The sequence below is a fragment of the Zea mays genome, chromosome 5 (genome assembly GCF_902167145.1).
Source record: "Zea mays cultivar B73 chromosome 5, Zm-B73-REFERENCE-NAM-5.0, whole genome shotgun sequence".
NCBI lineage: Eukaryota > Viridiplantae > Streptophyta > Magnoliopsida > Poales > Poaceae > Zea > Zea mays.
In genome coordinates, this window is record NC_050100.1 from 174526004 (window position 1) to 174598092 (window position 72089).

Here is a 72089-nt window from a genome sequence, read left to right on the forward strand (position 1 = left end):
ATTGTTATGGCATTTTGCAAATAAGACCCTAGTGTAGGGTACTTAACCCTAAATGGGGATTTGAAGGGTAAAACCAGACCCAAATAAAGAAAACCCTAAAGCTTAGGTAAAATAGTCATAAAATGTTCCTAAGAATGGACCTACATTACATCTACACCCCTGAGATACCAAAAACCCTAATTGGAACCCTGGAAAACCCTAAACCTAAACCCTAGGGGGTTAAGTGCAAAATCAGTGCACCTTTGGATTAAAGTGCAAAAACCATGGTAATAAGGTATCTTGAGTCATATGGTTCACATTTATGAAGATTTGCAAGTTAAACCTTGAGTTTTGGACTAATTTGCAAAAACACCACTTGTGTGACCATATGGTTAAGTCTGAAAACAGTGTTGAAGGGCTGACTTTAGGGCTCTGTAGATCCAAAACTATTGTTAATTTGCCTAGGGTCACCACATCAAATCTATAGAGCTATATTTAGAGAACAACTTTGTTTAAGGGATGCAACATTGTTGTCATGAAAAATATAAAGAAAAATACACCCAAAGTCGGGCTGTCAGGCAACCCTATGACTGAACTTACAGTTGCAGTAAAATTAGGGTAAACTTTGAGCCCGATTTTAAGTTAGATCATGTGACTATTTTATGGTGAGCATTGTGACAAGTTTATAGCTGCTTGGTTAGACTATAACTTTGATGTGGGGATGTGATCGAGTTACTGCATAAAATTTGGAGTAATTCTCCCTGCCATCCGCTCGGTCAGACCAACTGAAGCAACTTTGTGATGGTACAGTATCCAGATGAGGTTGCCAGCTCGATCAGTTCGTCGTCGGCGATCCGCGTTTGGATTCGTGCTGGTCGCCGGGATTTGTGCCTTGTGCGCAAAAGATTCCTACAAACAAGTAAAGATCTCACGGCGGGGAATGGATAGGATCGCGAAGTGAAGTTTATTGCCGTGATTATAGTCGCTGCGACGTGGCCGGACTACCGGGGTCGCCATGGAAGCGCCGGTGACCTCGGTTGCGCCACGCCGAAGCTTGTTACTACGCGGTAGTAATCGTGGCACCCTTAGGAGTATTATCCTTGCGCCGTTACACCGGTGACTGCCACGGTTACAGCCACAGTGTTCTTCCCTATCTCCGGCCGCCAGCACATCGCAGTCCAATTGAGAGCTACCGACCTCAGAGTTTATAAATTGAGTGCACCATCGACTTCGTTATGTAATCACGCATCTAGCGCACCCACCCGTATCTCAAATACTCCATCAGAGAGCTTCAATTTCGCATTTCCCCCAATCTGCTCAAGAACACCGCGTGTTTTGACCTCGCCGTGGTCCGCTCAAATCAGGTCCGATTTTGCCAATTGTGTTCTTGTTTCAGTACCCATGCTTGCTGAGAGCACCTAGAGGGGGGTGAATAGGTGATCCTGTAAACTTCAAAAACTTAAGCCACAAAACTTTGGTTAAGTGTTAGCACAGTTAATGCCAAGTGGCTAGAGAGAAGATCTTGCACAATATGATAATCACAAGGAGTTCAACACAGAGAAGACACAGTGATTTATCCCGTGGTTCGGCCAAGTACAAACTTGCCTACTCCACGTTGTGGCGTCCCAACGGACGAGAGTTGCACTCAACTCCTCTCAAGTGATCCAATGATCAACTTGAATACCACAGTGTTATGCTTTTCCTTTCAATATCCCGTTTGCGAGGAATCTCCACAACTTGGAGTCTCTCGCCCTTACACTTGAGATTCACAAAGAAATACGGAGTAAGGGAGGGAAGCAACACACAGAAATCCACAGCAAAATGCGCACACACACGGCCAAGAATTGAGCTCAAAAGACTATCGCAAAGTTCTCACTAGAACGGAGCTCGAATCACTTAAAATGACAAACGAATGCGCAAAGACTGAGTGTGGATGATCAAGAATGCTCTAAGGTTGCTTGTTGTTATCCTCCATGCGCCTAGGGGTCCCTTTTATAGCCCCAAGGCAGCTAGGAGCCGTTGAGAGCAATTCTGGAAGGCTGATCTTGCCTTCTGTCATCGGGCGCACCGGACAGTCCGGTGCACACCGGACACTGTCCGGTGCCCGATTTCCTTCCTTAAACAGCGCAGTCGACCGTTGCTGATCTGGGAGCCGTTGGCGCACCGGACATGTCCGGTGCACACCGGACAGTCCGGTGCCCCCTTCCGACCGTTGGCTTGGCCACGTGTCGCGCGCGGAATCCGCGGCCGACCGTTGGCCCTAGCCGACCGTTGGCTCACCGGACAGTCCGGTGAATTTTAGCCGTACGCCGTCGGCGAATTCCCGAGAGCGGCCACTTCGGCCGAGGCAGCCTGGCGCACCGGACACTGTCCGGTGCACCACCGGACAGTCCGGTGCCCCAGACCGAAACAGCCCCTTGGCTGTACACAGCCACCTCATTCCTTTTCTTTTTCTTCCTGTTTCCAATACTTAGACAAGTATATTAGTACACAAAAACAATGTACTAAGACATAGAAACATACCTTTGCTTGTGATTTGCACTTTGTTCATCCATGAGCATAGATTCACATTTAAGCACTTGTGTTTGCACTCAATCACCAAAATACTTAGAAATGGCCCGAGGGCACATTTCCCTTTCAATCTCCCCCTTTTTGGTGATTTATGCCAACACAACATAAAGCAACTAGAACAAGTGCAAAATCACTTCAAATAGAACTCAAATCTATTTTGATTCATTTTTGGCATATATGGATCATCCTTTGCCACCACTTGGTTTGTTTTTGCAAATCAAACCCAAATCTCTATCTCTAAGTTAAACACACACGTTGAAGCATAAAGAGAGTCATTCCAAAAGAGATTGATCAAAGATTTCAAAAACTCCCCCTATTTCCCATAATCAACACTTCTCCCCACAAGAAGCCAACTTTTGACAAGAGAGACAATAAGAGACAATAAAAGAGTTTAACAAAACAAAAACTCTATTCTACTATTTTCAAAATCTCTCAAGTGGTAGCTGATCCATTTATCGCTTTGGCCTTTATTTTCTCCCCCTTTGGCATCAAGCACCAAAACGGGATCAATCTTGGCCTTTTAACCCCATTGCCTCACCAAAATCTTCAATTAAGAGTACAAAGGCAATAAGATCATAGAGATGAACTTGGAATAAGTTACCCTCTCATCGGAGTGCAGTGGAAGTCTTGCATGGTCCAAGTTCACCTTTCCCTTTCAATCCACCTTCGAGACTAAATCAAGCAAACTCAAGCAAATGGTTAGTCTCAAAGGGTCAAGTTGTAACACATCTCCCCCTAAACATGTGCATCACTTTGCAACGGACTTGTGAGGTCCAGGGAGTGTTTGTACAGCTTGAGCACCTCAATAAGCAACAAAGCAGAATGAACCTGATCAAGGGCATAAACACATGTATGCTACAATTCAATCCAAGTTCCGCGAATCTAAGACATTTAGCTCACTACGCAACCTGCAAAAGGTCTTCTCATCTAGAGGCTTGGTAAAGATATCGGCTAGCTGGTTCTCGGTGCTAACATGAAACACTTCGATATCTCCCTTTTGCTGGTGATCTCTCAGAAAGTGATGCCGGATGTCTATGTGCTTTGTGCGGCTGTGCTCAACAGGATTTTCCGCCATGCGGATAGCACTCTCATTATCACATAGGAGTGGGACTTTGCTCAGATTGTAGCCAAAGTCCCGGAGGGTTTGCCTCATCCAAAGCAGTTGCGCGCAACACTGTCCTGCGGCAACGTACTCGGCCTCAGCGGTGGATAGGGCAACGGAGGTTTGTTTCTTAGAGTTCCACGACACCAGGGACCTTCCTAAGAATTGGCACGTCCCTGATGTACTCTTCCTATCGACCTTACATCCAGCATAGTCGGAGTCTGAGTATCCAACCAAGTCAAAGGTAGACCCCTTTGGATACCAGAGCCCGAAGCAAGGCGTAGCAACCAAATATCTAAGAATTCGCTTCACCGCCACTAAGTGACACTCCTTAGGATTGGATTGAAATCTAGCACACATGCATACGCTAAGCATAATATCCGGTCTACTAGCACATAAATAAAGTAAAGACCCTATCATTGACCGGTATGCTTTTTGATCAACGGACTTACCTCCTTTGTTGAGGTCTGTGTGTCCGTCGGTTCCCATCGGCGTCTTTGCGGGCTTGGCGTCCTTCATCCCAAACCGCTTTAGCAGATCTTGTGTGTACTTCGTTTGGGAGATGAAGGTGCCATCCTTGAGTTGCTTCACTTGGAACCCAAGGAAGTAGTTCAACTCGCCCATCATTGACATCTCGAATTTCTGCGTCATTACCCTGCTAAACTCTTCACAAGACTTTTGGTTAGTAGAACCAAATATTATGTCGTCGACATAAATTTGGCACACAAACAAATCACCATTACATGTCTTAGTGAACAGAGTTAGATCGGCTTTCCCAACCTTGAAAGCATTAGCAAGTAAAAAGTCTCTAAGGCATTCATACCATGCTCTTGGGGCTTGCTTAAGTCCATAGAGCGCCTTAGAGAGCTTACACACGTGGTCGGGGTACCGTTCATCCTCGAAGCCAGGGGGTTGCTCCACGTACACCTCCTCCTTGATTGGCCCGTTGAGGAAAGCGCTCTTCACATCCATTTGGAACAACCTGAAAGAATGGTGAGCGGCATATGCTAGCAAGATACGAATTGATTCTAGCCTAGCCACAGGAGCAAATGTCTCCTCAAAGTCCAAACCTGCGACTTGGGCATAACCTTTTGCCACAAGTCTAGCCTTGTTCCTTGTCACCACCCCGTGCTCGTCTTGTTTGTTGCGGAACACCCACTTGGTTCCCACAACATTTTGCTTGGGACGAGGCACCAGTGTCCAAACTTCATTTCTCTTGAAATTGTTGAGTTCTTCCTGCATGGCCAATACCCAGTCCGGATCTAGCAAGGCCTCCTCTACCCTGAAAGGCTCCATAGAAGAGACAAAGGAGTAATGCTCACAAAAGTTAACTAATCGAGATCGAGTAGTTACTCCCTTGCTAATGTCACCCAGAATTTGGTCGACGGGATGATCCCTTTGAATCATCGCTCGAACTTGGGTTGGAGGTGCCGGTTGCGCTTCTTCCTCCATCACATGATCATCTTGTGCTCCCCCTTGATCACACGCCTCCTGTTGATGAACCTGTTCATCGTCTTGAGTTGGGGGATGCACCGTTGTTGAGGAAGAAGGTTGATCACGTTCATCTTGTTCCTGTGGCCGTACTTCTCCAATCGCCATGGTTCGTATAGCGGCCGTCGGAACATCTTCTTCATCTACATCATCACAATCAACAACTTGCTCTCTTGGAGAGCCATTAGTCTCATCAAATACAACGTCGCTAGAGACTTCAACCAAACCCGATGATTTGTTGAAGACTCTATATGCCTTTGTATTTGAGTCATAACCTAACAAAAACCCTTCTACAGCTTTGGGAGCAAACTTAGAATTTCTACCCTTCTTCACTAGAATGTAGCATTTGCTCCCAAATACACGAAAGTAAGATACATTGGGTTTGTTACCGGTTAGAAGCTCATACGACGTCTTCTTGAGGAGGCGATGAAGGTAGACCCTGTTGATGGCGTGGCAAGCCGTGTTCACGGCTTCCGATCAAAAACGCTCGGGGGTCTTGAATTCTCCAAGCATAGTCCTCGCCATGTCGATTAGCGTCCTGTTCTTCCTCTCTACCACACCATTTTGCTGTGGTGTGTAGGGAGCGGAGAACTCATGCTTGATCCCTTCCTCCTCAAGGAACTCCTCCACTTGAAGGTTCTTGAACTCGGACCCGTTGTCGCTTCTTATCTTCTTCACCTTGAGCTCAAACTCATTTTGAGCTCTCCTGAGGAAGCGCTTGAGGGTCCCTTGGGTTTCAGACTTATCCTGCAAAAAGAACACCCAAGTGAAGCGGGAAAAGTCATCAACAATAACTAAACCATACTTACTCCCTCCTATGCTCAGATAGGCGACGGTCCGAAGAGGTCCATATGCAGCAGCTCCAGTGGTCTTGAAGTGGTCATCACATTCTTGCTGTGATGTGCTCCTCCCACTTGTTTACCTGCTTGACAAGCTGCACAAGGTCTATCTTTTTCGAATTGCACGTTAGTCAAACCTATTACGTGTTCTCCCTTTAGAAGCTTGTGAAGGTTCTTCATCCCCACATGTGCTAAGCGGCGATGCCATAGCCAGCCCATGCTAGTCTTAGCTATTAAGCATGCATCTAGACCGGCCTCTTCTTTTGCAAAATCAACTAAATAAAGTTTGTCGTCTAATACACCCTTAAAAGCTAGTGAACCATCACTTCTTCTAAAGATAGACACATCTACATTTGTAAATAGACAGTTATACCCCATGTTGCATAATTGACTAACAGATAGCAAATTATAACCAAGAGACTCAACTAAAAACACATTAGAGATAGAGTGCTCATTAGAAATTGCAATTTTACCTAACCATTTTACCTTGCCTTGATTCCCATCACCGAATATAATTGAATCTTGGGAATCCTTATTCTTGACGTAGGAGGTGAACATTTTCTTCTCCCCCGTCATATGGTTTGTGCATCCGCTGTCGATAATCCAGCTTGAACCCCCGGATGCATAAACCTGCAAGGCAAATTTAGGCTTGGGACTTAGGTACCCAACTCTTGTTGGGTCCTACAAGGTTAGTGCAAATATCCTTAGGGACCCAAATGCAAGTTTTGTCTCCCTTGCATTTTGCCCCTAACTTCCTAGCAACTATCTTCCTATCCTTTCTACAAATAGCAAAGGAAGCATTTAAAGCACAATAAATTGTAGAAGGTTCATTTACTACTTTCCTAGGAGCATGAATAGTATTCTTTCTAGGCACGTGATGAATAGCATTTCTCCTAGTCATACTTCTACCATGCATATAGGAAGAACTAGAAGCAGTCATGGCATAAGAATCATAAGCATGTGAATCAAAAGCATCATAACTTCTAAAAGCATTTCTATAATTTTTCCTATCATGATACAAAAAGGCATGGTTCTTTTTAGCACTAGTAGCCATAGGGGCCTTCCCTTTCTCCTTAGCGGGAATGGGAGCCTTATGGCTTGTTAAGTTCTTGGCTTCCCTTTTGAAACCAAGTCCATCCTTAATTGAGGGGTGTCTACCGATCGTGTAGGCATCCCTTGCAAATTTTAGTTTATCAAATTCATTCTTGCTAGTCTTAAGTTGGGCGTTAAGACTAGCCAATTCCTCAGTTAATTTGGATATTGAAACTAAATGATCGCTACAAGCATCAACATCGAAATCTTTACACCTAGTGCAAATCTTAACATGTTCTACACAAGATGTTGATTTACTAGATTTTTCTAGTTTAGCATTTAAATCATCATTTATGCTCTTTAAACTAGCAATTGAATCATGACATGTAGACAACTCATAAGAAAGCATTTCATTTCTCTTAATCTCTAATGCAAGTGATTTTTGTGCTTCTACAAACTTGTCATGTTCTTCATACAACAAATCTTCTTGCTTTTCTAAAAGCACATTCTTATCATTCAAGGCATCAATCAATTCATTGATTTTGTCTATCTTAGATCTATCTAAGCCCTTGAATAAGCATGAATAGTCTATGTCATCATCATCACTAGACTCATTATCACTAGAAGACGCATAAGTGGAGTCTCGAGTACTCACCTTCTTCTCCCTTGCCATAAGGCATGTGTGACGCTCGTTGGGGAAGAGGGATGACTTGTTGAAGGCGGTGGCGGCGAGTCCTTCATTGTCGGAGTCGGAGGAGCAATCCAAATCCCACTCCTTTCCGATGTGTGCCTCGCCCTTGGCCTTCTTGTAATTCTTCTTCTTTTCCCTCTTGTTCCCCTGTTCCTGGTCACTATCGTTATCGGGGCAGTTAGCGATAAAATGACCAATCTTACCGCACTTGAAGCATGAGCGCTTCCCCTTTGTCTTGGTCTTGCTTGGCTGCCCCTTGTGACCTTTTAGCACCATCTTGAAGCGTTTGATGATGAGAGCCATCTCTTCATCATTAAGTCCGGCCGCCTCAATTTGTGCCACCTTGCTAGGTAGCGCCTCCTTGCTTCTTGTTGCCTTGAGAGCAAGGGGTTGATGCTCGTTGATTGGTCCATTCAAGGCGTCGTCCACGTATCTTGCCTCCTTGATCATCATCCGCCCGCTTACGAATTTTCCGAGTACCTCCTCGGGCGTCATCTTCGTGTACCTGGGATTCTCACGAACATTGTTCACGAGATGAGGATCAAGAATGGTAAATGACCTTAGCATTAGGCGGACGACGTCGTGATCCATCCATCGTGTGCTTCCGTAGCTCCTTATTTTGTTGATAAGGGTCTTGAGCCGGTTGTATGTTTGGGTTGGCTCCTCGCCCCTTATCATTGCAAACCTTCCAAGCTCGCCCTCCACCAACTCCATTTTAGTGAGCATGGTGATGTCGTTCCCCTCGTGAGAAATCTTGAGGGTGTCCCATATCTGCTTGGCATTGTCCAAGCCACTCACCTTATTGTACTCGTCCCTGCACAAAGAGGCTAGCAACACAGTAGTAGCTTGTGCATTTTTATGAATTTGTTCATTAATAAGCATAGGGCTATCCGAGCTATCAAATTTCATTCCATTCTCTACAATCTCCCATATGCTTGGATGGAGAGAGAATAAGTGACTACGCATTTTGTGACTCCAAAATCCGTAGTCTTCCCCATCGAAGTGTGGAGGTTTGCCAAGAGGAATGGAAAGCAAATGCGAATTCGAACTATGTGGAATACGAGAATAATCAAATGAAAAGTTCGAATTGACCGTCTTCCTGTAGTCGTTGTCGTTGTCCTTTTGGGAAGAAGTCGACTCATCGCTATCGTCGTAGTAGACGATCTCCTTGATGCGCCTTGTCTTCTTCTTCTTCCCATCTTTACGCTTGTGGCCCGAGCCCGAGTCAGTAGGCTTGTCATCCTTCGGCTCGTTGACGAAGGACTCCTTCTCCTTGTCGTTGATCACGATTCCCTTCCCCTTAGGATCCATCTCTTCGGGCGATTAGTCCCTTCTTGAAGAGAACGGCTCCGATACCAATTGAGAGCACCTAGAGGGGGGTGAATAGGTGATCCTGTAAACTTCAAAAACTTAAGCCACAAAACTTTGGTTAAGTGTTAGCACAGTTAATGCCAAGTGGCTAGAGAGAAGATCTTGCACAATATGATAATCACAAGGAGTTCAACACAGAGAAGACACAGTGATTTATCCTGTGGTTCGGCCAAGTACAAACTTGCCTACTCCACGTTGTGGCGTCCCAACGGACGAGAGTTGCACTCAACTCCTCTCAAGTGATCCAATGATCAACTTGAATACCATAGTGTTATGCTTTTCCTTTCAATGTCCCGTTTGCGAGGAATCTCCACAACTTGGAGTCTCTCGCCCTTACACTTGAGATTCACAAAGAAATACGGAGTAAGGGAGGGAAGCAACACACAGAAATCCACAGCAAAATGCGCACACACACGGCCAAGAATCGAGCTCAAAAGACTATCGCAAAGTTCTCACTAGAACGGAGCTCGAATCACTTAAAATGACAAACGAATGCGCAAAGACTGAGTGTGGATGATCAAGAATGCTCTAAGGTTGCTTGTTGTTATCCTCCATGCGCCTAGGGGTCCCTTTTATAGCCCCAAGGCAGCTAGGAGCCGTTGAGAGCAATTCTGGAAGGCTGATCTTGCCTTCTGTCATCGGGCGCACCGGACAGTCCGGTGCACACCGGACACTGTCCGGTGCCCGATTTCCTTCCTTAAACAGCGCAGTCGACCGTTGCTGATCTGGGAGCCGTTGGCGCACCGGACATGTCCGGTGCACACCGGACAGTCCGGTGCCCCCTTCCGACCATTGGCTTGGCCACGTGTCGCGCGCGGAATCCGCGGCCGACCGTTGGCCCTAGCCGACCGTTGGCTCACCGGACAGTCCGGTGCACACCGGACAGTCCGGTGAATTTTAGCCGTACGCCGTCGGCGAATTCCCGAGAGCGGCCACTTCGGCCGAGGCAGCCTGGCGCACCGGACAGTCCGGTGCCCCAGACCGAAACAGCCCCTTGGCTGTACACAGCCACCTCATTCCTTTTCTTTTTCTTCCTGTTTCCAATACTTAGACAAGTATATTAGTACACAAAAACAATGTACTAAGACATAGAAACATACCTTTGCTTGTGATTTGCACTTTGTTCATCCATGAGCATAGATTCACATTTAAGCACTTGTGTTTGCACTCAATCACCAAAATACTTAGAAATGGCCCGAGGGCACATTTCCCTTTCACTTGCCCTTGATACTCACCGACCCGCCCAATCGAACTAGAAACCCACTGGTCGTCGGGAACACGATTGTCTGTCCGCGACACCCACGGTCACCGTGGCCAGAGCAAACCTGGTAGTCGTTGATGAAATTAAGTGGGGGGAAACATTCATTAGACCTTGAAATCGGTCTCGGCCGAAGTATGGCGCCAGTCACTGCGTGAGTCGGCCGGTATACTGGTTCGTCGGAGCTCGGCCGTGCTCTGTCCGCCGTCGTGGATCTCAGCCGGTGAAGAATTAGAAGTCCGGGGGGGTTTCTTGTAAGGTGTCAGCGACTCATTGCAATAGTGCAGAGAACTCGGTTCAAGATATTCAAAACCGCAGGGGGCTCTATGCAAGTCTGCCAGTGCGGGCGCGCGTGGGCGCACTTCTGCCCTAACTGGGCCGACACAGGCCAGTTTGAGCCCAGTTCTGTAGCACCTTTTCTCTTTTCTTTTTCTTCTGGACTTTAGAAATTTATAGAAAATTATAGAAAAATGGTAAAAACACCAGACCAATTTTGTTAGGTTTCTAATTTTTCATAGTATTTAATAAAAATAGTTTCATGATTTTTAGATCAAATGGGGAATTTTGGAGCATTTAAAATAGTCTACAACATTGTTTCTGGATTTTTAGAAAATCAATAATCATTCCAAAAATCCCCAAACTTCTTATTTAAACTCTAAGCATTATTTAGAAGCCTTGGGTAGAGTTTGGTTTGATTTGGACCTTGTTTGATACCTAGAGCCTAAAACCCCACCCCTGCCCTTTGAATTCCTTTACTGACTCCGGAAACCTTAGTTTCTTGGAGAACCGTGAAGGAAAGTTGTACTCAAGACTTTAGATAACCAACTTATACTATCTTTGCATCTTCATGAGCATTACATGGGCATTCATTCTTATATATGTGGTTATATTTAGAAAACAAAGAAGAAGTTGAGGTAGAAGAAGAGAAGACTACACCACCTGTGGAACATCAGGCAGGCAGTTGCTTTTATTTTGACATCTGCGGATCTGAGCCTAAATCACCTGTAAACGAAGGCAAGCCCCGGTGCATTTGCCACCTCCTTGATTCTTTTAAAATCTTTCTCACTTGCTTGGTGCATTAGGTGATAGGAGTTGAATGCTAAAACAATTCCTGCGTTACCTTCCTTGAATTTGATTACCTTCCTTGAATCCCTGTTTTACAAAAGGTTTTTACTATGCTTAGTCTTGCTCTAGCCAAACAAAAGGTTTTGTTTTTACAAAAGATGTGATGGCAAAGTGGGAGGGATGTTTTTGAAAATAAAACTTGATGGTGAATCCATCATGGCCATGATGGGTTCAACATCGGAAAAGATGTACCTCTGTCAGGTACCAAGTTTTTGGGTTGGAAATAATCAAGCTGAGACCGTGCGGGTGACTTGCACGAGAAGAGAGTCTCGGTGTAGTGTATCCGTCTGAGTCGATTAAGGACCGTCTCGATGTAGGCTTGATGACCGAGGACCCTTTAACTGGTCACATGCCTCGTCATGGGTAAGCTTTGCCTCGGGCAGACTAAGGCCAGAATAAGATACCACGCAATGGGAGTGGAGAGATGGCGAGAGTAGCGTGTACCCTCCGTGGCAAGAGGCTGGACGGTGGTGTATCTATGCTCTCGGTTGGCGTGAACCTGATCTGGTCTTAAGAACCCCGGTCGCGGGTTGACATATGCAAGGGTTAAGTGCTACATATGTCGTGTGATCGGAGATCCTCAGCTGAGTATAATCGATTCGGATCGCCGTACCTTCGCGGTTATGAAGACTTGGTCACTGACCTATACGTAGAACTCCAGTAAAGATGAAGGGTTGTTAAGAAATTGGCTAGTGCAGGTCAAGTGATTGAACTAGGGTAGAAAGAACTCTAGTACAGGTAATTTTACTTAACTTGAAAATAAAACTGGATTTTTAAGGATCCACTGTTAGTAAGCATTTCTGCAAACAGAGTCATTGATTATTGAGAAACCTTACCTTGACCCCCTGATAACCAGCATACCCTTGAGAGTCTTTTCTTTAGTCGGGTAAGACTTGCTGAGTAATTCCATACTCAGGGTTTTATTCCCTATTGTTTTTAGGTGAAGAAGCGACAAACTTTTGTTGTTTCTTTTCTAAGGTGGTTCCAAAGGAAGAAAATCAAGAGTGAAGCTGCGGGAGAAGAGGATCCTCCACAAAAACTTTTTGTTTGAAACTTATCGGGAGGGGTTTTTGCCTCCCTTGGTTCTGTAATAATAATACTCTGCACTCGTTTAATTATATCCTGGTCTGTAATATATAACTTTGTCTTACTTTTTAAATAAAGGTAAGTTTATGTAATCGCTTCCGCATTTCTGTATCTCCGATGATTTGTAATGTCTGCGTGACGGGTAAAACGCTCTTGGGAAGGTAAGGAAAGCAGATACCGAACTTGTCAAGTGATTCAGGAACACCTGCAGGGTTGTCTGAGGTCCGTTGGACAAGGACAACTGTAGGTGGGCCTAATAACTTGGGAGGTTCTGTCACAGCTGGTATCGGAGCGAAGCCCATCTCTGCAGATGTTATGAGACATCTTCAAAAAGAATTTTCTAAGACTTATCTAGAAAATTTCTTCCCTTCTTACCTAGGTATTTTTGAAGAGTTTATTTTAAAGACCAGATAGGAAGAGTGCAATGTATAGAAGGTGTGAATCAACTAAGGTTGGTTCTGTAATTACACATGCATCATGCTAAGAATTATGCTGATAAAATTTCCCCCTTAGAAAAATGCCGCCACGCACAAGGAAGACTGCACGCAAGTCAACCGGGCCGATTGGCGTGCCACGTCATCAGCTTGCCCCAAGACACGAAGGCAGCAGTAGCGGTAGTAATGATCCGATCGGGGATCTCGAAGCACAAGTTAATCAGCTTCGAACAGAACTCCGACGCAGGAATGACATATGGGTGGCGGATGGCGAAAGAATCAATGAATTAAGAAGAAACATTCGTCAACTGCAAGATTAGCTCGCGGATCGAGATCTAGCGCTCGACTGGGCGGTTAACTCTCGTTCGCTGGCTTGGGCTAAGGAGGCAAAATCTCGAGCCCGAGTAGAAGAGCTTAGCTCAGCTATTGATAACTTGCAGGTTTATTGCAATACTCTACATGAAGAGGTTCATGTATTGTACTCGAAACTGCACCCCAATGTCCTTGCGGATCCTGTCGGGATGGGAGCTGGACCGTCTGGAGCAGCAGGAGAAGCCTTTGGAGGAGAACTGGACCTTTTTAGGCCCCCTCCTTCAATGAGATTGGTCGATCAGTGGACTCCTACGCCTGACAGCGAGGCTACCGAGAGTGACAAAAAGCAAGAGTAGAATAGTATAGTAGTAGTAGTGTGTGAGTTCCCAGATGTCTTTCCAAAGGATTTGCCTGGATTGCCTCCCGAAAGAGATATAGAGTTTGTAATTGAGTTGAAGCCCGGTACGGCTCCCATTTCTAGAAGATCGTATCGAATGCCTCCAAACGAGCTGGCAGAACTCAAGATTCAATTGCAAGATCTACTTGAAAAAGGATTCATCCAGCCAAGCTCGTCACCATGGGGTTGTCCGGCCATCTTCGTCAAAAAGAAGGATCAAACCTTGAAGATGTGCGTGGATTATCGACCCCTTAATGAGGTCACTATCAAAAACAAGTATCCTCTTCCTCGGATTGATATTTTGTTTGATCAACTGACTGGAGCGAGGGTATTCTCCAAGATTGACCTCAGATCGGGCTATCATCAGATCTGTATTAGGCCCGAGGATATACCAAAGACCGCATTCACTATGCGGTATGGATTATTTGAATACCTGGTTATGTCTTTCGGATTGACGAATGCTCCTGCCCACTTCACTTATCTGATGAACTTGGTATTTATGCCCGAGATGGACAAGTTCGTGGTGGTCTTCATAGATGATATCTTGATATACTCCAAGAATGAAGAGGAGCATGCTCAACACTTACGGATCATATTGACGCGCTTAAGAGAACATCAGTTATATGCTAAGTTCAGTAAGTGTGCATTTTGGCTGGAGGAAATTCAATTTCTGGGACATATATTATCTGCCAAAGGGATTGCGGTAGATCCCAGCAAAGTCAAGGATATCTTGGAGTGGAAACCCCCAACCACTGTACACCAAGTCCGAAGTTTCCTTGGACTGGCTGGTTATTACCGCCGATTTATTCCGGATTTTTCCAAACTTGTGAAGCCAATCACAAGTCTATTGAAGAATGATACTAAATTCAATTGGTCTTCAAAATGTAATGAAGCTTTCGAACAATTGAAGGTATTATTAACCACTGCACCGGTATTGGCTCAGCCGGATATTGAAAACCCGTTTGATGTATATTGTGACGCATCAGGCAGTGGTCTCGGCTGTGTATTAATGCAAGAAGGCCGAGTAATTGTGTATGCTTCAAGGCAGTTACGCAAGCATAAGGAGCATTATCCAACTCATGACTTGGAGTTAGCTGCAGTGGTTCATGCCCTAAAAATCTGGCGTCATTATCTGCTGGGAAATGTCTGTCATATCTATACAGACCACAAAAGTTTGAAGATAGTGTGTGCCCTTGAAGATAGTTTATTTCCAAGTTGCGCTTGCCAGCCAAGAGTTGTGCTTTGCTCATGGTATCTTCATCCTTATCGGTTCTCCTGGCACTAATCTTCTGCTCGGCAAGGTCAACAATATTTTTCTTTACTCTCTGAGTAAGAGAGAAAGAATCGACTGCCTCCTCAGTAAAAGAATCTGAAATAGCCAAGTTCCCATCCAAGACAGCTGCATCAGACTGGCAAGAGAAAACATCCTTCGGAGCCAAAACCACCTGACATGCTGGATGTTTACCACCAGGAGAAACATGCAGGGAGCCAACAAAAGGTACACCTGCACCAGGGTCGACAAAAGGAACAACACTAGAGGGCCCCAATTCCTGAGTATGATCAGAACAGCTTGACTCCTGTGCTTTGACACGTGCTGGAACAGACAAAAGATCAGAGGAATCATTTCTTTTTGTATGAAGAAGAGAAGTAAAATTATCATCGGTTGGCATATCTAAAGTAGTAAAAGAAATACCAGTTGTTGCCTTAGGAGAGGTCACTTTATTTAGTAACTTAGAGGGAGCGACACCCCCTGCTGTCAATTGTTCATGGAACCCAACAATGCCAGGAAATCGATGGAGAAAAGCATCTGGTCCATGCTGCTGAATTTCATGTGGCAGACATATATTTAATAGACTTGTGCTACCAGGACAGCCCACACTAGCAGAAACAATCCCCAAGTTAGACGCTGAAATGGTCCCAAAACCTTGAAGTAAAACGTCTGGTTTTACTGATGCTGTGCAGGACAAAGCATCTGGGTCTGTATTGGAGTAAACCCCTAGGATATTTTGTCCTTCTTGTGTATTGACCAAATGAGGTAAAACTGCATCCCCTAAGACTGCAGAAGCTTCATAGTCATGATGCACAGCCTGACGATTTTGGGGATCATGTTGCGCATCGTGGTGTTTATGTTGCATACCGCCATCATTGTTGTCTTGGGGTTACCATTATTATTTGTAGATTTATCTTCCATCTCAGTATCTTGAAAGGCAGCGTCAGTCTTGTGAATATACTCATCGAGGCCATCAAACTCCTCATCTTGCTCATCATCATCTCCTTTGTCTTTCGTTACCTCTTGCTTATAACCCATCCAAACACCATCTTTGCATACTTTATCGACTTTAAAATAAATTTCATACAACCCTTCTCCCACCACAATATCTGACGATTCTGGAATACTGTCAACGTCAATTACTCCCACTAGAATCCTGACAACACCCATCTTTCTAGTGTATCGCAAATCGACCTTTTGAGTAGCACCTATAATAGTGCCAACCACCCAAAGTGGAAGAAAAGATCTGATCTCATAGGGTACTCCATATACATTAACCCACACTTTCTGCAGGTATTGGACAGGCTCAATTTTTTGATCCAACTCTTGAATAACCATAATCCCTTCGCCTCCAGCAGTGTGCACATATTTCATAGCAATCATACGTTGAAGCTCAACATTGCAGGGGAAAGGTACCTCAAATCCATCGGCATGCTGCTGGACAGACCAAGTCCAATTCACAGGAATAAGACGTGCCAATTCTGCTTTCACCAAATCTGTGGTAATGTTTCCTTCCATTGCAGTAATAAAAGTGGTTGCATTATCCTTTTTGGGTGCCATGCCCTTGGCTCCACTTGTGGGGATTTGGAAGAAACCCGAATCACCTCCTGCAAAACCACATAGAAGTGCGTGTGGTTTAGGGCCATTGAATGTCGGACAAACCTGTGGAGTGTGATCCATTTCACAAAGTTCGCAGCACAACTTTTCTTTGCGTTTATTTCCTTGATCATCAGCAGCAGGACCATCAACAGCCGCACGCTTCTTCTCTGCTTCCTCTCTAACCCGGGATCCGCCCCCTTCACTGGATTCAGCGAAGTCCTGTGGAGCTCTGAATGCTCCATGGAATGGCCTTCCTCCGTATCGACCACCCCGGCTGTGCCATGTCCTGCGACCGCGATCCTCACTTGGACCACGACCACGAGATAGGCGATGACCTCCGAGATGTTGCTGCTCTGTCTTCACCTCGATTCTGGGATGTCGGCGGCGATCAACCTCCTTCCAAGCCATGGCCTTGCCATCTCTCACTGCACCTCTACCATCCATGAGAGCTTGGGCGTAGCTCCTGCTGGGAGACGTAAAAATCTGGAATGGCGGCCGGTGCTGGTGTAGCTGGGAGGAATGAACAGAGGATCACGCAGACGAAGCGTGTACATCCCCGGGTTACGAGCAGGCCATGTTTTAGAAAGAGGGCCCATAGAATGATAGCCCGGCCCATTCCGGTTAAGCCCCTTCCGTAATTGTGTCAATTCAAACTGAGTAAATTTTGGAAAAGGCGGAAGTGTAGGATCCGACTGTGAAGAAGGAAGAACCGTCGCCTTGCATGACCGATTCACCATATCTCCGGCCCTCTCAATGATGTCGCCAATTGTGAGACTCGGCGAGATCCGAGGTTTAGGGAGAGGCCATGCCACGGCTTCCTAGCCAAAGACGAAGATGAACCGTCTGGAGAAAACTTTCTTACCTTTGAATGAGAATTAGATTTGTGTGTCTGTCGGAAGAACGCCCATTCGGCCTCAGGGTCGCCGGCCGCCAGGAAAGACGCTCGAAGATCCTCCCAGCAAACGGAGGCCGATGACGGCTGCGGAGTCACCAGCCGTCTATGTAACTTTGAGAAAAATTCCTCACCTTTCTTGGCGAAAAGAAGCTCCTTTGCTAGTTTTTCTTCTATGCAAATTGCGATCTGCCTCACACGCGAGCTTCGAATGGCCTCCGTCCACCGGAAACGATGTCGGGGCACCGAGGCTTCCCTCATCCGAGGAGGACCAGCTCGAAACCTCTTCCGGCCGACATGGAGGCCGGCAGTAGCGGCGCGGGCGGCGGGTCGTCCTCCGACGAGCGGCGCGCGTAGCTTGATATGCGGCTTCTTGGTCGCTCGCAAGTGGCGAGTCTTCTATTCACTCTCTGATCGTATATGCGGTCCTTCATTAACTCTGACAAAATCACTCATAGGACATATAGCATCTGTAAGATGCATTATTATATTATAAGAGGCGAATTAGATTGGACGTGCTCAAGAACTGAATTTCCAATATTGGAACATGTATTTTCCAAGAGAGAAAAAGTGTTGCAATGATCACTATAAGCATATGATAAGTTTGTACCGGAGTTGGCAGCATAAGGCTGGGCTGTATAAAAACCGCCTCAGATCGAACACGTGGAAATTCTAGAAAAGCCAAACTAGCAAGTGAAAATGTAGAACTGATGCTACGCGGCAGAACAGCTTGCACAATCATCTCTACGGTAACTGGAGTTGGAGAGCACTAAACCATACTGAATTGCAAACCATTTCCATGTAGGACAACGAGAACTACATGTAAAACATGATGACACCTGATGTGCTCACAAAATGAAAATATGCGGCAGTTACCCTACATGTCGACTGATAGAACGATTCTGAAAATAAGAGCTGCGTATGCATCTACAGCTCAGCTGACAATATTTATCATGGAGTAGCTATTTCCATCGAAAAAAGAGTTCATCTACATAATTCAGCTAATAACATGTTTAGTGTAAGCAGCTTTCTCTGTCAAAACTCAAAAGGTCTTGTACTCAGTCGGGTGATTCTATGCGAAATATTTTCCTCATACCAGGGAGCGCCATGCCCCTTTCCCTCTGTTGCCGTGCCCCATCGGTCCTTCCACTCCCTCCCCACACTGATCAACAGCCGCCTTTCAATCTAAAAATCCATTACTTTCAACTCACTGAGGTCTTCTAAGCTGAATCTGAATATCAAAATCGCCGGGACATCGAGAGATCATCCGTCGTTGGTTAGAGTGAATGCCAGGAGAACAAACAAGAAGGTAAAAACAATCAGAGCTGCAGCGAAGGAGAAGATGACATGCTGCGAAAAGCCCTTCTTTTCTTGACCAGCCAGCTCAACTTCATTTAGCAGGCTCCTTATCTCCAAGACGTCGGAATCCTTTGCAGCGCGGAATAGCCTCTTCTGAACCTCATCCAGCTTGGAAAGCCTTCTGGATCGGTTGCTTTCCATCGTGGACCACAGGAACGCAGTCATCCTCCACAAGAGGATCCCGATGTAGATTGCTACAACGCAGTCAACGCTGTAATGGTGGCGCTCCCGTACCTCCCGCTGAGCGCTGTGGATGACGAGGAACCATATCACAACGGAGCTCCATCCCCCATACGCTTCCTGTGAGGAAATGTAGACGAATAATGTGTTTAAAATGGTATTTGTTCAAGAGCAACATATGAACACATAAATTAAGCTAGGCAATAAAAAAAATATCAGGCTCTTGTCAAGTCTTCGACGCAACTTGGCATTTGTTGTGCATATCAGTTACCACACCACTGTATTGATTTGTTTTTGAGGTAATGAATTATAAATTATCTCGGAGCATATATGGCATTGCAGTACACATTAATATAGCTTGCAAGGAATAAAATAGAACTTTATATATAGCCTGACAGGCCTATCAATTTTGTTTTGGCCAGTTAAAACTGATTTCAGCTGCAGAAGGAGGGCGTGACATTGGAAGGGCAATTTGAAGGTGTGAGTGTGACATGAGCAATTCAATCAGCCGAGAAGAAGAAAACATCGCATACCGCCCATGCCATAGCAGTTAGAACGGCAACAAACATATGTCCACTGTACATAAGATCATTACAGCCACCGCTTGATTTCCTCAGCAGATGATACCATGAGGGCCCCTCTCCGGTGCTTGGCCTCAAAATGTCTACTAAGAAACTCATCAGTCCCCAGTCAGGTCTGTACTCGTCGGGGTAATCTTGAAGAGTAGCTATTATGATCAGGAAGGATGAAAAAGCAAAATGAGCTCACAGTGGTCTATCAAAGCAGCAGCTCTATTATTGCACAACAACAGTTCACAGTCTGAATGTACTGACCGTATGGCATATCCTCCTCCATGACCCTCGAGATCATGTCTGGATCTGAAGCATAAGGAGCGTAATATTTCTGTGCCCACGGGTGTGGATGGTCAGGTATCTGATACCGAGCTTCGGCGCACCAAGGTCGAGCAGACGGAAGGATCGTGGCAAGAAATGTTGCTGTCCGGAGCAAACGTCCGACTGCCATAGTGAACATATACCTCGAGCCTATTCCGAGTCCAGGACCTCTGATGCAGTCGAACAGTGCCGAAAACGCCAACATGATGAACATCATCAGGTAATGATGAAGGGTGATGATGCGAGCTTTCAGTAGATCGACCACTGTTCGAGGAAGTTTCCCGCTCAATGCTAGGAGCATCCACTGGCCAGTGTCAGGAAGAGGAGCGGTAGATCTGTTGATAGCAGTGGATCTCTGTCAGTAGCTTTTTCTGATATATATTGAACAGTCCAGTGTTTCAGATGAGCATACTATTTTATTGCGCTGAAATATGTAGACTATACAGGGGAAGATGATGATAAAAAAAGACAAAAAAAATGGTCTGTTTCTGGCTCCATCACTATAGGTTGAGGAGTAGTTCTTGTCTGCACCTATGTTTTTTAAAGGAATATAAAACTTCAACCTAGAACATCCACGAATGAATGAGTACAATCATTAAATACAGACATGTACCACTTATTACTTAGACTATACTTTACCACAAGGCACAAGTAATAAAATTTGAAGACACGGGACGATTAATAAACTAGACCTAAGTATGCACCTACGAGTATGTATTTATACAGGCATGCACCGAATGCTGCCATAGCACCTACTATGTATAAGGCAGTGGATTTCATTGCCATAACAACCAACGTCCAAAATGACAAGTTTTCACTTGCTAGGACTATTTCCCAAGCCATACTCCTTTGAAATTTTCGATAAAAATAACTATGATTATATACACGTAGTGAGTAGTGACAAATACAGTCCGCGGTTAAAAGACAACGTCAACGTCGCCAATCCACCATGGATGGATGTAATGTAATCACGCATTTGCGTAGGGAAAATTCTGAAATGTTCAAATATTTGGTCGATCGGTTTCGCATCGCGCGCATCAGTCACGAGAAAGGAAAGGAGCTGACCGGTGCCACTGCAGGCCGAGGACGGTGCTGACGAAGCGGACGGAGATGGCCTCGCAGAGCAGCGCGGCGAGCATGAACGCCATGGCGGCGAAGAACCGCGGGGCGGCGCGGACCTCGGCGCCCCAGCGCCGGTAGAACGGCGCGCGCGCGGCGGTGGCGAGCGCCAGCGCCGCCCAGAGCGCCGGCCGCAGCCGCCCGTGCCAGACGGGGGACAGGTGCTGCATGTAGTCGACGCCCACGTACGCGGCGGCGGCCAGCGGCAGGCCGCCCGACGCGAAGGCGGGTCGTCGCCAGAGACCGCATGCTGCCCAACGCCGGGGCGGGGGCGCGGGCCTCTTCGGCTTCGGCTTTGCCATATCTCCCGAATGAAGTTTTGGAGAGACGGGACGGGAGCTTGTCCCGGGCTAGGCTAGGCCATGTTGTCGATTACGATTGGGAATTCGGAATTGATGGTTGCTGTAAATAGTCACTGCATGTGTAAATATAGCAGTCTCACACGTACCTCAAGCTAGAGCAGGTTTTTAGTGATTTTGGGATATTTCTTTTGCTGAGAACGCTCGACTTTGATGAGAAAAAATTGTTCTTGATTGAAGAAAATGTATTTTGAGAAGAAGAAAAATATACTCAGTGCAGGCTGCAGCCTAGTTTTAAGGATCAATGTGCGTAGCATGACAGACAGGAGCATGTCCAACGCTTTTTATATATTCTGCTTCGGTGCTTCCTCGATCGTCTTTCTTCCCCTCGCTCGGATCCAAAATGTCGAGTGAAGTAGGCAAACGGGCCCTGAGTCTTCTGAATCTGCTGGACCGTTCAAGTCTGTGGAAGCTGTCGTCCGCTTGGTGGTAACGCACCATGCAGGTCGATCGAGCGTCCGTTAGAGCTTGTTGCTCTGGGTTGGGCCGGATTTTGAGTTGAATCCAGAAGGACCATAGCAGATGGGCCAAGCCCAGTTAAGCCGCGCGGGTTGAAGAGTTCCTTTCCTTTCCTTTCCTTCGTTCCCGTGGGCGTAACCCCGTCTAGGAGCAGAAAGCAACAGCGTGAAACAAAACAAGTCGATCGACCGTGCTGATCTGATGCTCCTGGTCCCGTTCATCAGTCACTCCCTCCTCATGTGCTGCCAGCTGCGATGGTGGCTGTCACCTGGATCGGTTCATGTGCCGGCCACCGGATCGAATTCTAGAACTGCCAGCTCTCGCTCGCTCCCCATCACGCGCACGCTCACCTCGTCACCTCGCATGTGCTTCCCTCCCTCCTTCCTCCCCCGGCACACACACACACAAACTCCCAAAGCCAACGATGAGCCGTCCGTCCTCATTCGGGGGAGTCAAAGACGAGGGGATGCTGTGTTGCACATGGGGGTAAAAAAAAATTGGAGAATGAGATAAAAGAAAGGGGTGAGCACGAGGGCTGGCTTGTTATCCAGCAAATGCCCGGATGCTTGCATGCCAGTAGCTCTAATCCTGCTCCCGGCATCCGGACCTCGCCCCCACATGCACACCAGTAGCTTTATTTCTGCCAAGCAGGCAGAGTGCGTGTATAATATGATGGCCGGCTATCTACATGGCTCCATGAGAGGAATGTGTTAAGGTGTATTCTCTACGCAAGCCAGTTAATTAATAAGGAATCAGTGTAGTGTTAATCCTAACCGTTTGATTAATCCGCGTCCTTAGCCGGGGCTATCCTAATCGCTGGAAGTCACACGCCGCCATATATACGAGATTACGGGAGCGGCGGGTTTAGCCCACGCTAATCCTTTGACCATAAACCCTAATCCACATTCTCACAGAGCCCCCAAAGAGCCCCCAACGAATAGACGTGCGTAGTGACTCGCACTAGAAGATCTGCAACTTGAAGATGGCGGACGCGACGGACTCCACGGTCGCACCCCAACGGGCACGGGCCCAATCCCCCTCCTCTGCAGGGCAGTGGTGGCGCCAGCAGCTATGAGTATACATGTCCAGATGGGTCGGACTTGCTGGTCGGCACAGATTTGGCTCGGTCCGAACCCTGCACAACACGCAAGCCAATGTCGGCCTGGCCCGATCACCGGGTAGTGCCTAGGCCTAAGCGTGGCACGACGGGTTAGACTCGACATAGCCCGGTTTAATTTTTCCCCATTTTTCATACATATACATATATTATACTTGAATATAGAGTACAAAACACTAGAAACATGTGTTTGTGTTGGTTACGTGGGTGTGAATAGATGTTTGTAGCTAACAATTATGGTTGAAACCCTCACATATACATATTTTAGCATATTTGTATCATTTAAATGTCATATGCTGTTATGGGCCCGTTAGGCCTGTCGGGTCGTAGCCCGGGCCGACATGGTTATTAACCTAGCGAACCGAGCCTAAACCTCGATCGGGGCAAATGGTTTGGCACGTCATGGCCCGCTACCTAATACGGGCCAATCCGTGTCGTCGCTAGCTGTGCACGGGCCGTCCTGCCCATTTAGACATCTATAGCCATGAGGATCCGCCACCACCAACGCGGCAGAACACGGCGGGAGGAAGAGATGGCCACGAAGGAGGGAGGCATAGCATTCCACTCAAAAAAAGACATCGCCGCTATTGCACCCACAACCATAAACAACAACAACATCAAAAGTATGTTTAACTAAATCTCTCGATAGATTAAATCTACTCATTATCGAGGTATTTGTAACACTGGTTGTTATTCTACGAACGTAGAAATTGGTCCTAGTTACCACAGAATCTAATAGAATGAATTTAACGATGGAGCAAATGGAGATAGATGAAGTTGCGTTCAAAGTCAGATAGAAAGATAGACAGACACACACACAACACAGGTAGCTAAGCTAAGCATGACGAGTCGCAGTCTCACGCACCATCAGGCACTACACTACAGTACGTAAAGCAGTAGAAGCACTAGGTCCATCAAGGCGTGAATGACTGCAAGGCCAACGCCCAACGGCAACGTGGCTCGCACCACACGCCGCCGCGCCAAATTACCAACACCACGGCACACGGGTGGGCTTCATTTCCGTCCCGTCAATGCTTCCCCGATGGACCTGTTCAACAACAGTGGGCGCCGGGCGAACCAATGCTACTGCGACAACGACCTACGACTACGATGGATGCTGCTCCTCCGACAACTAGGGAGGGAGTAGCCAGTTTTCCTTTTGGCGCGTGGACAAGATAGGCTACCGTCTTTTCTGCACAAATTCTGATGTGGATTCCCCTACAACTACGACGCTGGGCCTGCTCCTCCTAGTACAAATTATTATAGGCTACGAAGGAAAAAAAAGGAGAGAAGAAAAAGGGAGCCAAAAAAGCTCGCTCGTTCGGAAAGGGCAGCAGCATGTAGAGTGGCCAGCAAACGGCGGAGGGAGGCATAGGACTCCACTCAAAAAGACGCTGATCGATTCTTATTAAAGCTGATTGTTTGAACCGTTGTAACTGTAATCTATACAAACAAAAATATTGTAGATACAGTATAAACTGGTACGGACTAAAGTCAAGTAAACATACTTGTAAGGATTAGATTATATTCTCCTCCTCCACAAAAGCACAGGGCGCAGCATCATTTTGCCCTTTATTCAACCGGTCCATGTCCTGCCCCTCTCTCTCTCTCTCTGAAAGGTGCTGTGTTCTATATATGTTATCTTTGCTCCGCTCACCTTAGTATCCTTCTCACTTGGCATTAGGATATGGTACTATATATTTTCTTAGAAAGAAATTGGCCATTTGATGTACTAGCTGCTTAACTTTGGGAGGAGTCGTTGGCACCACATCGAGTCTTTGACCGTACATCAGGTCAGGCCGGTGGAAACGGATAATCCATGATGACGACAAGAAAGTTGCGTTTTTTTATATATATGCAAGTTTACTCGTTATATATATGCAAGTTTACTCATAATCATCGTCAGAGGGCTTTGAACGCTGGACTTGATACGAACAGACCCCACACGGACTCGTACGTACCCGCTACGACAAGGCGTCGCATGAATCCCGCTGGCTCGCTTGCAGGGATCCCAGATCCACGGGCTGAATTCCGGACCAAGAAAATGCTCCATTGGTGGTGAGTGGTGACCTCTAGATCCATCGATTTTCAAGCGAAAGAGACAGTTAAAAAGACTATACACATGCGACGGAGTGGCTCTAAATTATATAATTGTAAAAAAACAGGCTCTACGTGAAAAGACAGTGTCTTTTTTTTCACATGTTGGCACTTGGCAGCGCAGCGCCACTCGGTAGTAGCAGAGAACCGAAGCAACGTACTACTCTAGATCGGAAAGCGAGGCAGGCGGCGATGGGAGCGCGCCATCCACGGCGAGCACGCCGCTTTTCCCCGTCGTCAGTGCGCTTGCGGAGAGAGACGGGATGCCTGCAGCTGCAGATGCGGACGGGCACGCGCACCCTTTCCCCGTCTCGTCTTAATCTCCTTTGTTAATTTGTTTAGTGGAGTAAGGTAAGGTCCTCTTTTAGAATGCCAGAGCTAATAGTTAATTATTAGTTAATAAATTATTAACTGGATTGAGCTAATGAGTTAATTGTTAGTAGTGAGGTAGCTAACAATTAGCTTTGGTATTAGCTAATGGTGTTTGGAACTGAACAACTAATTTTTAGTAGCTACCTGTTGAACATCAGAAATGGAAGGACGACAGTCTGGCCCTAGCTAGGCCCTGACGTACGTTGTGCGGTCCGGATGGTCCGATGTGCGTGGCACGGCGGTCCGCGTGTGCGCAGAATCAGTTAGTGTTTCAGATTTCTTGCGGGGTTTGTTAGCTAAACCTACAGGATTAACTTAGATACCGATTTTATAACGGGTCTAGACCTCCCCTTTATATAGATGAAGGGTTACGGCCGATTAAATCCCACAATCGATCCAATAAAATATACTTATCAATTTTACCTTTTTGTATCGTTCTTTCAATTCATAGGAGTACGAGTAATCTAGCCTTAAGTTTAGATCTAATTTAGCCTTCCACAATAATCTCTCTTCGACTCTACGCCGATTAGAGACGCATCGGGCGGGCATACAGGCCCCGGGAGCAACGCCTTAGAACTCCCCTCTCGACGGGATCTCTCCGGGAGCGAGTTCTAAGGTTATTCGCGGAGAAAAAGACCCTACTCCCCTCTCGACGGGATCTCTCTCGAGGGTGAGTTCTAAGGTTATTCGCGGAGAAAAAGACCCTATGCGACATCGCGGACCGTCCGAGCCCGAAAACATGCATGAGCGTACAAATGATGATCCACTTTTGCGACCAAGCCGCGGATCATCCGTGCTTTCGTATAGAGTATTATCAGGTGGTTCGTTTTAGTTTTTGGCACCCCAATCGACGCTAACACTAACTATTAGTTTTAAAGGTTCCGAACATGGTCTAACCGTAACCTTTGAAGCTAGCAACACCGTGACCGCCGTACTCCACGCGATTAGATTGGAATTAGATTAGTACTAGGTATGTGCCCGTGCGTTGCCACGAGGCGGAGGACATGGAGATGGCGCCTAGACTGCAAATATAATTATTGTTTACTTTTAAACACTAAACACTAAAGTATATGTGGTCTTGTGGTTAGCCCCGAATTTCTAAAGTAGAAGGGTGTGAGTTCGAGTGCTCACTTTGCACTATTTTTTGTTGGTGCTTAGCGTGGGGAGGGTGGAGCATGGTAGCACTGTCGGATGATGTAGCCTTTGCTACTGTATTGGAGGAATCAGTGTGTATGTCGGCATGGGTTATAGGAGCATGCATGCATGCCTCCATCGTGAAGACAGGGTTCTTATACAGTGATGGGCTATGATAACTGCACACATGGCATGTAGGCAATTGATGTATTTGAGAATACGAGAGAATGGCATTCCTCCGGACCACATCACATTTGTGAGTGTTCTCTCTTGCTGTAGCCACAATGGACTTGTTGAGCAAGGACACAGGTACTTCGATTCGATGACTCGAGTTCATAAGATCACACCACAAAATGAGCACTATGCGTGCATTGTTGACAACTTGACATGTTTGGGCGAGCAGGCCTTCTAACTGAGGCAAAACAATTCATTCACCAGATGGGACCTAAGCCAGATGCATCAGTCCTTGGGGCACTCCTTTGGGCTTGCATGAACTGCAGGGAACTTGAGATGGGTAAGGAGGTTGCCAAGAAGCTTTTTTGTGATTGAGCCAAGTAATACCGGGAACTATGTCCTGCTTGCTAATATCTATGCGTCACATGGAAGATTGGAGGAGGCAAAGGAGGTGCGGAGGTGGATGATGTTTTAGGAGTTAAGGAAGGAAAAACAATGCAGTTTAATCAACAATTGAGAACCAAATATGTACCTTATGGATACTTCAGCAAAGGTGAGGTTTCTATTGTCTCAAGGATGGTACCTACACCTGTCAACATAAAAGCTCGCTACCTATTTTATTTAGACACAATTAAGGTAATAAGGCCTAATGGAGTTTCTGCATACTCAAGGGTTCATGGGTATCCCAGGATCCCAGCAGTGGAATCTACAAGGTATGGCTCATTCGAACCATATGTGGAGAAGTTTAATTCCTTATTAGTGAGAGCGAAGACAGAAAACAATTGTATAGTGTTTCAAAGGCGTTGTCTACGCATGTCCAGTCGTCCAGGTATCTCCAGCTCGCCATGGGAAACAGTGATTCCTTGTTTCCTAGGCGTCCAGGCAGACTCAACACTCGCTTGAACATGAATTGTCTTCTCTGTCCAATGTACCAGATATGCCCTGAACAACAAATCCACGAACCAGTTAGAGGATATATCAAATGGACCCAAGGGGATGAATGGATGTCAATATACATTCAGAGTTCCTATTAGTTGAAAAATGAAAGGCCTATCTGCTAAAGGATTTGATGTTTTAATTTTCCATTGAGACAATTTACTGTGGGACTGACCAGAAAGCAAAAGCTCTAAGATCTTAAAATGTTAGCGGCTCATGCAACTAAACTAACTAATGCAACACGTCTAGATCTAGGTGGTTGTTATCATGACCACACAACAATAGAGTAAAAAAGATTATTACCATTAACACCAAAAAAGATATGTTGGTTTTGCCTGTGATGCCACCAAAGAAGTGTACCAACTACAACAACAAAAAAGCTATTGTACCAATAATTACTCCACACATTGTAGCTATGTGATGGCTCTTTGCAATGCCTTGTTGTGGCTGAGCTGAGGAAAAGGAGACATATGTGAGTGCCACCCCGAAAAAAAGACAGTTATTTTCTTTTGTTTCCCAAATTTGAACAATGGAAAGATCTCACTTTTTATATCATCTGGTGGGTAAGAGAGTGGGGTCAAGTGACACAAAAGAGTAGTTATCTCCAGAATTATTACCATAAATCATTGGATTTCCAGCCGTGCTGTATAAACAAACAATAAAATCAAAGTGTGACTATGCAAACAACAATCCTGGCATAGCGTATAGTGTCCAGGCAGAAATCATTTCAGCCATGAAAAGGAGTAAAATTAAATTACTTGTATAAAGGTTCATGTAGAAATCTTAGATGTTCCAGGATCCCGACACTTCTCAAAGGCGGTTTCGTGAGCACCCTGCAACAATGTGCTTGTATCATCTGTGGGCACCTAAGCCTTTCCTAAACTTAGTGGCATGTATGTTTATCAATGGTGGCCAGATGAAGTAAACTCAACCCATGTGACCCATCCAATACAGCCCAATCCACCCCATGAAGCAAACATGTTGTTGACTCATCTAACCCACCAAATTTGCATCGGGAACCAATTAATTAGCCCCAACAAACTAACATGTCTAGTTGGAACGAATTGATATATAAGCAGGATTATGTTTCCTGTAAGAACCGCAAATAGAAAGCAAAGGACCAGGAAATGATTTGGGCATCGAGATCTCTTGTGTGATGGTCACTTAGAGGAGCAAATCTCATCTACCACGTGAGTAAGATAACAAAGAAATCCCATAAGGTGATGTCTAGGTACACGCATGTGTGCGTTTCTACAGGATGCTAGTGAAGCATTCCGTCAAACACCCACCGCATGCAAGTAACTCGTCTCAACTAAGAACAGAAATGCACATATGCCATCCAACTCTACCTCATCACCATGACGCATACACACACTGTCCACTGCGGAAATTTCACGGCGACCAGAACAATGTATTTTCCCAGCATACATAAATGATATACATCTACTCTTTCTTCTCAGTCGGAGCAACTGGAATACAGAAAACTTGCCCTTAACGACGGCATATGGCATCACCGGGAGGAGAGCGCGGAGGCCCTGACGGTGCGAGCCCCATTAGACGAGTACCACCATCATGCCAGGAGGAGAGCGCGGAAGCCCCGACAGCGAGCGTGGCGGTCTCCTTGCACCATAGGCCCGCGATAGCGTCGCTACGAACGAGATTCGTGCGAGCGGGACGGTGGAGGAAGGAGGGTGAGGCCGTTGATGGGGCAGCGGCTGTCACGGCGGGGCATCGCGTGCGGGACCGGGAAGGAGGAGGGGCGCCGGGGCGAGGGCATGGAAGCAGACGTGGATGGATACAGAGGCAGGGGCGGGGCGGGCGGACCGTGGGCAGGGGAGGCGAGGCGAGGTGTTGGTGGCCGATTGACTCACGCTCACGCATCTGCGGGTGGAGGCGGGTGTCTTTGTGGGACCAGCGTGCCAGTGAGATGGGCGGGGGCATGGCCGCGCCAGGCGCCCACGGTCCATTCTTAATTAGTAGTAGGATATATACTACTCGCTACTGTACGTCCAAGAGGCAAGCACCGCCATCACGTCCCGCACGATCGTAGGCCCGGGCCCGGGCCGGCATCATGTAATCATGGACCAATAATCTTGACTCCGCAGCATGGACGGCTAGCTAGCTAGCTAGACGGCGACATCGTCAGTGCTAGTGCGGCATGGGAGACGAGACGACCGAACCGAGATGGTGGTACAGTATCCGGCATGCAGTTCATCTCCTGCGACCACATGCCATGGCGGGACGGGAGAAGGATCGGTGAGGGCGGGCGAGTGTCGAGGGAGCACCGCACCGGCCGGGCCGGGCGGGGGCGTTACTACTTACTACGGCGCCGTTATGCTTTGCCCGGCTGCTCCCCTGCCGGTGGGTAGTAGCACGTACAGACAGGCGGTACAGTGTTCTTTACTCTACGGAGGTTGGAGGAGGGAGAAGCAAACAACATAGCAGTCCGGTCCAAGTCGTCCATGCCTCCTGGCCTGTGGCGCTTAATAATGATGAGAGTAGTGTAGTAGTGGTGAACTGATCGAGCGGGTCTTCTTCGTCACTCTGCTCACCAATCCGGTCAAAAGGGGAGGGCCGCATGCAGGAGGAGCCTGCAGCGAGCGAGCGGCAGTTGTCCTGCCCGTGCCCCCTGGCGACGAGCCCCTCCTCCGTCTATGGTCTGGGTTTCTGATCCCCTTCCCATTGTCACTGCCGCTAGTAGTAGTAGTAGTTCTGCTGTAGCACTACTAGCTCATGGCTCATCTGTTCAAGTCACATGATTTCTGATCCACGCAACAGAGGACGGACGGAAATGCATGAGAGAAGATGGGGAGTGAGGGGGATGTGATAATTTCACGGCAACAACATTCCATTCTGCAGAAGCATCCTGCAGGCTGCAGGACGGGGCAGCCCCACACACCCCAGAACAAGGGGCACCGCCCAAGAGCCCTCTGCCCAGCTTTCAATGCGCAATCTCCCCAGTCCTCTCGCTGCTTCGCCTGTACTTTCACTGACCCAAAACGCGCACACGCGCGCCTGGTCATGGGGGCCTAAAAAAACAAACTAACCAACGGAGGAAAGGAAAACCAGCGAATGCCATCCATGTGAGAATCGGTGCTGCCTGCCTGCCTGCTGCTTAGCAGCTATTACTGCTAGTACTGTTCATTGATCCAGAACCACGAATCCATCCATCCTCCTCCTCCTCCCTGCCAACGTTACGTTACGTACAAAACATTAGAGATTTTCTCCGTCCTGCTGCCGTCCCGGTCCCGGACCCGGCATACATACACGCCGCCGGCAGCCTTTGCACTTGCCCCCCTGAGCAAGCGAGCGAGTGATCTTTCCGCGGCCTTAGGGAACAGAACGCGAATGCTAGGTAGGACGATTACGATCAGTAGTGGTAGTGTTGGAGGAAGTCGTCGGAGTTGGCGACGCAGTCGGCGCTCGGCCAGGCGGAGCGGAGCAGCTTCAGCAGGTGCTGCGCCTTGCGCTTGGCGCGCTCCGAGCACCCGCCCTGCACCATCAGCAGCAGCCGCCCCATGGCCCCCGCCCGGACCGCCTCCGCCTGCAGCGCCTCCGACCCGCCCGCGCCCACCACCACGGCCGCCAGCGCGCCCGCCGCGTGCTCCGCGCCGCGCCCGGACATGGCGCGCACTAGCGCCGCCACGGCCGCGGGCCCGCCGCCCGCGCCGGCCACCACGGCGTCGCGCCCGCCCTCGGCGCGGCACAGCCGCTCCACGGCCGCCAGCGCGCGCTCGGGCTCCCCGGCGCCGCCCTCCGCCACGCGCCGCGCCAGCGCCGCCGCGGCCCCCGCCGCCACCGCGCGCGCGCGGTTCTCCTTCGCCAGGCACAGCGCGAACAGGGCCCGGACCCCGACGCGCACGGCGCGGGCGTTGTTGGCCTTCTCCTCCTCCGCCAGCGCCACCAGCCCGTCCATCACGCCCTCGGCGCCGCCCAGCGCAGCCCGGGCCTCGGCCCCCGACGCCGACGCCACGGCCTCCACCACGGCGCCCGCGTTCACCCTCGCCTCCAGCGGCCCGCCGCCGCCGAGGACCTTGCCGAGCCTGGCCACCCGCTCCTCCCTCCCGACCACCTCCGCGGCCTCGGCCTCCCCGAGCCCCACCAGCGCGAGCACCGCCATGGCCTCGGTCTCGAGCTCCTCGCTCGCCGCCCCGGACCCGGACCCGGACCCGAAGGCGGCCTCCACCAGCGCGGCCCTCGTCTCGTGCGTGGCCATCACCAGCCTGTTCTTGTCCGACTCCCTGGCCAGCGCCCTGAGCCTCCGCAGCGCGGGGAGCCCCGGGCCCTGCGCCACGAGGGACCGCACCAGGTCCGGGTCGGCGGGCTGCTTCGGTGTGGGGATGCGCTCCACGCCCATGGACCGGTGCGCCACGCACCACTCCTGGATCAGCCGGCGGAGGGTGTGGTTGGGGATGAGCGTGAAGTCGGCGAGCGCCGTGCGGGTCACGGGGCAGGTGGTGTTGCCCGTGGCTACCCAGGACTCGATGCTGGCGCGGTCGTAGGTCTGCCCCGTCGACACCGTCACGGGGTCGCGCATCAGCTCCAGGGAGATGGGGCACCTGAAGTACCACGGCACCTGCACCCCCGCCGTGTCCAGGCACAGACCCAGCGGCACGCTCCCCGGCATTACAAGCCCTGCTGCTGTCTTGGATCTTGGCCGACGAGCGAACTAGCACTAGCAGCTAGCTCGCGCTGGAGAGAGACGAGAGGTGGTTGAGTGAGTGGTGGTGGTGGGTTGGTGCCCTTGGTGGGTGGAGAGGAGGCTGCTGCTGACTGCAGGTGCGGTGGAGGGAGGAGACCGGCCGATTCCATTGGGAGGACGAATGGCGCCGGGTATAAGTAGGCGGGAGGTGGCCAGCACGTGTGCGTGGTGGGGGTCACTCCTTGCTGCTACTCCAACGTACGTTCGTGCCGGAGGCCGGAGCTGGGAGTGGGAATCCTTGGAGTACCATTACGGTTTACGTACTAGTACTACTTCTACCACCCCCACCGTGGGGCTCCACTCCATGCCATTGCCGCGCTCCGGGGCCGACGGCGGTGCGGTGAGGTGCGGCTCCACCGGTCGGGACTCGGGACGGGCGCGACTGCGACGTCCCAGTTGGCGGATGACGATTGGGCGCACTGCGGGCGCCAATGCGGCGGCTTTTTTAATTTTAACCTTGACCGACTGGCGGCTCGGGCGCTTGGCTTGGCTGAGGCGTTCTCCAAGGATTCCCTGAATCGTTCACTCCCCTCTGTACCCACTCTCTCTCTCTCTTTAGTCCAACGATTCACTCCCCTCTTCTCCGCGTGACAGAAAAATCCACCTCCATGGAGAGGGAGTGAGGTGGTAATGAATCATAATCCAAATACTTCCTCACAAAATATTAAAGTTTTAATTAATTTTTTGTTCAAAAATAAATAGAAATATGGTTCGATCCTAACTTGATCCTTAAACCTTACAGTGTAAAATTTAGAGTTCATTGTCACCCATAAAAGGGAGCTCGAAGCTCACAAACACTAATTAATCATATTTACTGTAAAATTATTTTTTTAGTATAATTAATATATAATAATGTGTATTACGATACTATAAATATTGTAGAAATTTTTAAAACTCTAAAACTAATGTATATAAAAATTAAATAGGGCACTTAAAGTATAAAGATGAGCTGAATAGGCATAACTGTTGGAGAGGAGGAGAAATATGGAGAATAATAGTTGAGAAATAGGTAATTAAACATGAATAAAAATACGAATGAGAGATTTGGGAGGAGGAATAGTTGGAGAGAGCCTTAGGCCGAGACTATTAGCGGACAAGCGAGGCCAACAGACGACACACGCCTCCACCTTGTCCCTCCATGGCACGGTAGGGGGCCACGGCGCAGCGGGCCAGACAGATCTAGGAATATTTTTTGAGATTATTTACTCGCTGACGCGCTAGTGCTATGCTGCGCAGTGCATACAATCAGGGGCAGACCCACGTTATGTTGAGTGGGAGCATAGGCTTCTCATTCAATTTTCTGGTTTTAATAGACAATTTTATCTTTATTTAATTTAATGTAGCTAAGTTAATAGGTTTCTATTTATATCCTCACTTAGATGTTAGGTATCTACTCAAATGACATACGCAACGCGATCTATGGCTAGCTTCGACATAGTACTTAGGGTGCGTTTGGTTTAGCCGTGAATTGTGAAAAAACCGTTGTCAGCTGTCTGCTGCGAAAAACTCTTGTGAAAAAAAACCGAAAGTCGTTTGGTTGAAATTGTTATAAGTTGTCCACTATAAACAATAAATATTTTTATTTTATTTGTTATAACACTTAATTATTTTAATCCTATGTTAGTTTCAATTTATTATGTATGTTTATTAATATAACGAACTTCGATAAACAGTAAAAGAGGGTCCAAGCTATTTTCAAATTTATACTAAGAAAAGTTGTCTTTTCAAAATAGCCGTAGAAAAGCTAAACCCATTTAATTTAGCTTCTGCTTTTGTGAAGTAGGTTTTAAGAGCATCTCCAAGAGACTCTCTATTTAACTTTTTATTTATCTTTCTATAAAGATTAAACTCTATATGTATCATATTATTCCAACAGACTCTGTAACACGCAACTTAGTTTGGCTAGCTGAAGTGTCTAGCCAAATTTGGTAGCAACGGGGGCAATTTGGAGAGCTGGATGGATTGGCTAGTTAGATGGCTAGTCTATTGAAAAATTATTTTGCTATTAAATATCTAAATTTTAACTTGACGAGTCATTTGACTAGTCTCTCAGAGATGCTCTAAAAGTAGAACCAAATACACCCTCATTTTTCCAGCTGCTCATCCACGCGGATCGATCGATCGGGTCTGGCCACCAACTACGGGCGCGTTTGGTTTGTGCGTTTGGTTTGCTAGGGATAGTAGAAACTGCAGCTACACGTTACCCAAGAAAATCACGTACTACTTTGATTCTCGGATTTTAGTTCTCCAAGCACATAATCTTTCATTATCAGATTCTCAATATTTGGGAGTGAACCAAACACGCACCGACTATGGGCGCCTTGATCGTTAGCAAGGCCAGGCTTCTCTTACGCTTGCCGGTTGCCGCTATAAAAACGATCGTGCTCCTGCTGCTTTTGGGTGGTTCTAAAGAAACCGAGCACATGAAGAGGACGCGAACAGGATAGCCTATGGGCTTAGCCAGTTATTAGCCTGTTTGCACCGCTTACTAGAGTGGTCACTAGTCAGCAAGCTACGTATACTATACTCCACTCCACACCCATACACATCATGTCAGTCTCCGTCGTGAGGAGCGCAATAATTTGCAGTCCTCTTTTGCACGGCGTAGCTCAAAAAAAGAAAAGAGATCGACACACGGACTAATAATATTTATCGGTAATTAACTTCTCACACATTTATAAACCTAAACGGACGTCACTTAATCTACTCGAAGCGATTATATTATTATAGAAAAGGTCGTTGTCTATGCATCCCTCAACGTTGCCATCACACAACAATGCTACCACTGACCTCGTCGTAGCTGCGCTCCAGTGAACAGACCTATAAAACTTATCATACAGACTCACAAATCATTATAGCAAATTTTGATTACTATAGAAAAAATAGAGTAAAACGACTACTTGCACTAGCACTGATTTTACCATATGCATGCATCTAAGCAATTCTACTAGCTTGGTCCTTAGTCTATGTTGATCAACAATTAGCTACTAACTAGTAAGGTAAAAAATATAACCAACAAGAGTTGCCAACCAAATTCAATTAACACTAGTTACAATCTACACAAGGTTACTTGAGCAAATATCATATATAAAGTAAATGACTGTAATTACAAAAGCAAACCATAGGGAGCAAGTGATGGCACAAAATATTTTCTTATGGTCCGGTTGCTTAATTGCTAACAACTTACGTACTTATTGTGGCAAGCCCAAGTTAAGTGAGTTAAACTTTAATTGGCATCTCATGCTAAGCCCACGATTAGGGTGCGGTAAGAACCACACTAGTTCAATGTACGTTGGTCAGTTGGTGCCTAAATTAGATGCTAATGCAGTAAGTGTTGCCATTTCATTGGATTGTGAAATATGAAAATGATATCGTTCTACTATCTTGACAGATATACTAAGTTTATAGAAACAAGAAACTTTGTGTTTGTAGCCGATGGGGTGGTTTGGAGATGTGGAGGCGAGCGATGTTACCCCCAAGGCCTACCACACTCTAGTTGGGGCATGAGACAAAGCAAATGCCTACAACACGCATCCCCACTATTGCATGTTCCCCTCCTAGAGACAATAGTCGGGGTAGAGTGTTTTTGATTCCAATGTCACCTATGGCATGGCTAACAACCGGAGTTGCTAGGGAACATGTTAGAGGTAATTGATCTGGCCTAGCATGCTAATGAGAGGTCTGGTGAGATTTCTATCCTAATGATCCATACTTCAACTTTATGCCCGCCCTTAGGAAATCGTGGATCTCTAGCTTGGTTAGTATCTAGTTGTTCTAGATGCTGCCTTGTAAATCTCTAGATCCTCTCCTACCACGTTGCTGTGCTCCCCCTTTTATAGACCAAGGGAGAAGAGAAGATTACATACCTTGGATGGACCATGGGCCCTGGTTAGCTATGTCCAAAAACCTTTAATATTATTCTAGTAGTGCAGTCATATGCAGTGCCAAGCCTTTGGTCATGGCATAACATCAAGGATGTATATGTATAATGTTAGACTAACTATTACATGCAATGTATGTCTAGTCATATAAATGGACACTAGAGTGCATGCCATTGGGTACAGTGTGGTTGATGATCAAAGTAGCAATCTATAACTTATAGTACTTCAAGGTACACTCGCATGCCCACACGTGGCTACAGGGTCGATGTATGTATCAAATATCGATCTCAAGTATGCCTAGTGTCTAAGTCATGGGAATAGTGTACATGTCGGTGTTTCGAACCTCACTCCGATAATTAAATTTTATTGTGCGTGTTCCGGGCTCTAGAAGATGCACAGAGTGGGCGCAAAATTTATAATGGTTCGGGCAGAACATTCCTACATCCAGTCATCAGTGGCTTGCGATACCGACACCATCGATAATTAAAGGTCGTAGTAGGGGTTACAAGCAGGAGAGAGAGGGAGGAGAGGCTCCTAAGTCTCTAATTCGTGGTGGAGGTGGTTACAAGATGCAGGCCTAGCTAAGTCTTGTCTTGGTGGTAGGGCTCCAGTCTCCAGGTCCTCCTGTTCGTCGGTCTTCTGGGCGTCGTCTCATCTTGGGTCCCTCCTTGCGTCTGGGGGACGACCTCCTTCTTTTATAGGCTAAGGAAGGGGTCAAGTAGCGGTGGCTTCCTTAGGAACACAACATGAATCCAAGTAATTCTTGTCGATCGAGAACCGACGTGAATTAACCCTATACCGACGGGAATTGCTAATTCCCGTTCGTTTATCCCTAATTCCGGTCGGTTCTCGACCGACAGGAGTCACAGGTCGGGGATTAACTAATTCCCGATATCCATCTATTTCCTGCCGGCCACATGCTAGCCCATGGGAATTAGCAGGATAATTCCTGTAAGGAGTTTAACTCCCATCGGCTACTCGCTGGCCCATGGGAATTATAGACTTAATTCCCATCGGCCTACTATCTGGCTCACGGGAATTATCGGCTTAATTCTTGCCGGCCTACAATCTGACCCAGGGGAATTATCGGCTTATTTCTCGTGCACATCGGACTGTCCTATGGTTTTTAGCCAGTGAGCCTCGATGTTTTAGCCAGTGAGACATGTCCGGTCACCGGTGCACACCATACTGTCCTGTAGTGCCCAGTGCAGCCCAACTTCTCCTGTCTTGAGCCAAACTTCTTGCCTTTTTTTAGCTCGTCTTGAGAAGTTCCCTAGCACTTAGATAAACATTGTTAGGACCTAAAATAATTGACTAAGTGATAAAATATACATTTATCACTTTGATTCATAGAGGTTTGCAATATGCCCATTTTTTCAAGACCAAACGTGCTTTTCTTATTTTCCTCAATATTTCGGACTTGATTACTTGAATTTGCTTTCTAAACATATAAGCTCATGCTAATATGAAGAGTGTTAGTTCATAGTGGTGTGTTGAGTATTTAATCACCAAAACACTTTGAAATGGCCCAAAGGCACATTTCCCTTTCAATTACCAAGGGAGAGGACCGTGAGTTGCTCGTGGAGATCTATGGAGGCGAGTGCGAAAGTCTGTCTTCATCCCACACGCTGGTCGATAAGGCCATTCGACATGACTTCTACTGGCCAACCGCCCTAAAAGATGCAACTTAGCTGGTAAAGTCATGCAGAGCATGATGGTTACATGCAAATCAAATACACACATTGGGTTAGGCTCTACAAATGAGACCACCATCTTGGTTGTTCGTTGTATAGAGGTGGATATCTTGGGACCGTTCCCCATGGACGTCGGTGAGTAACGGCACCTCTACGTCGCCATCGACAAATTCACAAAGTGGGCGGAAGCTACCCAAGTGGTAAACATCACCCAAGGATCAACTGTTGCCTTCCTCAAGTCGATTGTCTACGGATTTGATGTCTTGAATTGTATCATCGTTGATAACAGGACCCAGTGCAAAAGCTGGCTCTTCCGAGGATATTGTGAAGACATCGGCATACAACTTCGCTTTGCATATGTGGCACATCACATAAGCAATGGTCAAGTTTAGGCTATCTCCATCCATTCCTCCTCCAAAATTCCCTTATTCGTACTTTCTATTCATATTTAAATACCTTCCCCTCAATCATTCTTCCTCCTATTTCTTCTCCTCTGCAACTATTCCGCCTATTCAGCTCCCATTTACTCTTTAACTGAGTTACTTGCCTTTTATATATCAATTTTTGGAGTTTTAAAAAAATACTACCATATTTGTAGTATCGTATTACAAATTATTATGTGCTAACTATACCGAAAATGAGTTAATTTTACACTAAATACAATCAATTAGTGGAGAGGGGGAGATTAGAGCTCCCATTATCAGGGGGATTTGGTTTCTCACCCCGCTAGGGGGCCAGGGGCGTTGGAGGCGAGTGGGAGCCGCCGGGGCACCCATGGTCGACAGGGGAGGGGGTCGGGGCTCCGTTGGAGTCCACCTTAGAAGGTCTAATTTAGTCGTATTGTTGGGCAATTTAGAGACTAAAAATGAGTAAATTTTAGTCACTAAAGTATACGACGTGAGAACCAAACACATCTTGGTTGTTTACTTGTGTACCAATCTATACTCCTTAATGTTTGCAATTGGTTTCCCTCAGATATTTTTTTTGTCCTCCCGTTTTGTAATTGTGGCTGAGCATGGTGGTACAGTAGTAATCTTCGTCTGTACCGCGTGCTGAGTTGCGCCAAAGCGACAGCGTTAAACACAGCTGGCGTCTATGCGTTCCTCACGTTTTTAAAAAGGGGGTCCTGTTCGTGTCTGACCAAGCTACATCGCAGGTTCAACGCACCGCTCGAGAGCAAGCACGCAGCGAGTGAATGTCTATCGCAGGCATCTCTGAGCACTCACTCGTAGTAGGACAGGACAGTATAAAAATAACGGTTGTCAGAGCCGCCTGTTACTCGTACGGCTGTCCTTGCGGTGGCCAAGACTACCAAAAAAAAAGAAATCCGTCCCCGCCCGTCCGCGGATTTCGACGCGCTGTGCTGCTCTGCTCGTCAGCTCTGCGCGGACAGGACAGCCGCACGGGCGTGGATTTCCGCGCGCCCCGCCCGCCCGTGTGTCGGCACCCGCGCCCAATCCGGGCCGCCCATCCGTCCGCCGGGCGCCACAGGGACCACGGCCAGTCAAACCGGTCAATCCCCGCTTGCGTCCCCCCGTGCCCCGGCGACGGAGGTGGGGAAGACGAGAAGGAAACCGGATTGGCGGAAGCCTCGCGTAGTCGCGTGCCGCTTTTCTTCTCCGTTCTCGCTCGCTCGAGTCGAGAACGGACCGATGGATGGGGTCGCTACTGGCCCTCCGCCCTCGGGCGCAAATATTCCTGCGGGGCCCACCCACCGAACCCAAGCAGGACAGCCATCCGACGTCGTTCGGCCCGGGCCTCGCCGACCGATGCATGCCATGACTGCAACTGCAACGTACCTCTCTCTCATCCGCAGCCGTCGGGGGGCAAGGGCAACGTGTCGACAGGAGATCGCGCGCTGGGGCGTGCGGGACGGGAGCGAGCCCCTGGCGTGTGGGGGCTACCGGGCAGGGATGGGCCCCAGGGCGCCTATGAGTGGGGCTGGGTTTGTCCCCGGTCAACCGGGCAGCACGCGGGGGCGGGGCTCGTGGGGTGCGGTGCCGGTGCCGGTGCGGAGGAGATCAGGAGAGGGCTGGGGCGCACGTGCGGGACAGCTGGCGCGGGTGCTTCCAGTTTTGACCGCATCGTGCTCGGCGTGTGGGGGGCCTGGAGCCTGGAGGGTCGCCCGCAGTACGGCAGTAGTAGTAGTAATGACACGCGCGTTCCGTACTACTAACATTAACGGAGAGCCTCAGCTGACCTGCTCCATCCCTGTCTTTCTCGGTCCTCATCATCTAGGCCATCGACGATTCAGTCTCGGCAACTTGTACCTACTACTATCCTCATCGATCGAATTCGTCTTTTCCTAATCCTGATCAAAGAGTTCATCAGCGCGCGATTCCTCGTCTCATCCGTCGACATCGCTCGTCGGGTTGTCTCTCTCTATCTCCGGCCGCCCTTGGGCTCCTCCTAAAGCTTCCGGTCATGGACGGTGGCAAAAACTGAAACGCTGTCGCTGGCATCGGCAGTCATTTTGACCACCGCCTCAGCCTTCATTTCAGACACGGCGAGCGTACTCATCCTTTCGTTGCCAAAAAAATATTTAACAGGTGTCTTCTTTCAAAAAAAAGTACAACATCATTATATTTAATAAAAGGAAAAAAATGTTCAAATTACTTCCCTCGCCTGTAGGTAATGACCATATAATCTCCTAAAATATTTTCCTCCACTTAACCCCTTCCTCTATTCGAGTTAGTTCAATCTACCTCTTACCAGAATCTGTCTTTTCTATGTATAAACTGATTTTTTTAGTTCAAATTTAATTGGTTAGTACATAATGTCATAACTTAGGCTAAAAATATATTATGACTGTCCTAGTGGCAATGAAGAAATGACTATTTTTTTAGTGGCGAAGAAGAGGAACGAGTGTAGCTGGCTTGATGTGTCCGTCCGTGCATGTAACCATGTATGCCGACCACGGCTGCGTACCCCATGCACCAGTCGTGCGCCACATGTTTAGCCGTGCCAGGCAGTAGCATCGGCAGACTACGTACGTACGTACTGGTGCAGGTGACGGAGCAATCCAATCCCAAGCTGCATCGTGGACTGGTAGTGGTGGTGGCGAGACTGCTCTGCTCAGCGTCAGCTGGACCTGGACCTGGAGGCTGGAGCTTTCACGTCACATGCATGCATGGCACTGGCGCAACGCATGCATGGATATATGCATGGCCCGGAAAACGTTGGGCCTTCCGCTGATGCAGATAAAATAACCTCTGGGGATTACTCCATAGTACTCCCCCTCCCCCTCTGCCAGTCCGGTCCACGTCCACTCTACTGTACCTGTACTGCTATACTGGGAGATTTTAAAGGCGCCTGGGCCTGGCAAGGCTGGCGTGGGATAAATGGACCGGCGGGGCTTTCTGGATGAGCGAGAAAATGGTTTTCTGACCCATACTACTACTACTACTACAGTCGTAGCGGCCTGTGAACCTTGACTGCGGTGCATGCAGATGCAGTGCTGCTAGCTCATTGCACACAAAACGCTCAGGGCCGCGCTGTGGCTCTCACATCATCACGGTCACGACGACGACACCAAGTTGGCTATCAGATCGCCGATCACGTCAGGCCGCTGTACCGCACGCGTACGTCTGCGCGATCAGGAACCACCAGCGCCCTGCCCCCTGCGCGCTCCAGGTCGTCCAGGCGACCCGGGTGGGGCCGGGAGCGAGGCAGCGGAGACCCGCGACGTGGTGGACCGAGGCGCGGCGAGGAGCATCGCCTCGCCCGCCCCTCGCGCGCCCGGAAAAAAAAAGCCGCGGGCACGGCTGAGTTGAACAGGCAGCGCCGCGGGCGTGCCGGCCGCCTCCTCCGTTTTGGGCCGGCAGAGGCGTCGCCTGTCACTTGGCCGGCCGTCGTCGCGGAAAGAACGGAAGAAAGAAAGCGCCCCCGGTCCCGGCCCCGGCCCCGCCTTTCACCAGTCTTTGACGGTCGTCGCCTCGCCTGCGCCCGCCGCGCCCGCGCGCGGTACTTTGCCTGCCGGGCTCTGAACCGCATGCTTGGTGTGGTGGCCCCCCTGACCCTCCGCGTCCTGTTCGATGCGCTGCCGCTGCCGCTGCTGCCTGCTGCCTTTCAGGTGGTTCTGAGCGCTGCTCCGGGGTCTCATCGTGTCTCTCTCGTCGTTCTGATCGCTGATCGGGGCTGCTGCGTTCACGAGCTAGCTAGCTACCACCGCATGCATGTTCAACTAAAACATAACAACTGTTGTCCAAGAGCTCGTCCTTAGAAGCCCCTTATTAGTTCTACCAAGTGGATTCATTTGGCTAAGCTAGGTCTCTCATGTGAGATATGAATGTGAGCATGCATGCATGTCTCTTGTTCTATTTCTTGCTATTCTGAATTATGCTGTATTTGTTCTGGATTGTGGGATGAGGTCCCATTCAAATAATGCAATAACCTTTTGGACCGCCTAAGGTAGTGTCTATGCTCCTGTATAACTCTACAAAATAACTTAGAGTTTGTTCGGTTATTTTCAATCCATATGGATTAGAGGGAATTGATATGGATTGAGAGAGATTTTGACTTACTAGAGATTGAAACGTCCTCAATCCCCCTCAATCCATATATGGATTATGGTAAAACCGAACAAGCTCTTAGAGAGATCATGTTCCAAACATGTCTTTAGTCTTATCTTTTGTTACATCACACGGGCAAACCTGCATTAGCTTGGTCTATTTTTCGATGCCGTAGCAACGAATGAGTACAGATATTTCTAAGGACCACTCGAACTCGACTATCATAAGTATGCTTCCTCCACGCTGTTTCACAATCGGGAGGTTTTAATGACGAGACGTGCAGTGCAACCTCTCTGCGCCATATAGCCCATAGTGTAATACACTCGCGGCCTTTTCCCGGTGCTGGGCCCGGCGGCAGTCTCAGGTCATCGTCAATGCGTCAGATTGGGCTGTCTACTGCGAACCGCAGTGCAATCAAGAGCCCTGTGGCTCTCTGTCCACTCCACGCGGACGAGCCGGTCCGGCCCCTGCAGCCCGCAGGTGTGGCGCTGTTCGATGCTTTCAGTTTCAGGTGCTTGCTTCTGATCTGCGGTCTCCTCTCCTCTGGTGATCTCGACCCGTCCTCTCCTCGATTGGTGCTCGGTCGCAGTAGGTTACAAGGACCCGTCTCTGATCGACCGGGACAGCAACAAGGTGAGGTGCTCACGAGCGCGGTACTCCATCAGTCCATATAGCTAGACCAAATCGATTCAAACATATACTAATAATAAGAATTACTCCCTCCGTAGCCCATTTCAAATTGTAAGATATTTTCGATTTTCTATGTGTATTACTTTTACTATTTACTTAGATACATATTATATTTATGTACATTTTAAAAATAATATATCTAGGAAAGCTAAAATATCTTATGGTTTAGAAAAAAGAGAGAATAGTTTACAAGATTTGTTTAATTAATTTTATAAAGTCAATACGATACTAGGATACTTCAATAGAGAAACCCAAAAAAGAGAGTAAGGGAGTGTTTCAATGCATTACAACTAATAGTTAGTTGATCAAAAGTTGTTAGTGAAATTAGCTAGCTAATAAATAGCTACCTAACTATTAACTAATTACCAAAATAACTAATAGTTGAACTATTAGCTAGGGTGTTTGAATATCTCAACTAATTTTAGACATTAACTATTAGCTCTAGTACATTCAAACACCCCCTAAAATAATTAGTATGAGTGTTGCTGTAAATAAGACAATAATGCTAAAATAACATGCTATAGACCTTGGTTTGCTATCGAACATGCGCATATACATGTCTCGAATATATAGACTTAGAGTATCTTTAGCAGCAGGAGACAAAACTAATCTAAAAAAACTACTTATTGGAAGATATACAAGAAGTTTTTTTGGGAGGGAATTTAAAGGTCAGTGAATAAAGCCTTCTTCTTCCGTTTTTCTACCACGTTTCTGTTAGAATTTATACGGTCCAATTCCGCAATCTCAATAGTTCAATAGTTGTGTTATCTAATAGTTTTAAATGTTTAAGTTAATGAGTAGAGAGGTACCGTATTACTAACTGATGCAAAGTTAGAGGGTCCCCCATCTCTCTATACACACACCAACCGTTCTAGAAAAGACATACCAAGAACAACAATTGAGAGTTTCTAGTTTTTTTAAAGTTATAAGGTTGTCAATTAGTTTTTCCTCTTCACAATGTTGCGCTGCCATAAAAACTTTCCCGTCTCAGTGTCTATGTGCACCGATGTCCGAGAAATAAGGTCTTTGGAACCTCTTCCTTATGATTCTACGTCGGGAGAGGACGATTAAGGTTTTTAGAAAGCACTCTTCACGCAACTGCTCTTAACTTACATGGTGAGTCATCTTTCATCGAAGCTGGACATTGCTACATCCTTATGTATTCATTGTCACCTGCTTCGAGCTCTTCCTCCATTCATAGAAGACTTTGTACCATCAACAACAACAGTGTCTCCACCACTTGCAACATCTTCTTCTATAGCGGAAATATACACATCATGCGAGTCAATATCTCTATTTATATTATTTAATCTAAGTAGTGTATGAGTTATACTAGTACTTATGTTCAATGGGCTAGTGTACAAGTTGTTGGGGGCATATACCTTGCCGAAGATCCTCAAATCACCTTAACTTCATCTTAACAAAGTATGTTTTAGGTACTGTATGAAGAACATACGAAGCTGGCCTTCGACCGAAGCAGCTTGCAAAGGGCTTCGTTCCGAACGTGCACTTGCTGAAGGTGTGCACCAAAACCGCCACCCTCGGCGTCAGGAATAGCTTCACGCATGAATCAAGGAAAAGGAAAGCGTTGAAGACTTGAGCGGCAAGGAAAAAGGATAAAAAGACGATGATACTCCTGTGATATTTGCAAACCATATTTGTAAACCTCATGGGCATGTATGTTATTTCATACGAAACTGTACCCCTCGCTTATAAATAGGTGAACAGTACCATGCATAAGGCATCTTTTGGGAGGTCCAAAGCTTTGTCTTTTTAGCCTTCGAAGTATCTTTGAGCTATTTCTCGTGTAAAGTCGAAGGTACGCTTGTGTATTTACTACATAAGAAGAGAGATGGAATGAAAAACGCTAAGGCATATGAAATGAGTAACATGTTTTGTTCTTCATTACATTTCTATACATTGCTTCTTAGTTTACATTCTTTCCTCACATCTTCTCCCTTGAGTTACTCTTCGGAGAAAAAGGTGATCCAAGGGAGAAGGTCTAAATCTTCTAAACTTGTGTTACCATGTTTTTGATATCATGTAGTGATCAAAAGCAAGTGACCAACACAAGATATGCTTACACTAGTTTTGTACTCATGTTGTTTATAGTGACTAGTATATGAGCTATGCTTATACTAGTTTCGAAGATTTTCATGATCTATGTTCTAATTCTAATCTAAAGATTGTCTATTTATTCAACAATACAAAAATATTTATCTTAGGCCTTTTCCTAATTTAACTATGGTTGGTTTTTTTGATGCGTTGAGACCATAATACTTTTTGGGTATGCACTTTAAGATGTGGTAAGTCAAGGTCATGCTTTGGCTATAGGCCATGAAAGTGTTCTTGGTTAGCACTGACTTGCTCGAGGAAAATATCTATGAAGAAGATTAGACAGAAATCTAGGATGCCAATGATATCTTTATGGGAGTTGTGCTTAACATATTTGTTGATCATCTCTTTAATCTTGTATTGCACATGAAAGATGCAAAGATATTGTGGGATAATTTGAATGCTACATATGGTGCATCATATACATGCAATGAGTTATACATCATACAGAGCTTTCATGACTCCAAGATCGTGGTTAACCAATGTATAATAGAGCAAGATCATGAAGTTCATCGTGTGGAAAAAAACTCGATCTTAAGTGTGTCACACACGACAAGTTTATGGTTGGATGCATTTTTTTGCAAAGTTGCTTCCTTCATGAAGGGGCTTAGACATAACTCTCAAACATAGGGGATAGAAAATATTAGTTGAAAATGTGATAGCATCTCTTGACGTTAAGGAGAAGGCTTGAGCTAAAGGCATCACTAAAAAGAGGAACGAGAGCCTTTCTAGCACCTACTTGGTGTAGAAAACCCACACAACAAGAACAAAAGAAATAATGATCCTTTTAATGTCAATTCAACAACTACCTTCAAGAACAAGAAGAAAAAAGCAAAGTCCATTTAGTTCACTTGTAGAGAGCTTGGTCACTTTTCTAAGGAATGTCCAAACAGAGCAGATCACAAAAGGGAAAAGAAGAATGTCAACCTCATGACTACTAGCAATCACGATGATGAGTATGATAATCCTCTTGCTGCACTTTGATGTTCTAAACTCCAAGTTGGTGGGTTGATATAGGTTCTAATATCCATGTGTGTTCTAACATATTTATGTTTTCTTCTTACTAGGGGCTCCAATATTCCTTCATCATGATGGGGATTGGGTCACATGCTCCTGTTCCAAGTGTTTGCACAATAGATCTAAAGTTCACTTTATGGAAGATCATGCACTGAATACAACATATCTCTACTATATGCAAGAATCTTGTTAGCCCCTCCCTTCTTTTGAGAGATGGGTTTAACATAATGTTAGAGTCCAATAAAGTAATAGTGCCAAAGTATGGATGGTTTACTAGTAAAGTCTAAGGGTGTAGAGGCTTGTTCCACTTTTTAGTAGATTTTTGTAATAAGTTAGTGAATCATATATGTGGCATGGTTAACAGTAATACAAGTGTTTGGCATTCCCATTTATGTCCTTATAACTTTGGTTTGATGTCACAATTATCTAGCATGAGTTTAATTCCATATTCACTCTAAAGGTTCTAAGTGCCATAGTTATGTACAATCAAAGCAACCTTGAAAGCCTCATAACGCAGTGGAGAGAAACTTGGTACCTCTAGAACCTATACAATCTGACCTATGCAATACAAATTTTGTGTTAACAAAAGGTGAAAAGAGGTACTTCATAACTTTATTTGATGTTGTGACTATATTTTCCTATGTTTACTTTCTTAAATCTAACGATGAATACTTATATACTATACCACTTTAAAATCTATAAGGCTAAAGTTAAGAACCAATTAGAGAGAAAGCTTAAGTGTATAAATGTTAGATCATGCTTGATGAATCCTATGAAGAACATGACATTATTTATGAGAGTAGGCTACCCTATTCGCTCAAATCTAATGACATTACCAAGGGGGAAAACCACACGCTGTCTAACTTGGTGCCATGTTAGACACTCCTGGTTTATCTAAGGCATGATGAGAGAGGCTTTATTGACCATGAGTCATGTCTTGAATTAAATTCCAAACAATAATAAAGAAATGACCCCATAAGAGAATTAGGTTGGAAAGAAACCATCACTTTCATACTTGCGTATGTGAGGATGTTTGGGAAAAGTTAACGTACCAAATTCTAAGAAGCTCATGGTTGGACCGAAGAATGTGGACCTATCTTTCTAGGTTATGCTTATTAGAGCATTGCCTGTAGGTTTTAGTAATAAAATATATAAAGTTCCAAATATGCATGTTGATAGAATTGTGGAATATCATGATGCTATGTTTTTTTGAGAATGTATTATATGAAATATATACATAGCAACACTAGATTTTCTTTTGAGATAGCTCCAGAATTTACTACACTTATTGAGTCGTCGTTCAGTCTTTTGAGCACCCACACGATGAAGTTCTTGAAAAGGATGACAATGAAGTTTTTGTGAGTAACAGGATACCTAAGATTATAAAATCTTTTGCTGATGATTTTATTGTGTACCGTATGAATCATACTCCAACATCTATCACAAAGGTGTATGCATCCCTAGATGAAGATGATTGGAAAGAAGCTGACTATAATGAGAAGGACAATGGGAATTAATTGAGTTGTCATTTGGTTCTAAACCTATTATCCATGCCACATACAAAGGATCACAAAATTGACCCTCCCTTATGCTACTAATGTCTTCCTTTTTGGTGTTTTATTCCTAAGGTGGAGATTTGTAGGACTAAAAGAAAGGCGAACCCATAAAGAATACTGAAGTCCACAATTTCAACTTTTTGTGAAGCATTCAATTGGCATCAAGCATATATGTCACATTTTGTGTGCACACAGGGGGGATATTGTAAAGAAAATGGGGGATAACTGTATTTTGAGAAATGGTCCATGAAAGAGAGGAAGTGTATTATGGAGTTAGGGGGGACTAAGTGAGGGCACCTAGAGGGGGGTGAATAAGTGATCCTGCAAAAATCAACTCTAAGCAACACAAACTTGATTTATAATGAGTGTTAGTGAAAGCTAAAACCAAGTTGTTATAAGTAGAGATGGAGATATGAGAACTCTTCACTTGATTGCTCCTTTGAAATGTGTATCAAACTTAGGAGCAATAATACATGTGAATATGAGAACTTAAGAAGACAACAATCGCAATAAAGTAAATGGACAAGAGACACAATGATTTTATCCCGTGGTTCGGCCAATGCCTACTCCATGTTGTGGTGACCTCCTTCGGTCAAGGGTTGCACTCAACCCCTCTCAAGTGATCCAAATATCAAACCTAAATACCACGATTGTCTTCCTTATATCAAATTCCTGGTTCTAAGGAATCTCCACAAATTGGAGTCTCTCATGCCTTACACAGATGTTTACAATTAAAATCGGAGTAAGGAGGGAGTAGAAACACACACAAGAACTTAATCACAGCAACAACACGCACACAAGTAAAGAAGAGAGTGCAAGAATCAAAACAACGGAGCCACAGCTTAAGAACACGCTCAAATCTCTATGTAATGAATCGACAGTGTGGTCACAGAGTCTAGAAGTTGTATATTGGCATATTGCTCAAAGTGTGCTTGTGTAACTCTCAATGGCGCTTAGGGGGTCCTTTTATAGCCCCAAGGGACTAAGGAGTCGTTTGATATTCATTTGGAAGGCCCTGGTTGCCTTCCGTCCGTGGGTGCACCGGACTATCTGGTACACACCGGACACTGAACAATAGCCGATCTCCTTCCTTATTCAGCCGAGCCAACCATTGGTCACTTGGCACACCGGACAGTTCGGTGCGACCTGGTGACCTTTGGTCAGGTTGACGCTGATTGCATGACCGACCGTTGGCCAGGCGCGCGGCTGGCACACCGGACAATCTGGTGAATTATAGCCAATGAGCCTCAACACTTTCCCGAGAGTGGCTAGCTGATAACTGTCCGGTGCACACCGGACAGTCGGGTGCTCCCCAGACTAGGACACGTTTGGCTAATCTTAGCCAAACACCGTTTCTCCAAAATGGTTCGACTTGAGAAGTTTCGTAGCAGTTTGATAAATATAGTTAACAACTAAAACAATTTACTAAGTGCTAAAATCATACTTTAATGTGACATGATTTGCAATATACACCAAATGCACTTTTCCTATGTTTCTCAATTTGACTTTCAAATACATGTGCTTATGTTCATACATCAATATATTAGCTCAAGACAATTAAAGTAGATATATTGTCACCCCAACACACAAAATTAGTCCCTAGAAACTAAACATCCCCTTAAACTAAATTCTACACTAAATCATCCCAACACACATGAATTAAAGTAGATATATTGGCATCCAAACAAGGCCTTAACTGCAGTTGTTTTTTTCTTGCTGGTGCAGTTCATATAACAAGGTGTCGGTTCTAGAATTCCTTTTTACTCCATCGTTTTCTAAGGCAACGATAAAGTGGAGGTATATATGTAATCAATCGTTTCATCGACGTAAGCAGAAGATATGGCCAAATAATTAGCATCTTCTCTCCCACCTAACGCGTTACTTAGACAGAGCGATATTTTAGTGGTTGCCAACCATTCTAATCAGGTCATGAGATATGTTGCCTTTGTTTCTACAAGCTGGTAATGCTAGAGTAATGTGATTCGAATTCATCTATAGCTAGATTATTAATTGCTCAATACTAGTAGTAAAAAATAATGATGTCGGCGAGACGTGAGTGAAGGAGATGAGACAACTGCCGTTCCAACCACCATAAACAACATAAATCCCGGCCTGCAGAGGTGCAAATCCACCGCAGTTGATATTTACCCTGATGTGAGTGAAGAGATGCTTCGTATTTGCAGTGCTAAACATATATCTTTCTTCACCCGCGTTTCACAAAACCGTAAATGTAAAAGACCAGTAAAAATCGAGAATTTTTACTGGCATCAGCTAAAAAAACCACCAATATAGACATTTATATACTAGTGGTTTGCTTAATAAAACTGCTAGTATGAATCGGTTTTTTTACTTATGTTTTTTTTTACCGCTAGCTACCAGGGAAATATATAATTTTTACAGTGATAGTTGATAATCATGGACCACAGTTTCATTTCTACTGACATCTATAGGTTATGAGCCGCCAATAAAAAAACTAAGCGCAACTCCAAGAGATCAGCTAAAAAGACTAGTCAAATTTATTGATTTAACTACTCTCTAAAAATGATTTTACAGAAAAATTATAGATTAATCCAATAGACTCGGTAAACCTATATATTAAACGGAGAGTGAAACAGGCTATCCAAAAATATAGAACGAAGGTGGAGGGATAGAGAACCACAAAATTTGAAGAGTCATTTACGGTCTATTAGATATGCTTTTCTTCTAATATTAGCTAAATTTACCTTCACAAAACTATATATCTAGTTTTTTGGAGTTGCTCTAACATGAACAAAAAATAATTTTGTATTAGTGCTGGACATGTCCACCAACTTTGTTATCGGATGGTAGTTAACCACGATTCGTTCCTTCCGTCGCTTCCAAAGCAAGGGACGCCACATACGGCAAACGGCATTGTACCGTCTTTAGTCCTTCTCGATCTGTTTTCTTGCTTATTAAACAGCTAAACTATTGCTAATGATAGCCAGTCATGCAGCTTAATCAGAGGTATCCATCGACAATGTTTAATAAGCACAATCTATACCTGAAAAAGATAGTGTTTTTTCTCTCTACGGGCCCCCCTCAATAAATGTAGTAAGTTTGTCCTTTACAAATGTCCACATCACCTGTAGACCTTCTAAAACCGGGTGTTACTTAAATGGTATCAAAGATTTCCTGACTATAGGATCGCTAACATAGAATAGAATAGTCGCTTTAAGGACTATAGACTCTTATTCTCACCTTGACTCTTCGTGTTACTTCAAAAGTTGGTCATCTCGACCAATTATATGTTATACTACTACATATATACTCACCTTACAATTTTTTTATCTTATTTTGCATGTGGTTTACTTGCTGGTCATATAGTTCTATTCTCACTCTTGTGCTTACGACATTTTTTGTAGATGGCTCGTCTTAGATGAACTGCACGTGATCCTTTTCCTGCCCTCTCGCCTTGCGGAGCGTCCACTACGCCACACGGTGACAGGACAGTTGAGTCACCTGGAAAGACTGCACTGCCTCCTGCACGAGGAGCAGAAACACCGACGCCAGGAGCGAGAACAGCAAGACTCTTCCCCTCGCCTCAACATGAGGTGGAGTCTAGGAGGCAGCCCTCCTCTGTGCCTCAACTAGAGGTGCCCCTGCACCACCACACCACCACAGACATGTGTTATGTTAGCTAGGTAAGTCCCTATTTATATATAATTTTAGTTTATTTGTCATTTAAAATAAATTTAGTTTATTTGTCATTTAAATTTGAGGGAGCACGAAGACGGCTAAAATATAGAAACTGACTTTTTATATAGTGAAGAAATGCCCTCGCAGAGACACACCACCGATTTATAAATCATTGTGTAAGGAAAATGGACCAGGGCCATTTGGCTCAATAGGTTTTGGTGTTTGATGATCAATATAATCTGTGTACTAATGTGTTTGCTAGTGTTTATGTTTATAGTTCACAGGATGCGAAGAGTATTGGACTAAGACACTGAGAATGCAACACCTCAAATGAAGACATAAAAAGAGCTTAGAAGTCCAAGACTCAAGACCAAAGGAGCCCAAGAACAAAATACAGAAGACCTAGAAGATGAGCTATCAGCTAGCGCACCGGTGGCACACAGTTGGCGCACAAGACAGCCAACAGATCTTCCATTTGCTCTATGTCTGAGAGGAGGCACCAGACTATCCGCCGTGCACGGGACAATCACTTTTCACTGTCCGGTGCACGCAACGGCTAGCTGTCAGAACTAGCCGTTGGTTGCACACCGTTGGCGCACTGTTGGCACACCGCTGGCACACTGTTGGAGCGTGGAGAAGGTCCACGGCTTTCTACGGAATTACTCGACCGAGGTGCTTGGCCCTCGCGTGGGCTTCCCTTTGCGTAGGGCACCAACGAGGATTAATCGGAACCTTACGTGGTTCCGGATACCTCGGTAAAAATACCAGTGTCATCCACGGGAGTTTGCATCTCTACCTTTTCTTTAGCTTCCGCATTTACATTAAGCATTTAAGTTTCAATCTTGTCTTTCTAGTTAGATTGTTTAGATTGAAACTTAACTTTCGCGGTAGAGATAGCAACACTTAGACTAAACCTAGTTTGCACATTGTGAATTGATCATTTGTATATGTTTTGCTGTAATGATTTAATTGTGGCCTTATTTAGTGAAAGTTTTAGAAGTCCTAATTTATCCCTTCTAAGACGTCACCTGTTTCCTTCACATTTGATGTAAATTTGGCTTGGCATATTTACGGCAGATCTAGTAGCGCTGTGGCTGCAAGCTTGCAATCATCCTGCCGGATGTAGGGTCATCTTTGAAAGACAAATTGTTGTGGATGCTAAACGCTACTGCCACGCACAACACAAAAGGTACAAGGAGTAACACTCATGCTGAGCGACAGTATTATGTTTTATGTCATCTCGATGAAATAACTTTGAGAAGAAAATAAAACTTCCTTTGTTGAAAGGAAAATGGTGAGCGGCAGGTCTCGCCGTCTGAACCTTGTAAAAGAATATCTGATGCGTGCGCTTGTGTCATGATGATGGTGGTCTTGGCTTTGTTTCGTGGGCAAGGGGCGATCATGAACTTATAATCTCTCTAATCTAAGTACAGCGTCATGATCAATCACGGTCGGTCCAAGCAGGTCTGATCAAACATCGGAAATCGTAGCGCAAACGAACACTAGTTTACATGATAAAATGAATATGTACAATGAATGGTGATTTTATATTATATAAAGCATTAGTTTACATGATTTTTTTAGGGTCGTTGTACGTCATCCCTCTTCTTTGTGTTTTATATTCTTACTCAAATATAAATAGAAACCGTATCAACATACAAACCTTTACCAATTAACTTTTGAACATTACACGTTGTGTTAGGCCCTAAACTTAGAAAACCAGGAAAAACGGGTCCTTGAACTTTGTCGACCTATACAAAATCAGTTAAAACCGAATTTACTCAAACCGGAAGATGATGTGGCAATGCCGCGCTGGATGGTACTAATGAAAATTCAGACATCCAAGTGACATAGCATGTCAATTCGAAGACCTAAGTGACGGGACTCCACGAACCAGGTGGTGCTCAACAGAGTGGAGAGGCTCCAATGTGGTATTGCCACGTCGCCATCCGATTTAAGCAAATTTGGTTTTTGGTTTTGAACGATTTTACACATGTAGTCAAAGTTCAAGAACATGTTTTTCTATATATATTTGGAGTCTAAGCGACACAATGTACCAAGTTTAAAGACCGCTAGTGCATTTTAATCCTACCTTTTATACCACATCCCGACAGTAGGGATTTTTTTTTCGGCTCTTAGAATTGAAAACACACCCTGACACACAAGAAATTCGTACCGAGTAGCAATAAATCTGTTCCTTACGAGCTTGTCCTTTGTATTTTATTGGTGCGAGCATCTGATCTATGCCACTGAGAGGGACAGCTAATTGCACGATGCAGTACATTGTAGGTGGGGGACCTCTGGCAGATAACACGCCTGCAAAAACAAAGCATCGCATTTGACATTTGAAAGAAAAGAACAGAGTATAAAAACATGCAACATGCTACCACATGCCAGCTCCTCCAGTAGACTATTATCAGTACGCGCTGCTGCTGGCTGTATTCCATCCACGATCCACCTCATCATCGCAAAGAAAAAAGATCAGATGCCCATGCCATGCCCCTTCTTCTCTACACTTGAATTATTATTATTCTCCTCTTTGCAGGGGCTGGCTGGCTTCCTCCTCTTCCACCTCCCTCCATGCATGCAGAGGAGCAGCACCTTCATTACTCCACATTACTCTCCCTCCACTCCGACTCCGGGAGAAGTCACCCACCACAGTCTCACATCTCTGGTACATGTACATCCACAGTTCTGCAAGCAAACCATTCACTCCTCCCTCTGCCTGTATTCTTCGTTTCGCCCCTGGGATCCTCGTCACGACTCACGCCATCCGCCCCCACCGCCACCACCAGCCACACCATCTCTGTTCTCCAGTCACGCCAGACGGCCAGAACCCACAATTTTCATCACACCAAACCATCCACTCCTCACCTTTCCCCCCAAACAAGTCCAATCTTTACAACGACATTGTCGCCAACTACAACCCCTTTCCCTTCTGGGTGCCTCACCAGATTACCCACTCAAATCCAGCTACCAAGCACAAAAGCTGCGGCATTTGCCATACTGTTTCATCCGCGGAACCCAATCTTGCCGCCCGATCCTTCGCAAAATCCACCGTACGTGCTTGCTGCCCCTGTTCCAGTCCAGACTCTAGACAATGCTGTCTGCGCCGTGGAATCCGAGCGTTGCCAGCTAATTCCGCTCGGGAACACGCACGAGGAGATCCGCCAGTTCGCAAGAAGCGATATCCATCCACGGCGTTGCCCTGGCTGCTCGCGCTCCGCCAGCTCCCATGTCGGACACGGAGCTGTCCCAGAGCACGGTGGTGTTTGGGCTCCGCATGTGGGTGCTCGTCGGCATCGGCGTCGGTGCCGCCTTCGTGCTACTGCTCGTCCTCATCTCCGTCCTCTGCCTCCTCGCCTTCCGCCGTCGCCGTCGCCGGCGGCAGCGGCCGGCCAACCCCGCGCAGCAGCTCCCCACCACCGCCCCGCCCAAGAATCCCACGAATGCCAAGGCGCCCAAGGACATCCAAGAAGTCCCCTCCCACGCCGCCGCCGCCGCCCCAGCGAAGACGCCGCTTGCGCTCGCGCAGGTGCTCCAGCTCCCCACGCCACCGGTCTCCGAGCAGCTCGTGACCGGCAAGGAGCACCACGTCACGCACCCGGAGCAGCAGCAGCACCCCAGCCACCGGAGCGACGGGCCTTCGCCGCACGGCAACGGCGAGAGCCGCGGTGGCGCCGCGGAGCGCGCGCCCCCGGCGGTGCCCGAGGTGTCCCATCTGGGGTGGGGCCACTGGTACACGCTCAAGGAGCTGGAGACCGCGACCGGGATGTTCGCCGACGGGAACGTGATCGGCGAGGGCGGGTACGGGATCGTGTACCGTGGCGTGCTCGAAAACGGCACGCAGGTCGCCGTCAAGAACTTGCTAAACAACAGGTACCGAACCACCTACCAGTAGATGTTAACTTCATGGACTGCAAACCTGCATTCAATTGGCATTCATATCTGACTATCCGACATTGCCGATTAGTTTAGGAGTACTCTGTACTTTCAGTGGCATGTTCGTGCTGAATTTAAAATGTCTGGCATTGTGCTGATTGCACATAGCTACGGATTCAGCATGAGGATTTCAATTTGCATAGCAAATGGAGGAGCTTGTCACTGACAATTCGCTTGTGTTCTATAATAGTAGGTTGAGTTGTTTTTTGAGAGACATAGTTCAACAAGATGACTGATTTCTGTGCAAATTTGACATGATCGACTTTCTTCAGTGTGCTGCTAAAATTTAGAAACTTTGTACCCTTTGACTTGTTAGGGGGCAGGCAGAGAAGGAATTCAAGGTTGAGGTCGAAGCGATCGGGCGTGTGCGACACAAGAACCTTGTGCGCCTTCTAGGATACTGTGCTGAGGGTAATCAGAGGTATGTCTTGTCAGGTGTGTGCAAACCACTTGTTTCGCTTGTTTGGCTGATACAATACTAATGTAGATGTTGGTTCTGTGTTTCTTGTCAGGATGCTTGTATATGAGTATGTTGATAATGGGAACTTAGAACAATGGCTGCACGGGGATGTTGGGCCCAGAAGCCCTCTCGCCTGGGATGACAGGATGAAGATCATACTGGGAACAGCAAAAGGGTATGTGCGCGGTTATCTTATCCTTGTTGGTCTACAGAGTTTAAACTGACACTCTACTTAAATTACCTAAATTTCTACCCTCATTTAGGTTAATGTATTTGCACGAGGGGCTTGAACCAAAGGTGGTTCACCGTGATGTCAAGTCAAGCAACATCCTTCTGGACAAGCAATGGAATGCTAAGCTCTCGGATTTCGGACTTGCGAAGCTTCTTGGTTCAGAAAGGAGTTATGTCACCACAAGAGTTATGGGAACTTTCGGGTTAGAATCTGTTCAGTGCACACCTAGGCTTTCATTAACATCAGGTGGCTGTGACTGATCACTGATGGGTGCTGATTTCCTTCTCACTCATCACAGGTATGTTGCTCCAGAGTACGCAGGGACTGGGATGTTGAATGAAACAAGCGACATATATAGTTTTGGGATTCTTATAATGGAGATAATATCCGGTAGGGTACCAGTGGATTATAATAGGCCACCAGGAGAGGTTAGTCTTGCCTGTACTGTACCTCCTTAGTCAGTTTGCTATTTTACGAGCTTGTTTTAGCGCATTATAAACCTTCACATTATACTTTTCAGGTTAATTTAGTTGATTGGCTTAAGACGATGGTAAGCACCCGAAACTCGGATGGGGTTGTGGATCCAAAGATACCCAAGAAACCTTCCTCAAGAGCACTGAAGAAGGCTTTGCTAGTGGCGCTGAGATGCGTAGACCCTGATGCTCTTAAGAGACCAAAGATTAGTCATGTCATTCACATGCTTGAAGTCGATGATTTCCCATACAGAGATGTAAGTCAATGAAGCCTATTCTATATTCTTCAGTTACATTTCAGAAAAGTTTATAGTGTGTGCTTCTGAATTAATGCTGCTTCTGTGCCGGTATCAACTATCCCTGTGGCCACTTCTGTCATATGTGATAAAAGTCTTCTGATCATATAATGACACCATGTGGGAATCTGATTCAATCATTATGCTCTTTGTCTGCACCAGTCCCATGCTTCGATGCTAAGTGTACTTTGTTAATGTTCCCACTTTCCAGCAAAAGTTTACCCATGTCAACCACTCTGCATTAGGCACGTCTCGACAAATACCTCAGAAATATGTCATTTTGAAACAGTTGCAACTCCTCAAGGCCCATCGGCATATCCTGATCAGTTCATCAGTTTGTCTCTGTCTTCTTGCATTCGCGTTAACTTATTGTCGCTAACTTTAGGATCGCCGAGGCACTAGAGCACCAGGACAAGCAAGGTTACCAGAAACACCGGCAGGCGGATCAGGTCGACCTGAGACTGACAGCAGTGGAAACGGCGGTTCCACACAAGCTGAACCCTTCAGATGGAGAAACCCAGAGGCTTAGTGTTCATCGGACTACTGAAAGGAAAGCCAAGCCCTCTTGATTTGTGAAGCAACAAGCCAACAATGGTGTCCACTGAAGTCGTGAAACTCTCATCTTGCTGATGATAGGCAAAGGCATCCATGGATACTGTTAGATCATCTGTAAATGTAAAAAAAAAGTAATTTAGCCCTAGTAATTCTTTCCTGCTTATATTTATATAGGTGGAGGTATCTATCTATGACAAACCCGTTCCATTAAAGGCAAAAATAACTTTATTTAAATCTCTGGGGTGCCTCTGGTTAACAAATGGTCTGCATCTGCTCAGCATAGCTGAACTTGTCATTTATGTAAATTTTTTAACACCGACTCGGCAACTTCGGTGTGAATATGTTTTGTTTTGGCCTTGTTTGCTTAGGTCGGATTAAAGCTAGAAACTATTAGCTAATCAATATTGATGCAAATAAACTTATTATTTCAGCTGCCGTTCCGGAGTAAACGGACAGGCCTTAGATGGTCCACGAACTCTTTTTGCGAAGTCAGTGCTATCATTTTCACCGTTACACTTTCCCTCTTTTTACCCATAACTAGAGCTCCTGTATATAGCTGAACCAGAAAAATATTTGTTTGACTTGTGAGCTTTGAATCTCCATGAAGTTACTCCTGAGTCCTTACGTATTAAAGAAGTTTTATTCCTGAAGTACTGAGAAACACACAATCAGTTATGAATGAACCGATAAATTCATTTGGTGTCACAACTAATAGTTCTTCATTTTAAGGAGGATTCAAGTAAAAATGAATAAAACTGACCACTAATTGGGACCCCAATTATGTTACTAAAAGTTAAAAACATAAGCGAACAAAACGGATGTCGGCATGTCTGAACACATAATGGAAGTTTGCATAATCAGGGATTGACAAAGCTCGTAGGTTGCCAACAACCAATTCTAAGCTCAGATCTTGAAAAGAATGGGACAGCATAACACGCCAATAATTATACTGCAGACTAAAGAGAATCCTAAGAAGAAAACAAGCAGTTTCCACGTCACCAACTCATCGATTCAACAGTATGTAATGAGTAAGCTGACATAGGTGTTGGCGCTTATCTGGGCAACGTCAATCACTAGGTGGTGTACCGCCTGACGGTGCCCTCTGCGGCGGTGTGGACGGTCCGTGGCTCTGGGCCGGATGGTCCGCGGCCTGGGCGCAGGAGCGGTGTCTTCCCTGCGTCACACCGGACGGTCCGCAGCTCTGGGCCGGACGGTCCGTGACTTGACGACAGGGTCGTCTTCCTTCTCCTTGCTGGAATCTAGATCTCGTTCCCTAGGGGAAGAGATCTTAGTGTGCTCCGGGTCGACATGTCACCCGGGGCGTCCCCAGACGACGTGGAGTCGCCTAGGAATTAAGAGATCAATTCGAGGAAGAGGTCTTGAGTGGACAACTAGGTCTTGCCCCCGGGAGGGGTGAGATCCTAGGGTCGTCTTGGGATCGGCAGGCCACCCAAGACGGATCTAGACGACGTAGAGTCGAATAGGGGTGGAGGTGGATATGCGGAAGGCTACAACTAGAACTACGCTACATCTACTCCTAGGGCAGGAAAAGTAAGTAAAGTAATTGGTTCGATTGGAATGTGTTCGGGGGTTCTCAATCGGCCGTACCCCTTTATATTTATAGGGGAGGAGGTCTAGACCTTTTCCTAAAAGATAGCCAACAACTCCCACATGATTAGATGGATAACCACGCACGAGATAAGGATAAACACCCGAGTTAATCTAATCTCGGGGCACGCGGACTGTCCGGGCCCAAGGGCCGGACCGTTCGCTCAATTTGGATCTCAACATATGTCCCCCTGCCTTTTGGTGGAGCTTGGCGAACCAAAAGCACTAGCGAAAACCTTAGAAATAATTGACTTCATAAGCTACTTTGTTCTCGAAGTAAGGATTCAGCTCGATGCAAGTCATCAGCTCTTGCGATCAGATAATATAAATACTTGATGAAACTTTAATGCACAGAAGCCGTTTCGGATTGCATCCTCTTCGGCCATGTCTGCCTGATCAACCTATCAATAGGCAAAAACTTGTGGTGCCCCCAGCCCAAATAAGCAAACGGATTGGGCCAGTAATACGAATTCATCGCCGTACCACCCCACATATGAGCAGGACAACACATCGGCGATGGATATAACGGGACGCACCATGCTATCCCCGGAGGAGGATGACAAGGCGATCTTGGTTGTGCTACCTTTTGGGTCCGTTTAGTCGGCTTTTGCTTTCGCACAGATCGCCCTTTTGACTTCGTTTGTTTTATTGGCCGGTTGTGTAGAACGGCCTTCTTCATATATTTGACAAGCAACTGACCAAAAGTAGGGCCGACTCTACTGAGTCGTCTAGACGCCTTAGTAGTGTTTTGTTTCCTAACACTTGTGTTGGAACGTTGTGGTCCGATGGTCTGAGGTTGCTGCTTCTGACCGTCTGCGGACCGTTCGGACATCATAGCCGGACTGTCCGCGCCTGTATCGAACTGTCCGACCTTAGTACCTGGACTGCCCGGCGTACGCAGGATAGGTGACCGTGATCGGGTGTCCGATCGTGCTTGCCCCCTGGCGCCTTCGGTCTTTCTTTTGTTCGGAGCCTTCCGAGTAACCACTCTGCGTAACATATTTGGGGTCTGTTTGGTTGGGCTGTGGCTGTGAAAAAAGTTGCTGTGGGCTGTGAGCTGTGGAAAAAGCTGCTGTAGGCTGTAAGCTGTTAAAAAGGTAAAAACCGTTTGGTGGAAATCACTAAAAGTCGTTAAAAATTCTTCGATATATGTTTTCACAGTTCCATCCGAAAAGCCACTAAAAGCAGGTCCAGGGGTGCTTTCAGATTTGCACTACGAGAAAGTCGGCTTTTAGAAAAAGCTGCTTCCTGGATCCAGCCCTTTGGTTGGCTTTTGGCTTTTAGGGGGGCAAAAGCCAAAGCCAAAAGTCAAACCAAACACACCCTTGGTGTATGGGGATCACCAATGACGACATTTTTATCTTTGCTTTTATCGGCCACACAAGGCCGAACTATGACTTTTTTGCTTGTCGGCTCTAATGTGGTGGCAGGGACAGGTGGCCTGTCAATCCTTACCTCCTTTTGAAACCTCAACCGTCCTTCGTTTATAGCCGATTGTATTTGCCGATGAAAGACAGCACAAGCCATGCCATTTACAATATATACGCCCTTTTAATTCTTCAACCGGAGGAATATATGTGATAATTTAATATTACCATGCTTAAGTAACTCATCAAATATTTTATCACACTTAGCAATATTAAATGTGAACTCAACTTTCTCCTTTTGTGTCGAGTGCGGGTGAGAGCAAACAGAAGATTTGGCCTTGGCAGGCCAAACAAGCTCAGCGATAGGTAACTTTTTCGGCTCTTGGGGATTGGGTGGCCGACTATCTTTATACCGGCCTTCCACACTAGGGCGATCACGGGTGATTTCAGGTGCTCTGGACGATCCGACCTGTGCAGTCAGATGGTCTGCGAGTGGACCGGATGGTCCGGTACTATTCCCAGACTGTCCGGCCGCGTCGGGCAACGCCTGCGACCCTTGCGGTGGGCTCTGTGTAATTCCGGAATGTCCGGCGTAGGGTGTCGGACGGTCTGACGGAGGGCCGGACGGTCTAAGATCGTTGGCGGACGGTCCGACCATGCTCAGAGTTGACCTACCATTTAGCGGAGATGGCGGCGAAGGTCGTCCTGGATATGAGTCCATCGACACACCAGAATATGGCTGGGGAAACCCATTTATTGCCGATGTGTTTGGTGCAATTGTTTTGGTGCCTAATTTATGTGATAAAAATTAGGCATGTGAGTTTTTCCTAATGCATGCGCCATCCTCTCTATATCCTCTGTGATACTTTTAATCCGATTATCAAAAGAAATTTTAATAGATGGAATATCATCGGCTGACCTGGCATCACCTATCGTGGGGAGCTGTTGCAGCACGGCTGACATGTACTCGGCGTTTATCTCTCTCTCTTGGACGGTCTTCTGGTGGCAATCTACCCTGAAGTGCGAGAGGAACCACTTATCTGCCACCTTAAGCACCTGATCTGTTTGTCGCTGGACCTCCTCGTCTATTTTCTTCATGTCATCTTTTAATCTTTCATGCTCAGCGGCCGATAAATTAGTCAACCTTGTGTTGCTGTTTGGAGAAGCACCGTTGAGATCTTTAGAATCGGCCATGTAAGCCTGATTTTTAGATCTGCAACCTCTTCGCCAGCGGAGTCACCAAAAAGTATGTTGGCGCCGATCTGGGCAGCGCCAATCACTAGGTGGTGTACCGCCTGGCGGTGCCCTCTGCGGCGGCGCGGACGGTCCGTGGCCTGGGCGCATGAGCGGTGTCTTCTCTGCGTCACACCGGACGGTCCGCAGATCTGGGCCGGACGGTCCGTGACCTGGCGACAGGGTCATCTTCCTCCTCCTTGCTGGAATCTAGATCTCGTTCTCTGGGGGAAGAGATCTTAGGGTGCTCCAGGTCGACAGGTCACCCGTGGCGTCCCTAGACGACGTGGAGTCGCCTAGGAATTAAGAGATTAATTCGAGGAAGAGGTCTTGAGTAGACAACTAGATCTTGCCCCCCGGGAGGGGTGAGATCCTAGGGTCGTCTTGGGATCGGCAGGCCACCCAAGACGGATCTAGATGATGTATAGTCAAATAGGGGTGGAGGTGGATATGCGGAAGGCTACAACTAGAACTACGCTACATCTACTCCTAGGGCAGGAAAAGTAAGTAAAGTAATTGGTTCGATTAGAATGTGTTCGGGTGTTCTCAATCGGTCGTACCCCTTTATATTTATAGGGGAGGAGGTTTGGACCTTTTCCTAAAAGATAGCCAACAACTCCCACGTGATTAGATGCATAACCACGCATGAGATAAGGATAAACACCCGAGTTAATCTAATCTCGGGGCATGCGGACTGTCCGGGCCCAAGGGCCGGACCGTCCGCTCAATTTGGATCTCAACAATAGGGCGAGGTCTAATCTTCCATGAGGTAGGATAATTTGATTAGGTAGATATCTTGATGTTGATACAAGACTATGAGCGAACGGATTCTCGCAATAACTACATGTCTACATCATTGTTCTGTTGGTTACCACACGATTGATCTCGCCATGAAGGCTTATCCTTCCAAACGTAATCAAGACCATAAGTGAGAACAAGAAAGAACACAATCAAAATTGTATTGATCATGAGATGAGGTCTCACAAACCGATGAACAGTGACACTGTTTGATCACAGAATGAATATAAGCAAAAAGACCGATTCTTTCAAATTGATCTATCCAACCTCTCTTGTTGTGTCAAATAGGTTCCCAGGGGTGTAAGCAACTTGTCTGAAGAAAGAAATCAGGTAATCTTTATATTTTTCAAGTTTTACCTCTATGGTTGGTTTTGAGCTATTTCTGACTTAGAACTGAGTTGAGAGAACTTATGCACATATGAATCAAAGACTAAGCAAACTAGTTAGTCTACTAGGTTGTGATGGTCATCAAGCACCAAAGTCAGATAGAAAAATGGTTAAGCTCATTTCCTTTTGACAAGGCCTTTAGGCTCAAAAACAGGCATCGTTGATTTCTGACATATTATGGATGTCATCTTGTTACAATGTGAAAGGATCACGATGCCCAAGAGGGGGGGGTGAATTGGGCTTTTCTAAAAATCAACACTAATTAAAACCTAAGCAAGAGCTAAACAAGAGCCCAACTTCATCCCAACAACTAGCACTAAGATAATAATACTAGAAATACAATAGTGCTAAGACAATACTTCAAATTCTTGCTAAACAAATACACAATGTAAAGTACTTGAATTTAGTGCGGAATGTAAAGCAAGGTTTAGAAGACTCCTCCAATTTTTTCCTGAGGTATCGAAGAGTCGGCACTCTCCACTAGTCCTCGTTGGAGCACCCGCGCAAGGGTATCGCTCCCCCTTGGTCCTCGCAAGAACCAAGTGCTCACTACGAGATGATCCTTTGCCACTCCGGCGCGGTGGATCCCTCGAGACCGCTTACAAACTTGAGTCGGGTCACCAACAAGATCTTCACGGTGATCACCGAGCTCCCAACACCACCAAGCCGTCTAGGTGATGCCGATCACCAAGAGTAACAAGCCGTAGACTTTCTCTTGACCAAGAGAAGCCTAATGCAAGTGGTGTGTGCTCTAGGTGGCTCTCGCTAGCGCTAATGAGGAACAAACGCGGATTGAGATTCTCTAATCTCCTCACTAGGCTTTTGGTGCTTGCAATGCTCTAGCAATGTGCTGGAATAAATGTGGAGTGCAAGTCATTGAATATGGTGGGTGGAGGGGGTATAAATAGCCCTCACCCACCAACTAGCCGTTACCAGCAACTTTCTGCGCATTGGCGCATCGGACAGTCCGGTGCGCCACCGGTGCGCCAACGTTGCGCCACCGGTGCGCCAACGGTCGTTTCCAATGGCTAGTTCTGACAGGTAGCCGTTGGACTCATGGCACACCAGACAGTGAACAGCCATTGTCCGGTGCGCCACTAAAATTCATTTTCAAAACAGGCGCTCTCGGGTTTCTGCGTGGAGAAGGCTCTTCCACGGGCCAGCCTGGGCCCCACCTGGCAGGGTGCACCGGACAGTCCGGTGCCCCAAGGCGAGAAACCCCATCTCTTGTTTTTCAGCTGATTTTCAAATCGGTTTTCGTTCTAACTTGTGAGTGAGTTCTAGAGTGACACCTAGCACTGTATGTGAGTGTGATTGTGCACCAACACTACACTAGAACTCTCTTGGTCAAACTACTCATCGACAACCCCTCTTTATAGTACGACTAAAAGAGAATAAAAGACCTAACTAAATCACGAGTGTCCACATCTCCTTGACACTCAGACTCTGTAGTCCTTCACCTTTTGTTTCGTCGTTTTAGCCGTCGCTTTGAGTTCTTATTTCTAGGATTGTTTTCACCGTTGTAGTACTTCTACCTGTAATGCGACCTAACTTACCATTTGTCTCTGCAAAACACACGTTAGTCACATATAACAATACGTTGTCATTAATCACTAAAACCAACCAGGGGCCTAGATGCTTTCAATCTCCCCCTTTTTGGTGATTGATGACAACCCTACAAGATTTGTGAGAGTAGTTTGTTTTGAAGTTTCTGTCAATAGAGAAGATAGTTAGTTATACTCAGTAATCTTTGACAGAAAGAGTGTGTACCAAAATAATAAGAATGAGCGCATACACATCATAAGTTTCTTGTTCATACAAAAGTAAAATCAAATCGATGAACAAGAACTTAAAGGACTGGTGATATATAAGGTGAAAACATAATACACACAGTCAATCATAAGCATCGAGAGTATATATAGAGTTTGTGAGCCAAAAGCACCAAGCTAGTACAGAGAGTGGCAGGCACATATATTACATCAAAATGACTCTCTACTAACTCTCTAACTCCCCCTAGCTCTCACAACTCATATCTCTCCCCCTTTAGCGTCAAACACCAAAAGGGAACCCGAACCTAAATATCTGAAGCGGGAGGAGGCGGCGGGGGCGCATCCGGTCGCGGTCGAGGCAGCAGAGCGAACGCCGGCGGGGGGTCAGAGTCAGTCTCGAATCTAGGATCTGCGGTAGAAGCTGGAGCTGGTACTGACTCGGACTGAGGCCGTGCTGCAGAAGCTGCCGGAACTGAAGTGGTCACAGATACTGCCACAGTAGGAGTGGTGACAGCAGAAGCTGGTGGCACTGGCGGCTGAGGGCAGACAGAGCTGAGAACCGGTGACGTGAAAGCCAGGGTGACCGGCCGAAGCGGAGAGGAAGAAGGACCAACAGAAGTAAGAGGGGGTCCTGACTGAAGTGCTGGCACAACAGGAGCCTGAAGCGGAGGAGGTGGTGCAGACTGAACCTGGGGAACCGAGACACCAGAATGCTGTAGCATAAGAGCCATGAATGCCCTGCTCTCAGCCCGATCCTGGAGAAGCTGCTGCTGAAGAGAATCCTGCCTGTCTTGCATGGTCTGAAACATCGAGAGCATCCTCTCGGATAACCGGGATTGCTCGGCGGCCAAGTGAGCCTGCTGCTGAGTGAGAGACTGGAGAATCGAAGCAATAGCAGGGTCAATAGCCAGAGGGGCAGCAGGGGTAGCACTAGAACTCCCAGCCTCATGATCATGTGAGCGTGGAGGCATAGGAGGAGGAGGCGGAATCCCAAAATCATCGTCATCATCATCATCATCATTAACTGCCGCATCCTGAGCTGCGAACTGATGGTGAGCAGCATCCTCGGCCTGAGTGCTAAAAAGTGGAGCAGAAGCTGGCACAGGATCCTCAGGCGCCGGACGGTAGGACCCAAAGCCGAGGCGTGAGGCCTCAAGTGTGCCCTGAAACTGTGGAGGTTGAATCAGCTGTGTGAAAATGTGGCACAGATAGTGAGCATACGGTAGCTGACGTCGAGCACGCATACCATCCAAAACGGTGTCCTCGATCTCACAAATAAGGAAATCCACGACGTCAAACTCGGAGTGAGAGACCAGGGCACCAAGGAGCCAGAGCTGGATATGTGTGGTAGCCTCCCTGTATCCCATCCGCGGCAGAAGTGTCCGTCTCATAAGCTCAAATAGGAACTTAACTGCTGTAGTGAAATCTGTCGGTGAGCATCGCGACCCATCTGAGAAGGGCGGGCGGAATAGAGCCGCGACGTGAGCTGTACCCGGAGCCACACCGCCGTGAGGGCGACGAGGAGGGTCAGAGGTGCCGTAGCATAAGCTGTGAAGTCGAGTCGACGACTCGTGAAATCCAAAGAGCTGGCGAATCTGGCTGGCAGTAATAGTGACATCCTCTCGCTCAAAACGAAACCTCATCCAGTGATGGTCAGGGTCGATCCATACAGTTGCGTAGAATACTCGGACCCATTCCTCAACATACCTGCCGCTGGTAGTCAAAAGAGTCAGAAGGTCAGGCAGATATGTGAGGTGCACCTCAGAGTCAGCACCGGCGGCACGTAGAAAAGCTGGAAGATCCAAAAGCCTGTGCGCATGCAGAGCAATCTGTGCAGACATCTGAGCTCTAAAAAAGGACTCCTGAATACGGGTGCTGAAAAGATCAACTGCAGCAGGGTCCCTCTGAGCCGGTAACCAAGACTCCATGGGTACGTATCTGAACCTACGTACCTGTGCCGCTGTAGCACGCTGAAGGTCAAAAAGTCTGGGATCCGCAGCAAGTGGTTGTACCTCAGTCTCATCGCGCTCCCGGAATCGAGGTGGAGGGATAGGAGGAGCTGAAGCGGGAGCGGTAGGAGGAGCAGTGGAAGCTGGTGTAGTGGAGGTAGCGGGTATGGCTGTGGTGGTGGATGGTGCAACAGGGGTGACGGGAGCAGGCAGAGTGGGTGGTGGAGTGGAAGCAGTGGTGTGAGTGGAGGAGCGAGACCGGGAGGCGAGGCGACGAACACGGTACGCAATCTGATCTGACGGAGTCTGTGGCTGATCTCCAAGCTCGGCCTGCGCAGCGGCTGCTGCTGCTGCTGCTGCACGGGCTGCTCTGTCCGTACGCCGCTTCTTGCGGCCTTCTTGCTGCTCCAAATATACTGTCTTGCCCTTGACCTGCCTGAAGGGGCGACGAGGATCCTCATCATCGCCTCCCCCTGGCGCCGACACATTCTTCGTGTGCGGCATCCTGAATCCGATGACTGCAAATGAGAGAGAGTGACTAAGCATAGATCGATAATATCCGATAGAATAGCAAAGAATGAGATGACTACCTGGAAAGCTCACACGAGAGGTGACGATCCAGGCAGGACAGGAGACGGCACACAGGCAATCAAGGTCACTGAAATGACAGAAGAGGTGAGCACGTATTAGTCACATAGTCATAAGTATATGAAATGTGAATAAATACATACACAGAGAAATATGGCACAGAAAATGAGAGATAAGGCGATCGAGAGGTCAAATGGCGTTTGAACGATAAAATGTGCCATAGGAGGTTTGGAATTCAAATTAAGGTATGAAATGACGAGGAATTGAGCCGATACTTCACGAATAGGTTTATATAGGTGAAAATGAGTGAAGTGTGTGCTTGGTTTTAATTTAGGCGAAGAAAAAGAGATTTAGGCACTCGGCTCGGAAACGATCACTCGAAACGGGGAATTGGGTGAAATTAAAGCCTGGAATATTGGATGGGCGTGAAATTTGGCGAATATGTTACTAGAGATGTTGTGAAGGTGCCTGAAAAATTTGGGTTCAATTGGAGCATATTTGGCTGGTTTGGGCATTTTACCAAACACGTGGAGGGCAGAGTTTTAGGGTTTCGGGGAAAATGCCATTTGAGGTGGGAAAATCCTCCCGAAGGAGCTAAGAACCTGCAAGAATGCTCAAGGCACACAGAGACACACATACCACAACTTGGTTTCACAGGAATTCACAGAGATTTGAATTTTGCGCAAAGGGTGGAAATGGGGGCTTCACTGGGTTGAATCAGAGAGAAGAGAGTGGATAGAGGAATAAGGAGACTGCTCACCGAGCGAGGGGAGAAGAGGAGCACTGGGTCGAGGTCGCCGGAGAACAACGACACCGGTGAGAGGAGATCGCCGATGAGGGGGAGCAATCGCAGAGAACAGAGAGCACAGAGGGAGAAGAGAGCCTCTGGCTCGGTCTCGGGTTGGAGGCTTTTTTTTAAAAAACGCGATATGGGCGCACCGGACAGTCTACAGTGCCTGTCCAGTGCACACCGGACTGCGCACAGTAGCTGTTCGGTGAACCACCGGACAGCGCACAGGAGAAAGGAATTTTAGCGCGCGGCTGCCGGTGCACCGGACATTGCACAGCGCAGTGTCCGGTGCACACCGGACTGTCCGGTGAGCCCAGACAGAGGGAAAATTTGAATTTTTGAATTTTTCTATCTAGTTCCCAACCAAACCAAATCCCAACTTATAAACACACAAAATAACACTTGTTGGGACAGGTATTGGCACCCTCATATACTTTTCTCATAATTTTCAAAATATTTTGCCATAGGCTAGATAATTTTAGAGAAAAATAGGCAAATGGTGAAATTTGCATTTTGGCCTTGCACTAGGGGTTTTCATGAGTGATTTGAGTTTTGAATACTCCCCCTAAGTGCAGTACCTCATGCATATTTCAAGAACCAACAATTGTATAAAAAGTAAGAATTTAAGTGCTAAAAGCTTAAAAACTAAGACTTGTCAAGTTTGATCCGAGTTAAGCTTTTTCACTCGCTTTGTTGGCGGTTATCTCAACTAGGTTAGACAAGCCCTAGATGCAATACAAGAAATTTAAACATGCAATGCAAGCTTGACAACACCATTTGACATTTTACATAAAATTTCTGAGATCAATAATATTTAGTTCATTCCTCAACATGCAAAAGCGGGTCTTATCAAGTGGCTTAGTGAAAATATCCGCTAATTGATCTTCCGACCTCACTCCTTCTAAAATAATATCTCCTTTAGCAACATGATCTCTAAGGAAGTGATGACGGATATCAATGTGCTTGGTTCGAGAGTGTTGTACAGGATTATTAGCAATTTTAACAGCACTCTCATTGTCACACAACAAAGGTACCTTTTCTAGAACTACGCCATAGTCTAGAAGAGTTTGTTTCATATATAAAATCTGTGTGCAACAAGCACCCGCGGCAATGTATTCCGCTTCGGCAGTTGACAAGGCAACACTGTTTTGCTTTTTGGATGTCCATGAAACTAGTGATCTACCAAGCAGATGGCATCCCCCAGAAGTACTTTTCCTATCAATTTTGCAACCGGCATAATCCGAATTGGAATAGCCAATTAAATCAAAAGTAGCTCCTTTGGGATACCACAGACCAACGCTTGTGGTGTGCCTGAGATACCTAAGAATTCTCTTAACAGCACGAAGATGAGCTTTCTTAGGATTAGATTGAAATCTAGCACACATGCAGACACTAAACATAATATCGGGCCTAGATGCGGTAAGGTACAATAAACTACCAATCATAGAACGGTAGAGAGTTTGATTAACCGGGTTACCTCCCTCATCTAAGTCGAGATGTCCATTTGTAGGCATGGGGGTCTTGATTGGTTTGCACTTCTCCATGTTGAACCTTTTCAACAAGTCTTTGGTATACTTCTCTTGTGAGAGAAAGTTACCATCTTTCATTTGCTTGACTTGAAAGCCGATGAAGTACGTTAGCTCACCAATCATTGACATCTCGAACTCCTTCGACATCAACTCACCAAATTCCTTGCAATGATAGTCATTTGTCGAGCCAAAGATTATATCATCAACATATACTTGACAAATGAAAATATCACCGTTATGTTTCTTTGTGAATAGAGTTGTGTCGACGGTCCCGATCTTGAAGCCCTTTTCGATGAGGAAGTCGCGAAGGCGCTCATACCAAGCCCTTGGAGCTTGCTTTAGCCCATATAGCGCCTTGGACAACCTGTAAGCATGGTTAGGATATCTAGGGTCTTCAAATCCAGGTGGTTGCTCAACATATACAAGTTCATTTATGAAGCCATTTAAAAATTCACTTTTTACATCCATTTGATAAAGTTTTATATCATAGCATGATGCATATGCAAGTAGGATACGGATGGCTTCCAGTCAAGCAACCGGTGCAAAGGTCTCTCCAAAATCTAAGCCTTCAACTTGAGAGAATCCTTTTGCAACAAGTCTTGTCTTGTTCCTTACAATCACACCTTGATCATCTTGTTTGTTTCTGAACACCCACTTTGTTCCAATGATTCTTGCATCTTGTGGGGGCTTCTCCAGGGTCCAAACTTCGTTACGGGTGAAGTTGTTAAGTTCTTCATGCATGGCATTCACCCAGTCCGGATCCTGTAGCGCCTCATCTATACAAGTAGGCTCAACACAAGAAACAAAGGAGTGATGTTCAATAAAAGAAGCATATCTATGGGATCGAGTAATAACCCCTTGTGAAGGACTCCCGATGATTTGGTTTTGAGGATGAGCTTGAAGTAGTGATGAATTTCTCCTGTTAACCACTTGGGAAGAAGATCCTGGAGCATCAACATCTTCGGCTTGTACCCTTGCTTGTTCATGAGAGACAAATGTATCTTCATTTGCATGCCTCTCATCTTTTTTATCATCTTGTGGTACATTTGATGAAGAAGGCCTGTCAATGTTGTGCACCTCTTCTTCATCTTCTTTTGGTTTGATAGCTCCAATTGGCATGTTCTTCATTGCTTCCCTAAGTGGCTCATCACCTACATCATCAAAATTCTCAAGTGCTCCTTGGGAGCCATTAGTCTCATCAAATTCCACATCATATGTTTCTTCTACCACGCCAGTGGCATGATTGAATACTCGATATGCTTTGGACTTTAATGAATAACCCAAAAGAAAACCAATATCACAACGTCTTTGAAACTTCCCTAGGTGATGGCGTTTCTTGAAGATGTAGCATTTGCATCCAAACACCCAAAAGAAGGAGACGTCTGGCTTTTTCCCATTTAGCAGTTCATAGGGAGTCTTCGCAAGCAGCCGGTGAGGAAATAGCCTGTTTGATGCATAACATGCAGTGTTGACAGCTTTGGCCCAAAACCTCTCCGGTGTGTTATACTCATCAATCATTGTTCTTGCAAGAGTGATCAAGGTCCTGTTTTTCCTTTCAACAACTCCATTTTGTTGAGGTGTATATGTTGCAGATACTTCATGCTTGATCCCAATTTCATCACAATACTCATGAATGTTGGTGTTGTCAAATTCTTTGCCATTATCACTTCTAATCTTGCAATCAAATTCATTTTGTGCTTTCTTGGCAAACTTCTTGAATATAGATGCAACTTCAGATTTGTCATGGAGAAAGAACACCCAAGTGTATCTTGAGAAGTCATTAACAATCACTAGACAGTAGAGGTTGCCACCGGCACTTACATAATTTGTAGGTCCAAATAAATCCATATGAAGTAGTTCCAGTGGCCTTGATGTTGACATGAAAGCTTTAGTAGGATGTGTATTAGCAACTTGCTTTCCAGCTTGACATGCACTACATGGCTTGTCTTTTTCAAACACCACATCCTTTAATCCTCTAACCATGTCCTTTTTTAATACCTTCTTGAGTGTGTTCATCCCAACATGTGCAAGCCTCCTATGCCAAAGCCATCCAAGTGAAGCTTTGGTGAAGAGGCAAGTTCTTAAGTCTGCATCTTCTGAAGTGAAATCCACTAAGTAGAGGTTGTTGTATCTAAATCCCTTGAACACCATTGATTCATCATCCATCTTTGTTACAATAACCTCTGTTGGAGTGAATAGGCATTGAAGTCCAAGATCACAGAGTTGACCCACTGATAATAAATTGAAGCTTAAAGGTGCAACTAAGAGAACATTTGATATTGATAAATCATTTGAAATTGCCACCTTGCCAAGTCCTTGCACTTTTCCTTTTGAATTGTCTCCAAATGTGATTTTATCTTGTCCATCAACATTCTCATCAAGTGAGGTGAACATCCGTGGGTTGCCTGTCATATGTTGTGTGCATCCACTATCAATAACCCAATGGCTCCCACCGGTCTTGTAGTTCACCTACATCCACAGACAATTCAAGCTTGAGTTTTGAGGGCCCTATACTGCATAGGACCAGTGACTCTCTCAATCAAAGACTTTGCAACCTAGATTTGTCTAGGTCTACTCTTGTTTGGTGGACCTAGGAATGTAACTTTGACCTTTCCATTTGCAACCTTTCTTAGAACATAATG

General features: G+C 46.4%; 3 protein-coding genes across 3 annotated transcripts; 1 reads left to right on the forward strand and 2 right to left on the reverse strand.

Moving 5' to 3' along the window:
• Positions 1–18272: 18272 nt before the first annotated feature.
• LOC103654181 (uncharacterized) lies at positions 18273–21355 on the reverse strand. Its single transcript, XM_008681009.3, has 4 exons — positions 20947–21355; positions 19822–20216; positions 19522–19715; positions 18273–19108 (listed from the first exon to the last, which is right to left on the reverse strand). Exons 1-4 carry the CDS (start codon positions 21300–21302, stop codon positions 18713–18715), a joined length of 1341 nt encoding a protein of 446 aa, XP_008679231.2. The 5' UTR covers positions 21303–21355; the 3' UTR covers positions 18273–18712.
• A 9123-nt stretch (positions 21356–30478) lies between these two features.
• Positions 30479–32453, reverse strand: LOC100281673 (ubiquitin-protein ligase). The gene has a single exon (NM_001154593.2). The coding sequence runs from the start codon at positions 32273–32275 to the stop codon at positions 31019–31021; it is 1257 nt and encodes a 418-aa protein (NP_001148065.2). The 5' UTR covers positions 32276–32453; the 3' UTR covers positions 30479–31018.
• Positions 32454–54275: 21822 nt separating this feature from the next.
• Positions 54276–57781, forward strand: LOC100273626 (putative protein kinase superfamily protein). The gene is made up of 7 exons (NM_001148042.1): positions 54276–55350; positions 55730–55834; positions 55926–56048; positions 56137–56307; positions 56404–56533; positions 56626–56835; positions 57260–57781. The coding sequence occupies exons 1-7, from the start codon at positions 54707–54709 to the stop codon at positions 57401–57403; spliced, it is 1527 nt and encodes a 508-aa protein (NP_001141514.1). The 5' UTR covers positions 54276–54706; the 3' UTR covers positions 57404–57781.
• The last annotated feature ends 14308 nt before the right edge of the window (positions 57782–72089 follow it).

Excerpts from the sequence above, each read along its gene's own strand:
- LOC103654181 (XM_008681009.3), bottom strand. The coding sequence starts at position 21,302 with ATGGCAAAGCCGAAGCCGAAGAGGCCCGCGCCCCCGCCCCGGCGTTGG. Across the intron at positions 20,217-20,946 it reads CTCGGCCTGCAGTGGCACCG|ATCTACCGCTCCTCTTCCTG; the intron begins GTCAGCTCCTTT and ends TGCTATCAACAG. Across the intron at positions 19,716-19,821 it reads GGAGGAGGATATGCCATACG|CTACTCTTCAAGATTACCCC; the intron begins GTCAGTACATTC and ends TGATCATAATAG.
- LOC100281673 (NM_001154593.2), bottom strand. The coding sequence starts at position 32,275 with ATGCCGGGGAGCGTGCCGCTGGGTCTGTGCCTGGACACGGCGGGGGTG.
- LOC100273626 (NM_001148042.1), top strand. The coding sequence starts at position 54,707 with ATGTCGGACACGGAGCTGTCCCAGAGCACGGTGGTGTTTGGGCTCCGC. Across the intron at positions 56,308-56,403 it reads AGAGTTATGGGAACTTTCGG|GTATGTTGCTCCAGAGTACG; the intron begins GTTAGAATCTGT and ends CACTCATCACAG. Across the intron at positions 56,836-57,259 it reads ATGATTTCCCATACAGAGAT|GATCGCCGAGGCACTAGAGC; the intron begins GTAAGTCAATGA and ends CGCTAACTTTAG.